We start from the raw sequence: 72089 nt of genomic DNA, 5'->3' as shown, positions 1-72089 counted from the left end.
TAGGTGAAGGGATAAATAAACTGTGGTACTTCCAGACAATGGAATATTATTCAGTACTAAAAAGAAAGGAGCTATCAACCACAAAAAGACATGAAGCAACCTTAATTGTATACTACTAAGTGAAAGAAGCCAATCTGAAAAGGCTGTATACTATATATCATTCCCACTATATGACATTCTGGAAATGGCAAAACTATGGAGATAGTAAAAAGATCAATGGTTGCCAAGGGGTGGGAGGAGGGAGGGTGGAGCACAAAGGATTTTTAGGGCAGTGAAAAAAAAAAACATTATGATAAACATTCTGTATACACTTATTCAAACTTACAGAATAAGTCAGTATACATTTATTCTATTCAAATAGAATATACAGCAACCAGTAAACGCTAAGTTTACACTATGGACTTTGGTGATGACGTGCAATGTAGTTTCATCGACGGTAATAAACATTGCTTGTGAGGGAGGCTGTGCATATGTGGGAGCGCAGGGCGTATATGGGGATCCCCTTGCGCCACTCAATTTTGCGGTGAACTTACACTGCTCTAAAATATAACATCTATTTAAAAATAAAAAAGAAAGCAGCCTTAAGAAATAAAGTGTATCAATGGCCTCAAAATTCTGGCCACATTTAAGACAATAACTTCCTTAAAAAGACAATGGGATAGTGTACGGTCAATAAAAAAAAAAAATCAACTTGTTTTTCCCCATGTTTTGAAAAATACATATGTACATTTGTCTGAAAAAATATCACCCAGATATAAGTCATCGTTAACCATAATATTCTCCAGTTCACCACAGGTGCATTTTAATGTAATATTTCCTTAAGAATGTGTACTCCAAATAAGCAATCTCCAGCCATCCAGAAACAAATAGGGAATTTTTTAAATGCTAAAACACAAGCACAAATAATAAAATTAGTTTAAAATCCGTTTTCTTTTCATTAAAAAAAAACTTTTAATACTACTTAGAAAAGATAGACAAAGGGAGACTTCTTAAGATGGAGTAATAGACACTGGGTTCACCTTCCTGCATGAGACAAAAACTGAAATAATTCATGTCTCGTAGATGTATACCCACATTACAATGAATATAAACACAAAAAAATGAAGAATACCAGAAATTATAACTGCATGGGTAAATATATAAGACTTTTTCTTGTGATATAAAGCTCTTTTAAAGTAATTGATTACTGGGGAATTCCCTGGCAGTCAGTAGTTAGGACTCAGCGCTTTTACCGTGGTGGCCCACGTTCAATTCCTGGTCGGGGAACTAAGATCCCTGCAAGCCAGGGATATAAACAGATATATATATATATATATATATGTTTTTGTGCAAACATAAACCTATTTCATATCTCTAGGATAAATGTCCAAGAGTTCCAAAGATGTGTCATAGGGTTAGCACATATTTAGTTTTGTGGGAAACTGCCATACTCTTTTCTAGATATATTATATACCATTTTATATTCCCACCACAGAATGTGAATGATCTACTTCCTTCACATCCTTGCCTGCATTTGATGTTGTCACTATTTTTTATTTTAGCCATTCTGAAAGGTGTGCTGTGATGTAGCATTGTGGATTCAATATGCATTTCCGTAATGGCTAACGATTTTGAATATATTTCCCTGTACTATTTACCATCTGTATCATTTTCAGTAAAAAGTCCATTCATGTCTTTCACTTATTTTTTAATTGAATAGCTGGTTTTTCTTACTGTTGAGTTTTCAGAATTCTTTATATATTCCAGACTCAAGTCCTTTGTCAAATATGTGGTATATAAATGATTTATCCTGGTCTATAATTTGTCTTTTCATTTTCTACAGGTTCTTTTCCATGGTAAAGTTTTTAATTTTGATGAAGTTCAATTTTATAAATGTTTTTCTTTTTGTGAATTGTGATTTTGTTGTCAAGCCAAAAAATTTTTGCCTAGCACCAGGCCCCAAGAATATTTTTTTCTTTTCTTTTTTCTAAAAGTTTTATAGTTTTACATTTTACATTTAAGTCTGTGATCCACTTGAGATAATTTTTGCAAAAGCTGTGAATTTAAGTCAAGGTTCATTTTTGTGCCTATGGATATCCAATAGCTCCTGCACCATTTATTGAAAAAACAATTCCCCCTTTGAATTGCTTATGCACCCTTTTAAAAAATCAACTGGGTATGTTTGCATGGGGCTACTGCTTTTAATAAAATAAAAACTTAATATTCATCAGTTATCAAAGTTCAATATTTTGTAGAAGGCATACTTCTGAAAGCAGAATAAAACACCTTCCCAGGTCAAATGGGTCAATGTGCATAGTACTACTTCCTTTAAAATATTAAAATGATCAGCCAAGACTATAATAAAAACTTACTGCGTGAAATTGCTTTTTTTCTATACATTAGAATGAGTTTTAAAAGGCCCATTATATCCTTGAATCAGTAAAACCTTAGTTCAGAGGCTGAAATGGATGCATTACTGCCACCTTGTGGAAGTGTTCTCCCTTTACAGTCTATCATAAAAAGCAATGAGGGTGTGTGATCCTTGCAAGAGCCATTTTCCGCTTTCCCAATTTCTTAAATATGATGCAACTTCTGGCCTTTTTCCCTTTCTTAAAAACACTTGTAGATATTTGCCTCAAGAAATTGCATTTATGATAATATATTTTAATAGATAGTTTAATTTGTTAAATAACGTGTCAGATAATAATAATACTGATTAAAATTAATACAAACCAAGCAGGTTTTTTTCCTGTGAAATTAAAATTATAAAAAATATTCCAATTAATCTTGAAGAACACATTTTGAAGGACTTGTACTCAGGATATCCACTTATTTTAAGAACTTGAGTCTCATTGGAGTTTGTATGTTTTCTAGACCAGTGCATATCTAAATTAAGGTGCATTTAAATTACCATGTGTCTTGTCAAACTGCAGATCCTTACCACGTAAATCTAAAATGAAGCCTAGGAAATTCCCTGGCAGTCCAGTGGTTAGGAATCGGTGCTTTCACTGCTATGGGCCTGGGTTCAATCCCTGGTTGGGAAGCTAAGATCTTGTAAGCCACATGGTATAGACAAATAAAATAAAATGAAGCCTAAATTGCTCTAAGGTGATACTGATGCTGCTGCTCTTTGACCAAACTTTCAGTAACAAGGTTAAAGACTAGTGGTTTGCAGACCTAGCTGCATAGTTACCTGGGTTGTTCTTTTTTTTTTTTTAAAGGAACATTTATTTATTTATTTATTTATAGGCTGCATTGGGTCTTCGTTGCTGCGTGCGGTCTTTCTCTAGTTGTGGCGAGCGGGGGCTACTCTTTGTTGCGGTGCATGGGCTTCTCATTGCGGTGGCTTCTCTTGTTGCGGAGCACGGGTTCTAGGCGTGCAGGCTTCAGTAGTTGTGGCACATGGGCTCAGTAGTTGTGGCTCATGGGTTCTAGAGCACAGGCTCAGTAGTTGTGGTACACGGGCTTAGTTGCTCCGTGACATGTGGGATCTTCCCAGGCCAGGGATCGAACCCTTGTCCCCTTTATTGGCAGGCACATTCTTAACCACTGTGCCACCAGGGAAGTCCCCTGGGTAGCTCTTAATTATACCAACACCTGGGATCAGACCAATTAAATTAGAATCTCTGGGACTGGGCTCCAATCACTGGCATGTTATAAACTCCCAAGTGATTCTAATGTGCAGTCATTATGTTTGAAACCTAAGAAACCCCATATGTAGAAAGAAACAGACATCTATAAGTTTACTAACTGTAAGGGATATCATTGTCTCTAGCCTCCTCTTGGAAACCTCAAATGAATGTCAAAGTTGAGATAGGATCATACAAAATGATCCTGAAAATACCTAACATTGAACACATTGATAGACATTTGTATACAACCTGACCCATAGGGCGTGAGATCAGTTTCCTCAGACCACTATCAAGAAAAATGTCTAATAAAAAAATGGAAAGGTATCCTGTGTTCATGGATTAGAAGAATTAATACTGTTAAAATGTCAACACTGTGAAAAGCCATCTATAGATTCATGAAATCTCTATGAAGTTTCCAAGAGAAATTTTTTTTACAGAAGTAGAAAAAACAATCCTAATATTTATATGGAACCACAAAGATCCTGAATAGCCAAAGCAACCCTGAGAAAGAACAGAGCAGGAGACACGTCCTGATTTCAAACTATACTGCAAAGTTATAGTAATCAAAACAGTATGATACTGGCATTAAAAACAGACGAATAGGGCTTCCCTGGTGGCGCAGTGGTTGAGAGTCCGCCTGCCGATGCAGGGGACACGGGTTCGTGTCCCAGTCCGGGAAGATCCCACATGCCACGGAGCAGCTGGGCCCGTGAGCCATGGCTGTTGAGGCTGTGCGTCTGGAGCCTGTGCTCCACAATGGGAGAGGCCACAAGAGTGAAAGGCCCACATACCACAAAAACAAAAAACAAAAAACAGAGTCCTCCTGCAGATGCAGGAGACATGGGTTCATGCCCCGGTCTGGGAAGACCCCACATGCCGCGGAGCGGCTGGGCTCGTGAGCCATGGCCACTGAGCCTGTCCGTCCGGAGCCTGTGCTCCGCAACGGGAGAGGCCACAACAGTGAGAGGCCCGTGTACCACAAAAAAAAAAAAAAAAAAAGAACAAGTAACAGGTGCCCTTGCTCGCTTCCCAAGGGTGGAGAGCAAGCTGGTTCCTTAAAAAAAATAAATAAATAGGACTTCCGGGAAGATGGAGGAAGAGTAAGACGCGGAGATCACCTACCTCCCCACAGATACACCAGAAATACATCTACGCGTGGAACAACTCCTACGGAGCACCTACTGAACGCTGGCAGAAGACCTCAGACCTCCCAAAAGGCAAGGAACCCCCCACGTACCTGGGTAGGGCAAAAGAAAAAAATAAACAGAGACAAAAGGATAGGGACGGGTCCTGCACCAGCGGGAGGGAGCTGTGAAGGAGGAAAAGTGTCCACACACTAGGAAGCCCCTTCGCGGGCGGAGACTGCGGGTGGCGGAGTGGGGGAACTTCGGAGCCGCGGAGGAGAGCACAGCAAAGGGTGCGGAGGGCAAAGCGGGGAGATTCCAGCGCAGATCGGGGCCGACCGGCACTCACCAGCCGAGAGGCTTGTCTGCTCGCCCGCCGGGGCGGGCGGGGCTGGGAGCTGAGGCTCCGGCTTCTGTCGGAGCGCCGGGAGAGGACTGAGGTTGGCGGCGTGAACACAGCCTGCAGGGTGTTAGTGCACCGCGGCTAGCCGGGAGGGAGTCCGGGGAAAAGTCTGGACCTGCCGAAGAGGCAAGAGACTTTTTCTTCCCTCTTTGTTTCCTGGTGTGCGAAGAGAGGGGATTAAGAACGCTTCTTAAGGGAGCTCCAGAGACGGGCGTGAGCCGCGGCTAAAAGTGCGGACCCCAGAGACAGACATGAGACTCTCAGGCCGCTGCTGCCGCCGCCAAGAAGCCTGTGTGCGAACACAGGTCACTATCCACAACCCCTTCCGGGGAGACTGTGCAGCCCGCCACTGCCAGGGTCCCGGGATCCAGGGACAACTCCTCCGGGAGAACGCACGGCGCGCCTCAGGCTGGTGCAACGTCACGCCGGCCTCTGCCGCCGCAGGCCTGCCCCGCACTCCGTGACCCTCCCTACCCCCGGCCTGAGTGAGCCAGAGCCTCCGAATCAGCGGCTCCTTTAACCCCGTTCTGTCTGACCAAAGAACAGATGCCCTCCGGCGACCTACACGCATAGGCGGGGCCAAATCCAAAGCTGAGCCCCTGGGAGCTGTGAGAACAAAGAAGAGAAAGGGAAATCTCTCCCAGCAGCCTCACAAGCAGCGGATTAAAGCTCCACAATCAACTTGATGTACCCTGCATCTGTGGAATACATGAATAGACAACGAATCATCCCAAATTAAGGAGCGGTGTGGATGAAAGGCTCTTGGTGCTGCAGCCAGGAGTTAGTGCTGTGCCTCTGAGGTGGGAGAGCCAACTTCAGGACACTGGTCCACAAGAGGCCTCCCAGCTGCACATAATATCAAATGGTGAAAATCTCCCAGAGATCTCCATCTCAACGCCAGCACCCAGCTTCACTCAACGACCAGCAAACTACAGTGCTGGACATCCTATGCCAAACAACTAGCAAGACAGGAACACAACCCCACCCATTAGCAGAGAGGATGCCCCAAATCATAATAAGTCTACAAACACCCCAAAACACACCACCAGACGTGGACCTGCCCACCAGAAAGACAAGATCCAGCCTCATCCACCAGAACACAGGCACTAGTACCCTCCACCAGGAAGCCTACACAACCCACTGAACCAACCTTAGCCACTGGGGACAGACACAAAAAACAACAGGAACTATGAACCTTCAGCCTGCAAAAAGGAGACCCCAAACACAGTAAGATAAGCAAAATGAAAAGACAGAAAAACACACAGCAGATGAAGGAGCAAGATAAAAACCCACCAGACCTAACAAATGAAGAGGAAATAGGCAGTCTACCTGAAAAAGAATTCAGAATAATGATAGTAAACGTGATCCAAAATCTTGGAAATAGAATAGACAAAATGCAAGAAACAGTTAACAAGGACCTAGAAGAACTAAAGATGAAACAAACAATGATGAACAACACAATAAATGAAATGAAAAATACTCTAGATGGGATCAATAGCAGAATAACTGAGGCAGAAGAACGGATAAGTGACCTGGATATAAAATAGTGGAAATAACTAATGCAGAGCAGAATAAAGAAAAAAGAATGAAAAGAACTGAGGACAGTCTCAGAGACCTCTGGGACAACATTAAACGCATCAACATTCGAATTATAGGGGTTCCAGAAGAAGAAGAGAAAAAGAAAAGGATTGAGAAAATATTTGAAGAGATTATAGTTGAAAACTTCCCTAATATGGGAAAGGAAATAGTTAATCAAGTCCAGGAAGCACAGAGAGTCCCATACAGGATAAATCCAAGGAGAAATACACCAAGACACATATTAATCAAACTGTCAAAAATTAAATACAAAGAAAACATATTAAAAGCATCAAGGGAAAAACAACAAATAACACACAAGGGAATCCCCATAAGGTTAACAGCTGATCTTTCAGCAGAAACTCTGCAAGCCAGAAGGGAGTGGCAGGACATATTGAAAGTGTTGAAGGAGAAAAATCTGCAACCAAGATTACTCTACCCAGCAAGGATCTCATTCAGATTTGATGGAGAAATTAAAACCTTTACAGACAAGGAAAAGCTGAGAGAGTTCAGCACCACCAAACCAGCTCTACAACAACTGCTAAAGGAACTTCTCTAGGCAAGAAACACAAAAGAAGGAAAAGACCTACAATAACGAACCCCAAACAATTAAGAAAATGGGAATGGGAACACACATATCGATAATTACCTTAAATGTAAATGGACTAAATGCTCCCAGCAAAAGACACAGATTGGCTGAATGGATACAAAAACAAGACCCATATATTTGCTGTCTACAAGAGACCCACTTCAGACCTAGAGACACATACAGACTAAAAGTAAGGGGATGGAAAAAGGTATTTCATGCAAATGGAAACCAAAATAAAGCTGGAGTAGCAATTCTCATATCAGACAAAATAGACTTTAAAATAAAGATTATTAGAAGAGACAAAGAAGGACACTACATAATGATCAATGGATCGATCCAAGAAGAAGATATAACAATTGTAAATATTTATACACCCAACATAGGAGCACCTCAATAAATAAGGCAAATACTGACAGCCATAAAAGGGGAAATCGACAGTAACACATTCATAGTAGAGGACTTTAACACCCCACTTTCACCAATGGACAGATCATCCAAAATGAAAATAAATAAGGAAACACAAGCTTTAAATGATACATTAAACAAAATGGACTTAATTGATATTTATAGGACATTCCATCCAAAAACAACAGAATACACATTTTTCTCAAGTGCTCATGGAACATTCTCCAGGATAGATCATATCTTGGGTCACAAATCAAGCCTTGGTAAATTTAAGAAAATTGAAATTGTATCAAGTATCTTTTCTGACCACAACGCTATGAGACTAGATATCAATTACAGGAAAAGATCTGTAAAAAATACAAACACATGGAGGCTAAACAATACACTACTTAATAACGAAGTGATCACTGAAGAAATCAAAGAGGAAATCAAAAAATACCTAGAAACAAATGACAATGGAGACACGACGACTCAAAATCTATGGGATGCAGCAAAAGCAGTTCTAAGAGGGAAGTTTATAGCAATACAATCCTACCTTAAGAAACAGGAAACATCTCGAATAAACAACCTAACCTTGCACCTAAAGCAATTAGAGAAAGAAGAACAAAAAACCCCCAAAGTTAGCAGAAGGAAAGAAATCATAAAAATCAGATCAGAAATAAATGAGAAAGAAATGAAGGAAACGATAGCAAAGATAAATAAAACTAAAAGCTGGTTCTTTGAAAGGATAAACAAAATTGATAAACCATTAGCCAGACTCATCAAGAAAAAATAGGAGAAGACTGAAATCAATAGAATTAGAAATGAAAAAGGAGAAGTAACAACTGACACTGCAGAAATACAAAAGATCATGAGAGATTACTACAAGCAACTCTATGCCAATAAAATGGACAACCTGGAAGAAATGGACACATTCTTAGAAAGGCACAACCTGCCAAGACTGAATCAGGAAGAAATAGAAAATATGAACAGACCAATCACAAGCACTGAAGTTGGAACTGTGTTTAAAAATCTTCCAACAAGCAAAAGCCCAGGACCAGATGGCTTCACAGGCAAATTCTATCAAACATTTAGAGAAGAGCTATCACCTATCCTTCTCAAACTCTTCCAAAATATAGCAGAGGGAGGAACACTCCCCAACTCATTCTACGAGGCCACCATCACCCTGATACCAAAACCAGACAAGGATGTCACAAAGAAAGAAAACTACAGGCCAATATCACTGATGAACATAGATGCAAAAATCCTCAACAAAATACTAGCAAACAGAATCCAACAGCACATTAAACGGATCATACACCATGATCAAGTGGGGTTTATTCCAGGAATGCAAGGATTCTTCCATATACGCAAATCAATCAACGTGATACACCATATTAACAAATTGAAGGAGAAAAACCATATGATCATCTCAATAGATGCAGAGAAAGCTTTTGACAAAATTCAACACCCATTTATGATAAAAACCCTGCAGAAAGTAGGCATAGAGGGAACTTTCCTCAACATAATAAAGGCCATATATGACATACCCACAGCCAACATTGTCCTCAATGGTGAAAAACTGAAAGTATTTCCACTAAGATCAGGAGCAAGACAAGGTTGCCCACTCTCACCACTCTTATTCAACATAGTTTTGGAAGTTTTATCCACAACAATCAGAGAAGAAAAGGATATAAAAGGAATCCAAATTGGAAAAGAAGAAGTAAAGCTGTCACTGTTTGCAGATGACATGATCCTATACATAGAGAATCCTAAAGATGCTACCAGAAAACTACTAGAGCTAATGAATGAATTTGGTAAAGTAGCAGGATACAAAATTAATGCACAGAAATCTCTGGCATTCCTATACACTACGGATGAAAAATCTGAAAGTGAAATCAAGAAAACACTCCCATTTACCATTGCAACAAAAAGAATAAAATATCTAGGAATAAACCTACCTAAGGAGACAAAAGACCTGTATGCAGAAAATTATAAGACACTGATGAAAGAAATTAAAGATGATACAAATAGATGGAGAGATATACCATGTTCTTGGATTGGAAGAATCAACATTGTGAAAATGACTCTACTACCCAAAGCAATCTACAGATTCAATGCAATCCCTATCAAACTACCACTGGCATTTGTCACAGAACTAGAACAAAAAATTTAACAGTTTGTATGGAAACACAAAAGACCCCAAATAGCCAAAGCAATCTTGAGAACGAAAAATGGAGCTGGAGGAATCAGGCTTCCTGACTTCAGACTCTACTACAAAGCTACAGTAATCAAGACAGTATGGTACTGGCACAAAAACAGAAATATAGATCAATGGAACAGGATAGAAAGCCCAGAGATAAACCCACGCACATATGGTCACCTTATCTTTGATAAAGGAGGCAGGAATGTACAGTGGAGAAAGGACAGCCTCTTCAATAAGTGGTACTGGGAAAACTGGACAGCTACATGTAAAAGTATAAGATTAGATCACTCCCTAACACCATACAAAAAAATAAGCTCAAAATGGATTAAAGACCTAAATGTAAGGCCAGAAACTATCAAACTCTTAGAGGAAAACATAGGCAGGACACTCTATGACATAAATCACAGCAAGGTCCTTTTTGACCCACCTCCTAGAGAAATGGAAATAAAAACAAAAGTAAACAAATGGGACCTAATGAAACTTAAAAGCTTTTACGCAGCAACAGAAACCATAAAGAAGACCAAAAGACAACCCTCAGAATGGGAGAAAATATTTGCAAATGAAGCAACTGACAAAGGATTAATCTCCAAAATTTATAAGCAGCTCATGCAGCTTAATAACAAAAAAACAAACAACCCAATCCAAAAATGGGCAGAAGACCTAAATTGACATTTCTCCAAAGAAGATATACAGAGTGCCAACAAACACATGAAAGAATGCTCAACATCACTAATCATTAGAGAAATGCAACTCAAAACTACAATGAGATATCATCTCACACCAGTCAGAATGGCCATCATCAAAAAATCTAGAAACAATAAATGCTGGAGAGGGTGTGGAGAAAAGGGAACCCTCTTACACTGTTGGTGGGAATGTAAATTGATACAGCCACTATGGAGAACAGTATGGAGGTTCCTTAAAAAACTACAAATAGAACTACCATATGACCCAGGAATCCCACTACTGGGCATATACCCTGAGAAAACCATAATTCAAAAAGAGTCATGTACTAAAATGTTCATTGCAGCTCTATTTACAACAGCCCAGAGATGGAAACAACCTAAGTGTCCATCATCGGATGAATGGATAAAGAAGATGTGGCATATATATACAATGGAATATTACTCAGCCATAAAAAGAAACGAAATTGAGCTATTTGTAATGAGGTGGATAGACCTAGAGTCTGTCATACAGAGTGAAGTAAATCAGAAAGAGAGAGACAAATACCGTATGCTAACACATGTATATGGAATTTAAGAAAAAAAAATGTCATGAAAAACCTAGGGGTGAAACAGGAATAAAGACACAGACTTACTAGAGAATGGACTTGAGGCTATGGGGAGGGGGAAGGGTAAACGGTGACAAAGCGAGAGAGAGGCATGGACATATATACACTACCAAACGTAAGGTAGATAGCTAGTGGGAAGCAGCCGCATAGCACAGGGAGATCAGCTCCGTGCTTTGTGACCGCCTGGAGGGGTGGGATAGGGAGGGTGGGAGGGAGGGAGACCCAAGCGGGAAGTGATATGGGAACATATGTATATATATAACTGATTCATTTTGTTGTGAAGCTGAAACTAACATACCATTGTAAAGCAATTATACTCCAATAAAGATGTTAAAATGAAAATAAATAAATAAAATAATATGAATTATATTGCTATTATTATGAGTTATACTGCCCTTGGTCACTCTAGCTGGTCAAGAAGAGGTACCAGTCTCAGCTCACTGAAGGAAAAACATGAAATAATTTTAGCTTTTCCAACAACTGCCTCCAATTATAAAATTGTTGAAAACTGCTTTTTTGTTATTTTGTGTTGTTAGCAAGCCTTGGACAATACTGTAGAAGAAGGCCAGGAATGCCCTTAGCCACTGGCCATTTACCAATGCCTTCATCTGTGGGCATATGGACGTACTACACTAGCGCTTGGAGAGCACAGTACCACAGGCCTCCCTTGGGGATTGCCTGCTTCTTTGTGATGCTGGTGATCTCTGCTGATGTGGTTGTTTCCTGGTCTCTATGCACTTGGTCTGCATGTGTTTCCTTAGTGTTGTCTTCCCTTGAAGGGAGGCAAGCTTCAAAAGCTAGATCAAGTAGGTTTAGCTGCCACTCTAAGGAGTCTGAATTTTGTTTTTAAGTTTAATGAGAAAGCTTTGAAGGATTTTAATAATAACATGATCTGATTGACTCCATAGAGTTTTCTTCCTAAAGTAACAACAGGAGCAACAGTGGAGGAAGAGCCCTGCTAGGGGTCTGTTGCAGAAGTCTAGATGAGAGATGACTATGGCTAGGATTAGATGAACACTGGTGGAGCAGCTGGATTCATGATATATTTTGATTGCAGAGCCAATAGAACTTACTGGTGGATTAGATGCAAGATGTGAAAGAAAAGGAAGAGTGAAGGGCCAGAGGTGCACCAAAAATCTACAAGACAGCTGTTAAAACCATTGCAGAAGGTGGGAGAATATCTTGGTGCTCAACTGGGGACGATGATGTGAATAAGAAGCAGATGATGTAATCAGAGGGTAGTAACTTCAAAAGAGAACACCCAGTGATTTATGAAGTCAGAGCAAAGGTCCATCCTTCCTTTCTGACCCCATGAGTCCCTATGTGAATCATTCCTACTTCCCCATGAAGTGGATTTTTCTCTGGTTTTAGGACAAGGGGTATCATAAGTAAAAACAGGTGTCAGGTAAGATGGAATAGAGAAAGTGCTGTCAGAAGGAAGATCAAAAATCTGGAGAGATTTATTCATAATCTAATGATAGGGAAAGTACACAGGGACTAAGGATGTAAATGAGGATAGAGGATGAGAGTGTTGGAAGAAAAAGCATGAGTGGTCCCCTGATCCTAGCACTATTATGTACAAGCTATCATGGAAAATAGGCTGAAGTTACATGTTAATTATAAGGGATGAGAAACACTGGATAGGAAAACATGGTTTAAAGGCCAAATAAATATAACTTACCAGCGCCAGGGTACCACCTGGAATGTTAGCATCATGGTACACACACCCTGTATTGATAGGAGGACATGGGTGGCAGCCCTCTCTCTGTTTTACACTTTAACTTGGTGGATCTTTTCTAATTTCTACATTTACTGTTGAGTAGAGTAATTGTGACATCAGGAGGAAATCATCCAATCATGGTTTTCTGCTTTTCTTTTAGAATTTCTTCTCACTTACTTTTATTAGTCTTTTACACTTTTCACACTATACTCCTGTCTCACTTCTCACCTGCTTTATGTATTATGGTTTATTGTACAATATACTAACATTCTCACATCTTAAATTTGAAACTAATTTGGGGCAGTTTTTGGACCCAGGATTTTAGAAATACTCAATTGGAATGTATTTTTTGTCATGAATTTCAGCCATCATGACATTAACTTTTCACTTTTTTGGGAAGAGAATGTTGCTATCTTGATGACCAGATCATCCTATCACCTTGTGACATCATTAATGGCATCATGTCTATATCTGTACAGTGAGCATCTAGGCGATCCCTCTTTTATGAAAGATAATGCAACATCTTCAGGGAAAATGTGAAATTTGACACTAGATATTATTTCTTCTCTATTAAATCTTAATTATTGGTATGTTTATTAAGAAACTTACATATACTGCTTTATTAGTACACAAGTCACACTTTGTTTTCCAACCTTGCTGTGACCCATTTGATAGAATTTGGACTTTGAAGTTACAAGATTGCCTCTTCTAGGATGTGAGAGGAGAAGGGAAAAAAGGATTATATAAGAACAATTTAACTTCATGAATGGAGAAGATAGTGAGATCCTGTCATGTTAGAGACTCTGAACACTGAGCAGATCAAATGTGTTAAATACTTTTACTGAGAGATTGATTTTCCAATACTAGAAGTTTCCTATACAGTTTTTAGCTTTGCAAGAAAGACTGAAAGGGGTTGGCATAAATCAAACAATGTTGCTTTGTTAAGTGTGCTTTGTAAGATGCAAATATCTTCTAAGATGCTAATAATTAGAAACTGTGATAGCAGCATTCTTTTATATGCTTAATTAAGAAGATGAAATAATGACTTTGTGTCTATATTTTTACAAAGGTGAAAGCTTGCTGAACCAGCTAACTGGACTATTTACAATGGATTGCCAAGATCAAGATTGCAGAGGCCACCTATTAAGGCAGCGACAACCTTCACATTTAAGGTAATACTGCTCCTTCTTAGAACTTCTTACATTTAATTACCTATTCAATATTTGCCTTCTCATTGTTGTAGGCTTCCTAAAGTCAAGGACCATATCTTCAGAATTTTTCACAATGTCTGGAATGCTATAGCCTCATTGAATGAACGAATAATCTAATTTTAATTTGGGAATATTGATCAAGTTGGGAACTGTGCTAATTAATACACTGATCTCTTCTATTAGTCAACATATAATTAGCTATAAAAATTGAGATAGGAGTAGGAAAAAACAAATTTCACAAATAACTTAGTCATTTTTTTTTTAACATGTATAGATGGGAGAGACCCAGAAGAATTGAGTAATTCCCCCAAATGGCCAAAACCCTCACCTTAAATACCATCTTTAGCGAAAGACAAAAGGGGGAAGTAGTTTGGGACTTCAAAGGGGAGGAAAGTATTCACATGGAGAGAGAAAGCAGATGTATAGTAAAAAAAAAAAGTTTGCTGAGCCAGGCAGAGACAATGGGACACAGAGAGGAATTTTAACAGATTTTTCCAGGTTCCTTCCAGTGTACCACACTTATTCATCCTATAGTTCTCTACTTGATATCTCCATTCCTGCAACAGGTCCTCTAACTACATTCTTTTAGGCAGTTAGGAGGAAGATCAAAGTTTATTCCTGAGTCTTTGGGGCCTTGATTGTTTTCATCTAGAAGTAGTACCCATGCCAAAGAGACATTTTGAGGTGGCAAATTTTGCTCTACTACAGTCCTGCCTTTGAAACTTCTTTTAAGAGATTTCACAGTCCGGAAGTTGGGTTGATAGATTGCTTTATCTCACTGAGCCAGTTTCTTAGTTCTGACAATAGGTCAGATCAGTTACTCATTTCAGGAGGCAGTGATGCAAGTGGGCTCACAAAGTTAGCCCTATAGGGTGTAAGCAATCAGGTATTTAATAAGATGCGTTTCTAAGGAGACAAAATAAAAACAAATGTTAATGGTTGGAGCAAATTTTAAACCCAGTGTCTGAGTCCTGAGAGTTGCCAGTGGAGAAGATTTCTAGATCTTAAGGTTGAAGCATCTTTTGTAGTTTGAAATGTCTCTGATGATGTCATCAGGTGTTCAGGTAAACTTTCTGAGTGGCTTACAAAGTGACAGGCACAGAGATTGTCTAAACATGGGCTATTGTGGTGATCTCTCTTAAGTTTATATCAAGTTGTTCAGCTTTAGTTCTAAATGATTCCAAGTCAAAAGGGGGAGAAAAATTGGAAACATTAGTTTGAACAGTTGTTGCCAAATATTTGAGGAGACTAGAAGAATTCAGAACCCAGTCCAGTTTTTAGGTGGAAGAACAAAACTTCAAAGATGATTGATAGGGCTTTCCTGGTGGCGCAGTGGTTTAGAGTCCGCCTGCCGATGCAGGGGACACGGGTTCGTGCCCCGGTCCGGGAAGATCCCACATGCCGCGGAGCGGCTGGGCCCGTGAGCCATGGCCGCTGAGCCTGCATGTCCGGAGCCTGTGCTCTGCAATGGGAGAGGCCACAACAGTGAGAGTCCCCAGTACCGCAAAAAAAAAAAAAAAAAAAAAAAAAGATGATTGATAGAACACAAATCTAATATTCATAACTGTGTATTAGAGTTTTTGCTGAAACGCAATTTTTTCTCTTTAAAATCACTCTCATTTCTACCAACGAAAGCCAAATTAAAACTAATTTGTTTGCAAAATAAGTTTAGTTTCATTAAAATTGGCCGATTATTTACTTAAGTCTAGCAAGAATAGCAATTGAGCACATAGGCTCTTTTTTTCGCCACACAGCACAGCATGCAGGATCTTATTTCCCCAACCAGGGATCAAACCTGTGCCTCCTGCAGTGGAAGCATGGAGTCTTAACCACTGGACCACCAGGGAAGTCCCAGACTGAATTTTTAATAGCTCTCAAGGCCAGCAAGCCAGGCCAAGTATTTGCCATCACACTTGCATGTAATACTTATAGATTTGGGAGAATTTCTCCCAAATATCCTGAGGTTCTTCCATCTGCCAGGAAGCGACCATTCTTACTCACCTGGTAAGGCTGCTAGGAACACTGTAAGTAAGCAAGGTACCCGGCTGGTTTTCTAAGGGGCTTTATAGCTTCATAAAATCAATCTTAGTTCCTTAAAGCTGTCTGGTCATATCTGATTCAATGCATATTCTCAAATATTGCCTTCCAGTCAAAGCCTTGTTAATGTAAACAGTGTTTCCAATTGTGCCCTGTTACAAGGAGAGCAGATTATTAGTGACTTTATGTAAATACAAAGATATTATACAAAAGTATGATTTACCAAATTGCCGTGTGTCATTACACAAGAGGAAAGGTTTCCTCATATCTGAAAATGAAAGATTAAAAAACCAGTAATATTTCAAACAAAAAGTCATAAAAATTATAATAATATTCATCAGTTCATTCAATCATTAATGTAATTCATTCTTGTTGATCTTGATCTGCTGTTAGCAGTTTTAGGAAGCCATCAGTTTTTCAATTAGAGTTCTGTAATTTGTTACCCAGTTCAGTAGTATGGTCTGACAGTTATCAGAAACCTATATTTCTTCTACAAAATTTCTGAAGGAAAAACCATCAAATACATTTATCAACAATTGCAGTGCAAGAAAAAGAAATTAGACCCTTCTGGCAACTTTTTAGGAGCAAAGAAAAGTGCCTTATCTAAGATTATCAGGGCCTCAGACAATGCAGTGAAGATTGGGGGTATAACTGTTACTGAAAAATGTTCGTGTGCCTGATACACAGTGAGGCCAAATAAACCAGAATTATAATTAGTCACAAATACAGCCCTCAAGTTTTTTTGCCCATACACATGAGTATTGTGTAAAACGTGTCTTCTTTGTAGCAGCTAGGCCCTGCCACCACTGTGCTTGGCTGGGCTCACAAATCTGTTGTAACCTGTAGCTTCCCTGTCACTTCTCTGGCTCTCCTCTCCTGCTAAGCTTTGTTTCCTGGCAGTAATTAAAACCTTCTGCCACTGCCACAGCTACTGCTGCTGCTGGAACCACCATAGCCACCTTGGTTTTGGGGTTTGGCAAAGTATTGGCCTCTACCACCATAGGGGCCAGAACTTCTGCCTCCAGTTTCCTCCTTTCATGGGTCCAAAATTTGAAGATTGATTGTTGTGACTGCCAAAATCATTGTAGCTTCCACCACATCCACAATTGCTTCCATCATTACCAAATCCATTATAGCCATCCCCACTGCCACCATATCCACCACCACCATGGCTGCCACCAAAGCCACCTCGACCACTGAAGTTTCCTCCATGACCAAAGCTGTCATTCCCACCAAAACCCCCTCCACGACCACCACCAAAGTTTCCAGAACCACTTCGACCTCTTTGGCTGGATGAGGCACTAGCCATCTGTTGCTTAGATAGGGCTTTCCTTACTTCACAGTTGTGGCCATTCACAGTGTCTGAATGACAATCTTGTCTACAGAGTCATGGTCATCAAAGGTTACGAAAGCAAAGCCTCTCTTTTTGCCACTGCCTCGATCAGTCATGATTTCAGTCACTTCAATTTTCCCATACTGTTCAAAATAATCTCTTAGGTGATGTTCTTCAGTGTCTTCTTTAATGCCACCAACAGAAATCTTTTTCACAGTTAAGTGGGCACCAGGTCTTTGAGAATCTTCTCTTGAGACGGCCCTCTTTGGTTCCACAACTCTTCCATCCACCTTGTGTGGCCTTGCATTCATGGCCGCATCCACCTCCTCCACAGTGGCATATGTGACAAACCCAAAGCCCCTGGAGCCTCGGTGTTTGGATCCCTCATTACCACACAATCTGTGAGCGCTCCCCGCTGCTCGCAATGGCTCCTCAGACTCTCATCGGTTGTTTCAAAGCTCAAACCTCCGCTGAAGAGCTTCCGCAGCTGTTCGGGCTCTTTGGGTGACTCTGACTTAGACATGACGGCAGTGGAGGTGGGGGGAGACGTCAACGATGCTTACTCGGCGGCGTCCACGAGCAGAAAGGAGTAATCTACCGAACGTATCTCCCGTCAGTTTTGAGGTTGTATGTGGTTAAGAAACTAATGTGTTATCACAGAGCAGCCAGAACCAGAAATGCTGCCCAAGTGTGACCAGTTATAAATTAGTCAGAATCTGGCAGCAGGGCAATAAACAGGGAAGAAAAAGCTGCAGTTAAATGCATCTGGCAGCTCCTGGAATGAGGCTGGTAAGTAGAGTTCTTCAGGGGACAAGCAGGGACGTTTTCAGTAGTCTCCCGGAACGCAGACTTTATCCAGGATCAACAGAGTGGGCGTTGCCTGCCAGCAAGCAGAATGTGTCCTCCTCCTGCAGGGCTTCCTCTCTCCGCTCGAGGCCCCCTGGAGATCGCAGGAGCCAGGAGTTTGGGGCCGGTTTCCATTCGCCTCTGGACCCACCAGGAGAGCAGAGGCAGGGCTTTGAGGAAGGTCAGCGGAGGCCACGGTCTGCCGCAACCTGGGCGTTCCCCGCGTTCCCGGGCGCGCTCTCCCTGTTCGCCCTCATTCCCGAGGCTCGCTCCGGTAGCCGGCACCTCCTGCTCAGTCCCGAGGAAGCCATGGCCAAGTCCAAGGGTCGTCTATACCTTTGGGTGTGCTTGGCTGCAGCGCTGGCATCTTTCCTGGGTGGATTTATGGTGGGTAAGTGTTCCGACCCCTTCCCCGGATCCCTCCAGCCTCCCCGGAGAAAAGCGGTAGAGCCTGGGGCTGAAGAGCTGGGCTGCGCGCTGGGCGCCGGGCCGGCTGAGCTCCTCGAATTTCAGCCCAACCGGAAACTGAGTGGAATGCATTTCGGCCTTCCTAATAAAGTGTGCCAGAAATTCAAATTCATTAAATGCTCGCTGAGTTCAGGGTACTGTTAAGGGCTGTTAAGACAATTTAGAGTTGCCACTATCCGCAGGGGTCAAAAAGATGATTTCATTTCCAAGACCATTAATGAGTCAAAACTTTCAACTGCCCTTCTGTCATCATTTATTACATAAATATTTGTCGAATGCTCCCTGTGTGTCAGGCACTGTGCTATGAACTTAACCCCTATGGGAGAACAAGAAAGATAAAGACCCGTGCCTTGATGCATAACTCATGGGAAAATGAAAAGAATAGCCCTCACCTAAAACTCGTTTAACCAACTCAAAGTTACACATCAGAATTTGAAGGTTTTCTGCATTTGGTATGAATTTTTTTGTAAAGCTCACCATGATCTGTTTCTTAGGTAAGGGCTTTTTTTTTTTCCCCTTCTTCCCCTTTGGCTTCTAGTTCTTATAAAAGTCAAAAGCAATTTCTTGTGTATGTAGTATGCTTATGTGTGTGTATTCTCCTCCCAGGCTGGCTTAGTAAGCCTCTCAAAGAAACAGCCACTTCAGGGGACACTCACCAAAATCTAAGGTGGAAACTGGTGTCTGAGATGAAAGCTGAAAATATTAAATCATTTCTTCGGTAAGTTTGTTTCATATACTTGATCTTAAAAATAGTGTTTAAAATATTGCAGAGTGAGAACTGTATGAAAACTGATTTTACTCATGTGGGTAACCTTTGTGTGAAATTATATGGTATCACATTAATGTGATACCACATCATGGTAGTTTAAATGTTCCTTTATTCCACTCTTGGAGTCAAATCTACTTGAATGTTGAAGGAGCCTTTCTTCCCCAACTTCATCTGCAGAAAAAGTATCTGGTTACTTTATTAAGAGATGTTTCAGCTTCATGTACTTTGGACTGCAGCTCAATGTTATTTTGTTCTCCGTGCCTGGGTTTAATCAGGAATTTTATTTAAATGTCATATTCTGCCAGGAAGAGGAAGATGGTTGTAAACTCTGATTTAGAGGAAAGGAGATTAAAGTTTCAGATTCTGTCCACTACAAATTAAACCTTTATCCCGTGTTGCAAATTTAAGTAACACAAATAGGACAAAGTGAAAGCAAAAGGATCAGTGCAAACCCACCAGTCTCTTGGCAAGAGGAGGAGTGACATTCATCCAGGGGAGTGATTATGAATTCCTTGAAGGCAGTTATGACATTTATTTCTATATTCCGACTCTTTCAAAGGAGTATAATTAAAAAAAGTTTATTGAATCATAATTTACGTAAAATAAACTGCATCCATCTAACGCCTACGATTTGAGAGTATTGACAGGTGCACAATATACTCAGCAAACGACCTCCTCAATTAAGATACAGAAAATTTACATGCCTTTGCAGTTTATTCCTCCCTTCAACTCCCTTCCTTTGGTCTCCTTTATATTTTCTAGAACTTTATATAAATAGAATCATACAGTATGTGCTGTTTTGTGTCTTTCACTCAGCATAATGAATGATTTTGGAATTCATCCAGGTTGTTGCATGTATCTGTAGTTTATTGCTTTTTATTGCTGAGTAGTATTCTATTGAATGGAGAGACTCCAACATGTAGTTGATGGATCTAGGGTTGTTTTTAGTTTTTCATTATTGTGAACAAAGTTGCTATGAGCATATGTTTACATATGATTTCATTTCTTTTTGAATGGCTGTGTTGGATGATAAGCACGTGTTTAACTTTTTGAGAAAATGGCAAACAGGTTTCAAAAGTGGTTGTACCATTTTACATTCCTAACTAGTATTGTCAGTTGTTTTCATTTTAACCATTTTAGTGGGTGTGTACTAGTATCTCATTGTGGTTTTAATTTGCATTTTCTTTTTTTTTTTAACATCGTTATTAGAGTATAATTGCTTTACAATGGTGTGTTAGTTTCTGCTGTATACCAAAGTGAATCAGCTATACATATACATATATCCCCATATCTCCTCCCTCTTGCGTCTCCCTCCCAACATCCCTATCCCACCCCTCTTCTCATGCACTTATCGGACATTTGTATATCTTGTTTTATAGGGTCTCTGTTCACTTTTTTAAAATTTTAAATTGTTTTGATTTATTATTGAGTATAGGAGTTCTTTCTTTATACATTCTTTTGTCACACATTTTTGTGAATATTTTCTTCTGTTCTATGGTTGGCTTTTTTTGTTTTCCTAGTGGAGTTTTTGAAGGGCAGAGATATTTAATTTCGATAAACTCCAGTTGAACAATTTTTGTCTTATGTTTCATACTCTGTGTCCTATCTAGGCCTATGAGAAGTTGTGAAGATTTTCTTACATTATTTTTTTTTAGAAGTTTTGTAATTTTAGCTTGCACATTTAGTTCAATGATCCACTTCAAGTTAATTTTTGTGTGTGGTATGATGTAAGAGTTGATGATTTTTTAAATACAATTATTTAATTATTCCTGCAAGATTTGTTTAAAAACTTTTCTTTCCCTGTTGAATTGCCTTGGTACTTGGTCCAAAATCACTTGACCATAAATCCATGGCCTGTTTTTTTGATTTTATATTTTCTTCTATTGATCTATTAATCTATATATCTCAGTACCACACTATCTGGTTTAGTCTAGCTTAATAGTAAGTCTGAAAATCAGGTAGAGTTAATCCTACAAATTTTTCTTTTTAAAAATTGCTCTGACTGTTTTAAGTCATTTGCATATCCAAATAAATTTTAGAATCAACTTCTCAATTCCTACCAAAAAAAAAAGCCTGCTGGAACTTTGATTAAAATTGCATTGAATCTGTAGATAAATTTGGAAGAGTCTTTCAGTCTCTTCATTCATCATAGGGATGTACTACAGTTTAACTTTTCACCCACTGAGGGACATTTGTTTTGCTTCCACTTGTTAGCTTTTATGAATAAAGCTGCCATTAACATTCATGTACAGCTTTTATGTAATCATAGGTTTTCATTTTTCTGGGATAAGTACCCCCGAGTGAAAATTGCTTGTTTGTAGGAAAAGTACACTTTTAGTTGTTGAAGAATCTGCCAAACTATAGTATGGCTATATCATTTTATATTTTTCATTGGAATTATTACTCTTTTTAATTTTACCCATTCTGACAGGTGCATAGAGGTACCTTATTATGGTTTTAATTTGCATTCCCTAGTACCTAATGATATTGAACATCTTTTCCTGTGCTTATTCACCATCTGTATACCATCTGCAGTGAAATGTCTGTTCATGCCTTTGACCTATTCACTATTTGGATACTTTTTTTTTTTCTACTGAGCTTTGAGGTTTCTTTATATTTTCCATATACAAGTCTTTTGTTGGCTTTGTGGTGTACAGATATTTTTCCTAGTCTGTTATTTGTCTTTTCACACCTTAACTGGGTTGTTTGCACATCAGAAGTGTTTAATTTTAATAAGGTCTAATTTATCAATTTTTCATTCTATAGATCACGCTCTTGGGTTCATGTCTAAGAACTTTTTGTCTAGCCCTAGATCCCTTTTCTCCTCTTTTTACCCCCAAATTTTATAGTTTACATTTTACAATATATTTTGTGATTCATTTTAGAGTTAATTTTTGCATAAGGTGTAACGCTTGGTTGAGGGTCATTCTTTTTTTACCTGTAGATGTCCAGTCGCTCTAGCCCCATTTGTTGAAAGGCTATCCATTGCTTTTGCTCCTTTGTCAGTAATCATTTGGGCATATCTGTGTGAGTCTCTTTGAGTTCTCTGATGCTCTGCTGATCTGTGTGTCTACTCCCTGCCAGTACCATGTTGTCTTGATTACTGAAGTTATGTAGTAAGCCTTAACAATGCATAGGATGATTCATCCCACTTTATTTTTCTATATCATTTGCTATTCATATAAAATATAGAATAAATATATCTATATCTAGAAAAATCCTTGATGAGATTTTGATAAGAATTGCTTTAATCTTACAGAGCAATTTAGGGGCACTTCGCAGTTTTACTATGTCTCGACTTTCCATCCATGATTATGGTAAGTCTCTACAATTATTTAGGTCTTCCTTTAACAACATTTTGCAATTTTCAGGATGCAGATCTTGTATATGTATTGTTACCTTTATATTGAAGTATTTCATTTTCTTTGCAGCAGATGTAAAATCATATTGTGTTTAATTTCAGTTTTCACATTTTTGTTGCTAGTATATAGAAATACTGTTGATTTTGCATTCTGTGGCTTGTCTAAACTCATGTGTTAGTTCTAGGGGTTTTTGTAGATTCATTAGGATTTACTTTCTATGTAGAAAATCAGGCCATCTTCAAACAGGGACCATTTTATTTCTCTGTTTTCAAACTGTATGCCATATATATATATATATATATATATATATATATAGTCCTTATTGTGCTGATTGTAGTTCCAGTACTGCATTGAATAAAAGTGATGAGAGCAAACATTCTTTCCCTATGTCTGATCTTAGTGGGAAAGCATTCAGAGTTTCCCCATTAAGTGTGATGTTATATGTAGATTTTTTGTAGATATTCTTTACTGATTAAGGAAATGTCCCTCTATTCCAAGATTGCTAAGAGGTTTGTTGTTTTTTTTAAAATCATGAATGGATATTAAATATTGTGTCAACTGGAAAAGAGAAAAAAGCACAACATGAGAGAGCTGTGAGTTCACTGTTATTTGGGGACTTACAGAAGACTATACCCAGGAGACATTCTCTCAGATAGCTCTGCAGAACTTCTCCCAAGAGGTGGAGGTGGGGATGGGTGGAGGTCCAGGTCCATATATATATGATTTTAGTGAAGGGGGTGCATGCAGTCAAGCGCACATCTTGGTACGCGGTTGCTACTAGTAACAAGAAGGTTGCTGCTAGTCACAAGGAGCAGATACCTCCGTTAATAATTTTAGTGCTTTTCTATGTATGAGAAGATACAAGAAATTGGGTAAATAAAATTTTCTCCTGAAAATATCTAACTATCTGAAGGCCTGTTCTGCCAGTTTTTCCCAGAGCATAGGGTATCTCATTCCTTATCTCCACCCTGAATTCCTTTCAGAGTGTGTTGGAGATCAGCAAATGCAGTGGCTGAGCTAATCCTTGTAGAGTCAGATGCCCAGTGACACACTTTAGTTGGAAGTTGTAAAATGGTTTTGCTCCCCAAATCTTGGCTCCCTGTACATCGATGCTGAGATGAGATACAGAGGCAGAGTTTTGGAGGAAAAAGAAAGGGTGGCTTTATTATTTGCCAGGCCAAGAGGGGAACACAGCAGTCTAGCACCTCAGGAACTGTGTCCCTCTCCCTGGGGAATAGGGAGAGGTCTTATAGTCAGGGCTCCTGGTCAGTGGTATGTGATAAGGATCAAGGCAGTAACAGTCCTGCATTCTTCTTTCTTCTGCAGAGTTTCAAAAGGGTGGGGTTGCTGACAAGATTAGGGTGTGTGCAGGGCCTCAGGTGGTTTCCTGGCTGCTCCTCCTTTGATTTGCAACTGTTGGAAGGTCGTGGAGGCTGGAGTCTTGCCTACAAGAAATGGTGGACAAAAAGGCCTCCGTGCCTGGAAGCCCGTAGGGCCCCGCTCAGTTTCAGTTTTTCTGCAACAATTTATATGATCATATAGCTTTTCTTGTTTTCTGCTTTAGCGGATTACTATGGTGATTCCTTTATTTCTTCACTGACTTTTTGGGGGGATCAAATTCTGTCAAGAATAGTGTTACAGTCTCCTCCAGGAATGTGAAATTGTCTATTTCCCCCATTAATTCTGTTAATTTTTGCATTATGTATTATGAAACTCATTTATTAGGCATATACCCATTAATATTATGTCTTCAAGACAGAACTAACCTTTTATCTTTGTGAAATGTTCTATATCTTTGGTAATAATCTCTATATTTAAGCATATTTTATTTGGTGTAAATTAAGCCACATTTGCATGATATTGTATTCTTCCATCCAGTTACTTTTAAAATGTACCTTCTATAGAGAGCATGTGATCGCCACTTGCTATTTTATTAATTTTGGAATCTGTGCCTTTTAATTTGAACATTTAGTCTGGTAACATATAATGTAACTTGATATGGTTAAACTTAGGCCAACCCCTTTACTGTTCTCTGTTTGCTCCCTTTATTTCTGTTCCTTTACTTCTCATTTTCTGCTTTTTTTTTTTTTTTTTTTTGGTAGTGGGGAGAGTATGTGAAATTTTATTTCATTTCAATTTATCTTTTGGCTATACCTCTTTGCACTGATTCTTTTTTCTTTTCTAGTAGTTACTCTAGAGATTACATTATACTTGTCTAACATTTCACTATATTTTTAAAGTTACTACTGTACAATTTAACATGAAATGCAGAAAACTCACATTTCTATATGTCCATTTACCATCTTTCTATCATCCTTTATATGATAGTTGTTGAAATTATCATATACACATACAATGTAAACCTAAAAATCAATGTTATAATTTTTTTCTTTGAACAGTTATACCTATTGAAAGGCAATTAAGAGTTAAATATCTGAGAAATGTGAAATATTATTTTTTATTGTTTCCAGTATCTTTATTTGTTTCTGAAAATTTAGATTATCCTGTAGTATATCTATTTAGTCTGAGTAACTTTCTTAAGCATTTCCTGTAATTTCGGGTCTGGTGTTGACAAATTCTCTTAGTTTTCGTTTGTCTATAAAACATTTATTTCATCTTAATTCTTGAAGAAAATTTTTCTTGGATATAGAATTCTGAGATCACCTTGTTTTTTCTCCTTTCAGAGCTTTAAATATTTTTTTTTTACTGTCATCTGGCTGGTAGTGGCATCTGGTGAGCAGGCCACAGTTATTTAAGTTATATAACATATATCATTTTTGTCTTTAATTTTCAGCAGTTTAGTATGTGCCTAGGCATAGTTTTCTTCAAATGTATTCTATTTAAGTCTCTCTGAGCTTTTTTTTTTTTTTTTTTTTTTTTTTTTTTTTTTTTGCGGTACACGGGCCCCTCACTGTTGTGGCCTCTCTCGTTGCGGAGCACAGGCTCCGGACGCGCAGGCTCAGTGGCCATGGCTCGTGGGTCCAGCCACTCCGCGGCATGTGGGATCTTCCTGGACTGGGGCACGAACCCGTGTCCCCTGCATCTGCAGGTGGACTCTCAATCACTGTGCCACCACGGAAGCCCCTCTCTGAGCTTTTATTCTTTTATTTTTGGCCACACCACATGGCATGCAGGATCTTAGTTCCCCAACCAGGGATTGAACCCATGCCCCCTGCAGTGGAGGCATGGAGTCTTAACCACTGGACCACAAGGGAAATCCTCTCTGAGCTTTTTGACTTTGTAAACTTTTGTCTTTCACTACTTTAGGAACGCTACTTTTTGTTCTTTCTTTCTTTTTTTTTTGAAATATTTATTTATTTTTTTGTTTCTTTGTTTATTTATTTGGCTGCTCCGTGTCTCAGTTGTGGCATGCAGGATCTTTTAGTTGCAGCATGCGGACTTCCTAGTTGTGCACACGAACTCCCAGTTGCTGCCTGCATGTGAGATCTAGTTCCCCAACCAGGGATCGAACCTGGGCCCCCCACACTGGGAGTGTGGAGTCCTACCCACTGGACCACCAGGGAAGTCCCCTGTTCATTATTTCTTGAAAATTTTCTGCAGCATTCTTTCTCTTCTCTCCTTTTGAGACTCCAATTAAACCCTAGAATCAAATGAACAAGGTGAAGTTCATATGGTGTAGTGTATTTCCTCCCCATCTGTCCTGTGATTTGATGTGATCACAAAGTTCGATCTTACTTTTGACGGATGAACTATAGCAAGCTGAAGTAGAGGAATGAAAACAGCTATACTCCTTCTTAGAAATTTGAGCTGATTTATGACTGAGGCACACAGGTATCAGGAAAGCTTAATCAAAATGTCTGCTCTGAGGTGCTTGTTTGGAGATATAGGAAAAGAATCTATAGGCGGTAGGGTGGATGTCATTTGAAGAAAGACTCATTCTATATTTCTCATGCAATACATGAAAATAGCCAATTGTCTCATCAAGTAAGACAGAATGCTTATATTTAAAAATGTGGGGAATTCCCTGGTGGTCCAGTGGTTAGGACTCAGTGCTTTCACTGCCGTGGCCCGGGTTCAATCCCTGGTCAGGGAACTAAGAGCCTGCAAGCTGCTCAGAGTGGCCAAAAAAATAAATTAAATAAAACAAAATAAAAATGTGTAAAAGACCAGGTAAAATGTAAACACTGTTGAACTGCAGCATATCATAAAGTGTCCAGAAGAAATTACCTAGAAAATTATCAATACATGAGGTGCCAGAAGCAAACCTTGGTGATGCTCTTGACCAAACATTAAAATTTATGTCTTTATTTTCTCTCTCCTTTGCTTTAATGTATAATATAGCATAAGGTGATAAGTTATGTATGAATAGTTTGCATGATGTCATCTTGTTAGAGTTGGCTTTTCTTTTCTTTACATCCAACTGAAGACAGAAGTTGCTTACCAAGAATGATGACAAGAATCGAGGTAGAGTGAAATGCGTTGAATTAGGAGCCCAAGACTTTAGTGAGTGAAGAAGGAGTGATCCACATTTTTGACAGCACCTAGAAGGCATAGTAGGTGGTGACTTTTGGTATGAGTTTTAAAAGAGTTGTTATTTTTGAGAGAAGATAAAGGAAAAATATTTGAAAGAGCCCATGGAGAGTAAGCAGGACTCCTCCTCAATGATCATCTGGGCCTGAGGTATGTGGAAGCATGAGCAGGGTCCCCCGAAGAAACCAGTTAAGGCAAAGAAGTCAAGTAAACATTCAGGAACGGGCAGAGGAAATAGAATTCATTGATTATAGAATAGAGATTTATGACCAGTGAAAGAGTCTCCCAGGGAAAGGAAGGTTTCAAGATTGGTTTAAAGGGATTAATGTAGTGGGAAAAAGTTGATTTTCTCCCCAGCCACTTCCTTTTTGACAGAGCCTCAACTGCTCATGTTCGCACTCCTTAAGGGGGACCTGTGTTCAGTGAGGGTTACCTTCCATCCAGCCCAAGAATCTGGTCTATAATCCAATCATTATAACTTCCTTCTGACAAGGGTTAGTTGGAGAAGGGGTATATGACCCTATTATCCCTGATGAAATGGGAGAAAAATTTAGCTAAGATCCTCTACGAAAATTTTCCTTTGTTGAAAGAAACACAAAAGAGGAAATAGCTTTTCTTGTTTGTACTTGCTTCTCCTGAATGTTGCAGCATGAATATATGATGCCTGGAGCTGCAGTGTCCCACTTGGGACCATAAAGAGAAATTCAGTAAAGTTATTCCCTGTTGCTTTTTGTTTTTTGCACTTCTGTCTTTCATTTCAGTGGGTTGCCTAAAAGATGGGAGGCAAAACTTCATGGTTAATCCTCCATCTTAAATGAAGGAAATATACTTATTTTTTTGCTAATTGTAAGAATATTATTTGCTCACTACAGAAAATAAAACAATAATGAATTATATGAAGTAGAATTTTATTTTTAAAATAAATTCATTTATTTATTTGTTTTTATTTTTGGCTGTGTTGGGTCTTCGTTGCTGAGCGTGGGCTTTCTCTAGTTGTGGCGAGCGGGGGCTACTCTCTTCGTTGCGGTGTGCGGTCTTCTCATTGTTGTGGCTTCTCTTGTTGCGGAGCACGGGCTCTAGGCCCGCGGGCTTCAGTAGTTGTGGCATGTGGGCTCAGTAGTTGTGGCACATGGGCTCAGTAGTTGTGGCTTGTGGGCTGTAGAGCACCGGATCAGTAGTTTTGGCACACGGGCTTAGTTGCTCCGTGGCATGTGGGATCTTCCTGGGCCAGGGATCAAACCCATGTCCCCTGCATTGGCAGGTGGATTCTTAACCACTGCACCACCAGGGAAGCCCTGAAGTAGAATTTTAAATATCCCTAGCCTCAGTGGTTTTACTATGCATGTAAAATAACTTCTGTCTACAAACACATTAATATTTTTTTACAAGTATTGTACAATATTAAATATCAGTAACTTGCAGCTTTGACTTAATGATATAGAAGTGGAAAGCTTCACAGAGGAGAATATGCTTGAAGAGTCCTAATGGATGATTAATAGCTTACAGGTGGGGAAGGTGAATGACTAGCAGTGGTGATACAGGGAGATTCATGTAAATAGGATGATATTTATGTCTGAGAGAAGATCTTGTGCAAAGGCTAACAATGGTGGTCATTTTAGGAGACCAATTAACATATTAAATGATATAGAGTGAAGAAGTGATAAAGGTGAGTGGTGGGAAATGAAGCTGGAAAGGTGAAACAGTGGATTATTTGAAAAAGGGCGCAAATGCCATGCCTAGTGTGAACTTTATAATGTAGAAGATAGAAGGGTTTTAAAAGCAGTTGATCAAAATGATCAGATGAATGATTTAAAAATAACACAATTTCTCAAGGTCAGACAACTGCAACTTTCAGATGCCAGCCCTGGTATTTAATACTTAGGAAATTATGGACAAGGTATTTAACTACTCTCTGTTTCCTTATTTGCAAAACGGGGACAATGGCAGAAGGGTGGTGAGGATTGAATGAGAAAGCCCAGGTGAAATACCTGTTCCAGTTCCTGGCATATAGTAAGTTTTCAATAAGTACTGGTTTTTCTTTACTGTCTGTCTTTTTTGGTTGTACTATGGTTGATTAAAAAAACAATCTACGAAAGTATCATTACCCTACTTATGGAGGGAGAGGGTTTGGGAAACTTTTAAAATATTATTTACCTCAAGCCAAGTGAATTTCATTCAGAACTATGTCTGTGAAGTCATTTAACTGTTCCAAATCATTTAGACTCAGAACCTAGAGAACATTGCTCAAATTCAGTTCAACAAACCTGTATTGTGTAATTCCTGGGTAACAGGCCAGTGTTGAGCATTAGGGAATATACAAATAAAAATGCATGGACTCTAGCTTCAATGAGATAAATAGACAACTGCGTACAATAGCATGAAAACAGCAGTAGAAGTGTATGTTAACAAGACTGCCCAACTGGTCTCTGGCAAACATTATGATCTGTTTTTCAGAATGTCCTCATTTCCTGTTAAGCAGCAAGAAGTTAGCACCACTGATGTAGACGCATGCCATCCTTCCAGCATGTTTTCTCATACCTGAACCTCTGCTGATTGAATGTGTTCACCATGGGATGTGTTCTTTTCTGTGGGAACATAGTGTGAAAACTGCAGTTACACACAAATATTTAAAAACTGGCATATCTAGAAAGCTCTAGCTGGGTTTTTTATATCCCTGTTATAGAAATGATAACTTAATGCCTAAAATATGAGTTATGCATCTAGAATAGTTCTTAGGTACATTTTCTGAATATAGTCTTTAACTCCTCCTTTTATTTTCATTTTAGTTCTTTTACAGAGCTACCTCATCTGGCAGGAACAGAACAAAATTTGCTGCTGGCCAAGAAAATCCAAACCCAGTGGAAGAAATCTGGACTTGATTCAGCCAAGTTGGTTCATTATGATGTTCTCCTGTCTTACCCTAATGAGACAAATGCCAACTACATATCAATCACGGATGAACATGGAAATGAGGTGATTGTTTTACAATATTGTGTGACTTTCAGGTGTATAGCAAAGTGATTTAGTTTTTTTTTAATATATATATATATTTAGATTATTTTCCATTATAGGTTATTATAAGATATTGAATATTGTTCCCTGTGTTATACAGTAAATCTTTGTTGCTTATCTACTTTATATATAGTAGTGTGTATCTGTTAATCCCATACTCCTATTTTATCCCTCCCCCTCTTCCCTCTTTGGTAATCATAAGTTTATTTTCTATGTCTGTGAGTCTTTCTCTTTTGTATATAGATTCACTTATATTATTTTTTAGATTCCACATATAGGTGATATCATATATTTGTCTTCCTCTTTCTGACTTACTTCACTTAGCATGATATTCTCTGGGTCTACCCATGTTGCTGCAATTGGCAATTTCATTCTTTTTTTATGGCTGAGTAATATTCCATTGTATATATAAACCACATCTTATTAAAACAACCATCTGTTGATGGGCACTTGGGTTGTTTCCATGTCTTGGCTATTGTAAATAGTGAACATTTGGGTGTATGTACCTTTTTGAATTAGATTTTTTGTCTTTTTTGGATATATGCCCAGGAGTAGGATTGCTGAATCATATGGTAGCTTTATTTTTAGTTTTTTAAGGAACCTCCATACTGTTCTCCATAGTGGCTGTACCAACTTACATTCCCACTAACAGTGTAGGGGGGTTCCCTTTTCTCCACACCTTTTCCAGCATTTGTTTTTTTAAAATTTCTTTGAAGTATAGTTGATTTACAATGCTATGCCAATCTCTGCTTTACAGCAAAGTGACTCAGTTATACACATAAAGACATTCTTTTTTTTATATTCCTTTCCATTATGGTTTTTTCAAGCATATGTTTTTTGTAGACTTCTTGATGATAGCCATTCTTACCACTGTGAGGTGATACCTCATCGTGGTTTCCATTTACATTTCTCTGATGGTTAGCAATGTTGAGCATCTTTTCCTGTGTCTGTTTGACATCTGTATGTCTTCTTTGGAGAAGTGTCTATTTAGGTCTTTTGCCCACAAAATGCATTATTCCTTAATAGCAATCTGAAATAATTCTAACTTCATGTGTTTCAATTCTTGCTAGATTTTCAATACATCATACCATGAGCCACCACCAGATGGATATGAGGATGTTAAAAATATTGTACCACCCTATAATGCCTTTTCACCGCAGGGCACACCAGAGGTAAAATAAAAGACATTTTTTATTCAACTGTTTAAATCTTTTTTAAAGAAACCTATGTAGAGGACTAAAACCAAGATTAGGTGGATCATACACGCTAATTCATACTTTGAGGTTTGATGCTATATACAGCCTTCCTAAAAATAATTTTTAAAAAAGAAAAAGAAAAAACTAAAGAAAATAAATACATGAAAATTGGACCCTGATAAGCAGATGCCGCTCTTTGAAATAATTAAGAAACTGCTGAACATGTCTTTAATTCAGTAATGACAGTAGATGGTTTTCAAGCTTTTTTCCTTTGTTCATAGTCTGACTTTGTTATAGATTTATAGATCTGAATTTATAAATCATACCACAGAAATTCTTAAATTAATACCGTGGTTGGAAATCAAACATAGTTAGGATTTTAAAAATTACTTTTATTTATCCTATTTCCCATGGCTCAGGATATGCTAATAATTTCCTCAAGACAGAGCACACTGTCTAAAATGTTTTACATATTGTCTTTTTTTTTTTTAAACTTTCAGGATACTGAAATATTTTTAAAGACTTCTACAGAATTAGCATGGATCTGTTTATTAAGCCCAAGGCAGGAAAGATAACTTTTGATGATGCAGTATTGCGGAGCAAACTTATTCTTTGGTTTTCTTTTTAATTATAGCAGTATTATGTATTTTTTGTTTTATTTTTGTTTTCCTACAGGGGGAGCTTGTATATGTGAACTACGCTCGTACTGAAGACTTTTTCAAACTAGAAAGAGAGATGAATATCAACTGCACTGGAAAAATTGTTATTGCAAGATATGGGAAAATCTTCAGAGGAAATAAAGTATTGTGTTATTTGCTTTTCTAGAGGGAAAAAGACAGGATATAACCTGTGAATATAAATGATCAGCTTGCATTATGGTTTCCAAAATTGCTATATATATATACACACACACACATATATATATATATGTAAATTTGCTATTTTCGTGGTTGCACAGAAAATCCTGGTTTATTTTTGAGGTTTTTTTGTTTGTTTTTTTGCTACCTCACATATCTAGAAAGGGAAATTATTCTTAATAGTTTTATTACCAAAGCAATGTTATTTTTTATTTAATTGAAGAAATTCTGTATAACCTAAAAAATGAAAATCTCCCATGTATTACTCAATTTCATTGCCCAGACATAATCAATCTTAACAGGTCTTTCCAGGCCTATGAAATATGAATATATTATATGAATATAAGTATTCTCCATATACTCATATTGTATAAATTTTTTTTTACAAAGAGGGCATTAGATACTATATATTGTATAACTTTATTTTTTCTCTCAATAATAACTCAAGGGTATTCTTCCATGTCAACACATTGAGAGTTGTATAATAAAGTGGTTAAGAGTAAGCTAGATCCATACAACCTGGGTTCTGATCTGGTCTGGGCCCCCTATTCTCTAGATCTTTTCCTGTGAGCAAGTTAGTTAACCTCTCTGTGCCAGTGTTTCCTCATATATGAAATAGGAATGCTAATAATAACACTAATCTCTTAGAATCCACAGTAGGATTAATCGACTTTAGGTTTGACAGCGCTTAGGATGGTTACCGGTACTTAGTAATTTCTCGGTAACTGCTTATCAAGTAAATACCTCATTACTTTAGATGGCTATGTAGTATTTCACAGAATTGATAAGCAGTTTATTTAACCATTGCTCTGTTGACAGATCCTTGGCTTGTCTTAAATTTGTTACTATTAAAATAATTATATTGTTGGCATCTTTGTCCATATGTACTTGAACATTCGTGTGAAGATTTTTGTAATATAGATTCATTCCTAGAAGTTGAATGACTAAATCATAATGCACAGTTGACTCTTGAACAACACAGATTTGAACTGCATGGGTCCACATATACGTGGATATTTTTCAATAATAAGTAGTACAATACTACATGGTTGGATGTTAGTTAAACCCGCGGATGCAGAGGAATGGCGGATACAGAGGGCCAACTATAAGTTATTCTTGGATTAACCCTGCATTGTTCAAGGGTCAATTGTATATTATTTCAAAAGTTTGATGGGCATCATTGAGTTGTGCCAGATTTTATTCTTTCTAATATTATAAAAGAGTGCTTTCTGAATACTGGAAAGTGTTTAAGTTGACTGATAGTTATCTATCATTCGCTATAATACTTCTGGTAATAAAGAATTCAGTATCTTACAGGAGAGATTTTCCTATTTGTGGTCAGTTTGAATTGTTAGAAAAAATGTTTACAAAACACTATGGGCAATGTTTCACACACTATGTTCTGTGTAGAATTTTATGTTTTATGTTATGTTATTTATTTTTTGACCACACGGCGTGTCGTGTGGTATCTTAGCTCCCCAACCAGGGATTGACCCCGGGCCCTCTGCGGTGAGACTGCAGAGTGTTAACAGTGGACCGCCAGGGACTTCACCTGTGTAGAATTTTAAATTAGTTTAGTTCCACAAATATTTACATCATGCTTACTCTATGATGTACTAAATGTTGGAGGGTAGATAGTTAAAAATGAGTAAGACAGGGTCCCATTCTCAAAAACCGCCTCAATGTAGTAGGGGAGAAAGATGTTTAAAACGTATTTTATAATGCTTTAATCCATCTTGTAATATAATTATATACAAAATATAGAAGACGTACCAAGAAGGGAGACATTAATTTTGCAGTTTTAGTGATAATAGGAATGCTTCACAGAAAAGGCAATAACTTGTTTGGAGTTATGTTGAATAATGAGAGTTGTTAAGTCTACCAAGACAGAAATTGTATTCAAGGCAAAGAGAACTGAATGTGTAACAGTGTGATGATAAAAGTGTGTAAATTTCCTTATGTCATTAAATTGATTTGTTCTTAGATTTGTAAATCAGTCATTTTCCATTTCTACATTATGGATTGCACATTGCTCCTGTAGGTTAAAAATGCCATGTTAGCAAGAGCCAAAGGAATCATCTTGTACTCAGATCCAGCTGACTACTCTGCCCCTGGGGTACAGCCATACCCAAAAGGATGGAACCTTCCTGGAACTGCAGCCCAGAGAGGGAATGTGTTAAACTTGAATGGTGCTGGTGACCCGCTCACTCCAGGCTATCCAGCTAAAGGTAATAGATAAGCCTGTTATGGTCCACTCATTTTTGCAAAAATATTACTTGCCCTTATAGAAGGCATAAAAGCAAGCAAGCATCTATAGAATAACATTAAAACTGTGTGCAATTATATCTTGGATTGCTATTGCTAGGAATTCAAAAGCATTTCCCTTTTATTTCAGTTTTAAATTTTCATGAAGTGAGGACATGGAGAGGGGAAGGGGTCAGTTCAATTCTCTCTCTACCTTTAGTAGAGGTTCAGAAACACAGATTCTTATGTCCAAAGTAATATTACTCTTACCAAACCAGAACTTAGGGTTTCTGAATTGTCTAACGATTTTATTCTTCTGTAGATCATGTATTTCTATTTTTAAAAATACCAATGGGTTTTTTGTGTTATTTAATATGTGAAATGTGAAACGTTTTGACATCTGCATAACCATATCCACAATCAAGATAATGAACATATCCATTACCCAAAAAAGTTTCCTCTCATCTTTTTGTACAGCCTTCCTCTCAACCCTACCCCCTCCCTGCCAATCCCTAGGAAATCATTGATTTTCTTTCTGTCAGTATAGTTATTTTGAGATTCATTTATGTTGATGTCTGTGTCAGTATTTCATTTCTTTTTTTTTTTTTGATGAATGGTATTCCATTGAATGGATACTCTACAGTTTGTTTATTCATTTACTTTTTGTTGGAAATTTGGATTGCTTTAAGTTTTGGAGATATTACACATAAAGCTATGAACAGTTGTATGCAAGTCTTCATATGTACATATGTTTTTATTTCTCTTGAGTAAATACATAGAAATGGCACGGCTGGATAATATGATAGATGATTTTCAAATTGTTTTCCAAATTGGTTGTACCATTTTATATTGCAGCAGCAGTGTATGAGTGTTCCAGCTGCTACACCGTCGTCAACACTTAGTATGGTCAATCTTGTTAACTTTACGTTCTAATAGATATGTACATCCTCCAAGTTACAATTCTTTTTCAAAGTTTTGGTAGCTATTCTAGGTCCTTCCCATGTGAATTTTAGAACCAACTTATCAATTTCTACCAAAACGTCTCCTGGGAGGTTGATTTGAGATTGAATTAAACCTATAGATCAGTTTGAGCAGAATTGACATTTTAAAAATATTGAATCTTCTGATCCATGAATATGGCACAACTCTCCATTTACTTAGGTATTCTTTACTTTCTCTCAGCATGTTTGTAGTTTCACTGTACAGACCATGCATGTCTATTTTCCCATTTACCCATAAAAATTTCCAAGTTTTATGCTGTTTTAAATTACATTTTAAATTTCAATTTCCAGTTGGTCATTGCTAGTAAATAGAAATGTTATTTTATTTTTAATTTAATAAATAAATAAATAAATTTATTTATTTATGGCTGTGTTGGGTCTTCGTTTCTGTGCGAGGGCTTTCTCTAGTTGTGGCAAGCGGGGGCCACTCTTCATGGCGGTGCGTGGGCCTCTCACTACCACGGCCTCTCTTGTTGCGGAGCACAGGCTCCAGACGCGCAGGCTCAGTAGTTGTGGCTCACGGGGCTAGTTGCTCCGTGGCATGTGGGATCCTCCCAGACCAGGGCTCGAACCCGTGTCCCCTGCATTGGCAGGCAGATTCTCAACCACTGTGCCACCAGGGAAGCCCTATTTTATTTTTAGCAGAAATATATTGATCTTGTATTATGAAAACTTGTTAAACTAATTCATCCTACTAGGTTTTTGTGGATTCTATCAGAGTTTTTGCATAGATGATCATGTCATCAGCAAATAAAGACAGTTTTATTTCTTTGTTTCTAATCTGGGTGCCTTTTATTTTCTTTTCTTATCGTAGCGTCTGGTACCTCTAGAACATTGCTGAAAAAAGTTGTTAGAGCAGATATCCTTGCCATGTTCCTGCCCCAAAGACTGTCCTAGTCTTTCTCTGTTAAGTATAATAGTAGCTGTATATTTTTTATAGATTCTTTTTATCAGATTGAGGAAGTTCACTTCTAAAGTGCTACGAGTTTTATCTTAGCACATTTATCTCATTTCACTAGCAGTATGTATTGGATTTTGTCAAATGCTTTTTAAAATTTTTTAATTTTTGGCTGCGTTGGGTCTTCGGTGCTATGCGTGGACTTTCTCTAGTTGTGGCGAGCTGGGGTTACTCTTCCTCGTGGTGTGCGGGCTTCTCATTGCAGTGGCTTCTCTTGTTGCGGAGCATGGGCTGTAGGCATGCAGGCTTCAGTAGTTGTGGCTCGCAGGCTCTAGAGCACAAGATCAGTAGTTGTGGCACACGGACTTAGTTGCTCCGCGGCATGTGGGATCTTCCCGGGCCAGGGCTTGAACCCACGTCCCCTGCATTGGCAGGTGGGTTCTCAACCACTGTGCCACCAGGGAAGCCCCTTGTGAAATGCTTTTACTGCATCTATTGAAGTGATCTTAAGTTGTTCATATTTATGTTTTTTCAATTATACAGATTGATTTTTTTTTTTTTTTTGGCCATGCTGCACAGCTTGCAGGATGTTCCGCAACCAGGTATTGAACCTGGGCCATGGCAGTGAAAGCCCAGAATCCTAATCACTAAGCTACCAGGGGACTCCCCAGATTGATTTTTAAATGTTAAACCACAACATCCTGGGACAGACTCTACTTGGTCACAATGTATTATTCTTTTCATAGTGTTGGTATATTATTGGATTTTTGCTAAAATTTTATTAAGAATCTGTCTTTAGTAATAAGGGATATTGTTTATCCCTTATTGCTATCAATTTATTTTCTTGTAATATCTCTGTCTCATTTTGGTAACAGTAATGTTGGCTTCATGGAATGAGTTAAGAACTATTTCATCTTCTTCATTTTTCTGCAAGTGTTTATATAGAATGGGTTTGATTTTTGTCTGTGAATGTTTGTAGAATGTTTGAATGTTTGTAGAATCCTACAGTGAATCCATATGGGCCTGGTGTTTTTTACAAATTCAATTTCTTTAATAGATATATGGCTGTTTAGGTTATCTATTTATTCTTGAGTGAGATTTGGTAGTTTGTGTTGTTTAAGAATTTTGTCCATTTCATCCAAGTTGTCAAATTTATGGGTTTAGAGTTGTTCATAATACATTCTCTCTCTTTCTCTTTTTCTCTCTTTTTCTGCAGGTACTGGAGTGCTATTCTTGTCTTTATTCCTGATATTAGCAATTTATATCTTTTTTCTTCTTTTCCTGATTTGTCTTGCTAGAAATTTATCAATTTTATTAATCCTCTCAGAGAACCAGCTTTGGATTTCATTGATAATCTCCATCATTTTTCTGTTTCCTATTTCTTAGATTTCTGCTCTGATGTTTAGTATATCCTTTCTCCTGCTTATTTTTGCTTTATTTGCTCTTCTTTTTTACTTTCTTAAGTGGAATCTGATGTCACTTGTTTGAAACCTCCTTTTTTTCTTCTTCTTTTTAAAAAATATTTATTTATTTATTTATTTGGCTGCTCTGGGTCTTAGTTGTGGCATGCAGGATCTTCGTTGTGGCATATGGGATCTAGTTCCCTGACAGGGATCAAACCTGGGCCCACTGCATTGGGAGCTCGGAGTCTTAACTACTGAACTACCAGGGAAGTCCTGAAACCTCCCTTTTTTCTAAGATAGTGGTAATAATGCTCTAGAGAACTCTATTTTGGCTGAAAGCCAAAGTCCCAATTAGGTTTTAAGCCTGACAATACTTTTCATCTTCCTTTAAGGAGAATATTGTTACTGTTTGAGTAAGAACCTTATCACTTATTCACAATATCTCATAAATTCCCTTTAATTTTTTTTTTTTTACAATTCTTTCTAGTTTCAGAATCTGGGATGCATTTTCCAGGTATCTGGTTAACTGAAGCTTCTTTAAGAAGGATTTGAGATATCCTTGAGGAAATAAAATATTCTTGTAAAATTCAAGAGAATTACGTGAAATGTCAAAGCAAGTAGGGAGTCTGTAATCCCTATAACTGATTTTATATTAAAGTGTAAATGATTTAATTTCTTACTTTCAAATTAAATAGACCATATTAGATAAAACAATAATTGACTTCTGGGGAACTTTAAATTTTGAATATCATTTCAAACATATAGCTAATTTGCAATAGTAATAAAAGAAATTCCTTTATACCCCTTGCTCAGATTCTTCAATCGTTTTTCTCTTATGCAATTGATTTTTGCAGAGTACACTTTCAGACTTGATGTTGAAGAAGGAGTGGGAATCCCTCAAATCCCTGTACATCCCATTGGATATAATGATGCAGAAATATTATTACGGTATAATTTTCTAGTTGGATTTGAGAATAAGATATTTTACACTAGTATGCCCATTTTCTCTTCTAAAACGAATATGTTTTGTATCAGAATGGCTCCTGAAATTGGAAAAACAGACCACATCTTCTTTTTTTTCCATAAGAGAAGAGCAGTCAGTTTAATGACTAAGAAATAATAAGAATACATTACTTTGTTTGCAACAAATGAAAGTCTCAAAAGCAAAACTATGTCCAAAGATAAAAATACTGATTTGAGATTTTTCAAGCAGTTAGATTGTCTTAGATCTTCATTCGATGTTTGTATGTGACCTGCATTTTAAAAATGTGGTAATGTCTACCACTTACCAGATGTGTGAACTTATACCAGTTACTCAGTCTTTCTCTGACTCAGTTTCCTTCTCTGTAAAATGAAGACAGAAATAGTTTCTCCCTGACAGAGTTATTATGAGAAGTAGATGAGATCATGTATATAAAGTATCTATAATATGATATTCAATTAATGTTTGTTATTATTGTGTTGTATAACTGTGTTGCTTTTCAAATCACCTAACTTCTATTTTTGTTTAATGTATGTACCAATACAATTTGGTAATTGCTTTGTGAGTGGCTACTATATAATCAGCAGCTTTTCTAGAAATTTCTTCTCTTTAACACAGTCATGAATTTCACATGTTCAGGATTTCTTGGACCTAATGCTTCCCTATGTAAATAAAGTCAAAAGTAGAAAGGCTGATGCTTCCCATTTCCCCTCACTATCTTGGTTGGTTTTTTTCTCCTTAGCTCTTTTTGTTTTCTTGCCCATGCTGTGGGGCTTGCAGGATCTTAGTTCCCCGACCTGGGACTGAACCCAGGCCCAGGCAGTGAAAGTGCCGAGTCCTAACCACTGGACCGCCAGGGAATTCCTCTCCTTGGCTCTTATCAGTAATATATTAAACATTTTCCTCATTTATCTCAGTTATGGCTCTCTCACTAGAATGTAAGCTCCACAAGGCAAGGAAATTTTACAGTACCTGGCACTTAGTAAATCCTCAGTATATACTTGTTAAATGAATGAGTGAAATATCTCATCACCACACTTTATGATGTCTTCTAAGAAATGGTGATGCTCAGCATTTATCTGTCATTTTTGTGTTCTCCTGACAGCTATTTGGGAGGAACTGCTCCACCAGATGAGAGCTGGAAGGGAAGTCTTAAGGTGAATTATAATATCGGGCCTGGCTTCATAGGACATGATTCTTTCAGGTAATTTTATGTTACTTTAGTATCCTAGAAAAGGTTTATATGTTTAATGGAAAAATGTCAAGATAAATATTCTGCCAGGTATATTTTGCTTATCTTCTTTTTGTCATTTTTTCATAATGAATAATTATTTTATATTGCTTAAGAATTACTTATGGAATGATGTATTAAATTCTTCTTCCAACAGTGATATCACAGCATTTGTTTTGTAAATCTCAAAAATTACATTTGAGTTATAAGTTTAACATTTTAACTTCCCTCTTCACCTAACCTTTTTAAGTTTTTCAGATAACTGTCAAAATGCTATGCATGTGAAGCACTAGGTTAACTTGAGGGAAGGAGTAAAAGAGAAGAGAGAAAGGAGCCAACCTTTGTTGATCACTTCCTGTGTGGGTGGGTTAGATGAGTTAAAATGGGTAAGCAAGTAACTACTGTAAGGCTCAATACACTTAGCATTTTGGGTATTATTGTTATTAACCCATGAGAGCACTTCGAGGAGTGATCACAGAATATGTGTTCATTGAGCTTAATTCTACAGAAAAAATAAGTTTTCCACTGTATCAAGATAGGCAGGAAATGCCAGAGGCAGAGAACAGCTTACACAGAGTTGCAGAACATCATGACATGATCAGAACTTTACGTACTTTGATTTGCTTGAAATGTAGAGAGGAAGGGAAACTTAACACTGATAAATCAGAGAAAACATAGCTGTTTTTATTAAGCTAAAATGATTAAATCAGTCTTGTTTGCTAACAATTTACTTTAACAATGTGAAATTGTATTCTTAGAATGTTTTTTAATTTCTGAACTTTTAAAGTATTAGAAGTTCAATTTTATTTTATGGGGATTTTAGAAATATTTTTATATAAGTGCTTATTTATCTCTATCTCTCAATTAGAATGGAGTTCTTTCAATATAAAAGACTTTATTGTCTAATTATTAATACTGTCTAGAGGCACACAATGAAAGATATAGGCCTTTCTGATTTATAAACAGAAACATACAGACAGAGAAATCAATAAACATATAGCTTCAGTCACAGTTCAAGAGTAAACTCAGAAAGAGAACATTTACTTGGTCAAGATATCAAAAAACTGTTCACCTTCACCATGGGCACAAAATCCTATTTGATTTTAACTCAAAATGGGCAGATACACAAATTTTTTTAAAAAATTGCTAAAAACAGGACTATGTATGTAATTTCTCACCCAAAAGAGATGTTGATAATCTGTGGATCCATTTACAGAGATTGCCAAATGACAAGGCATGAAACCTTAAATTCTTAAACATTGCTACCACAAATAGGGAATAATTTACCTACTGTAAGCAAACTAGAAACATAAACAAAACACAGAATCAGTAGAAAAAAATTAAGTTAGAGATACAGAGTTTCAGCAAAGTTAAAATTCTACTGCTGCTTGGGATTTACATCTGAGAGCCAAAAGAAGACATGTCTGGTTTTAAGCTGCCCATTCTTGGTTCTTCAAGCAGAGTCCATGTACGTCTCAGTGGGACTTCAAAAACGATAAAGGATTTTTTTTTTAAGTAAAACCATAATTCTCATACAAATATAAACTGAACATGTGTAAAAATTTTATTTAATGCATTAATTAATAAGGGGACCAGAAAGGAGTTAAAACTGGTTCGAAGGAGAATTCAAAGATGGTACAAAAAACGAGCTCCTTAGGAATGCTGAAATGAGTGCGCTTAATAGCTGAAAAACTGATTTCTTCCACATTGGGGGAAGTAAGTCAATTGAACGTTCACTAGAGAAATTGTGCATTTCAGTGGGCATGAATTATTTGTATTACTACAAGTTAAGTTCTGTCACTACAGAGTTGTAAAATAGTCTAGTCAAAGATAATGATAGGCAGAGGTAACTCTGATGGTTGAGCTAAGGTTGTTCTCAGTTTTTCCATACAGGAGTGTATTCATTCAATTCACAATTATTTACTGAGCATTTACTATACCCCTGGTACCATTCTGGGTACTGGGGATTCAGCAGTGTACAAAACAGGCAAAAATCCCTGCCCTGTGGAGCCTACATTCTGAAGTTTAGTTTATTTGGAACATGATGAGTTTGAGGTGATAACAGGACAAACAAATACAGTTGACCCTCAAACAACACAGGGGTTAGGGGCACCAGCCCCCCGCCTGTCAAAAATCTGCGTATTACTTTACAGTTAGCCCTCCATATCTGAGGTTTCACATCTGTGTATTCAAACAGCTGCAGATCATGTAGTATTGTAGTGCATATTTAGTGAAAAAAATCCACGTGTAAGGGCACTTATGCAGTTCAAACCCATGCTGCTCAAGGGTCAACTGTAGATAATTCTTTTTTTTTCCTTTGTGCATAATCTCTATTTCAAATATTTGTTAAAATACCATTAGATTAGATCAAGAACAAAGACAAGAGCAAAGACCATACTCTTCAGAAACTTAGGAACTATGTACAGAACTTTAAGGAATAGAGGACAACACTTTAGCTGAAACCTGCCTGCTGACCAGAGAAGGGTGTTCTGAATAGACTCAGCAAAGAAAAGGAAATCAGGCTGTTACCAAGTCTAAGCTCTATCGCTCGCTGTACGACCAGCCAATAATTGAGAGATGAGCTGCTGGGGCAAGGAATAACTACTTTATTCGGAAAGCCAACAGACCGAGAAGATGGCGTGCCCCAAAGAACCATTTTGCCTGAGTTAGAATTCAGGCTCCTTTCATACTAAAAGGGGAGGGAGTAAAGTCAAACATTTCCTGGTTCCTGTCAGCCTGCAGAGGGGATGTGTTAATTTCTTCCTCCCTGCAGTCATTCACTGGTGGGCCTGGTCAGGTTGTTTCCTGTGAGCTTAAAAAAAGATATTTTAACTTAATGTTCATTACCTGGGAAGCAGGGTTCCCAGAGATGGGCCATTATGTATAATTTAAGTTTATAGGCTACATCCCTTAATGAATAACTTGTAATAGAGTACAAGAAGTTCTTCTCTGTTACAAGGCAGGGAAGGAAATTTGCCCATCTGAATCAAACTTCAGTTGCCATCAGGGCAAGTCGTGTAATGGTCACAGATGGGAGGCACTGTGTTTGGAAGGTTCAGATACAGCACAGGGGTTCTATGTGTTTTTATGGCTACACCCCTGGCTGAGATGCCTTTAGGTCATTGTCACTCAAATTCCTGTCCAGCCAAACTCCCACAGCAAAGAGTCCCAAACTGAGGATCAAATTCCTCTGGAAGTCATTCCTATTGGTGGTGAAGCAGTAGATGCCCCAAAGTCAACCTCCCAAGTTGTCCGGAATTTCAGAATTTCGGGAACTTTATTTGCTGAGCCCACATCGTTCACACCAACCCCACTGGAAGCCATAGCAGCACCTCTCTAGATAATTCTTTTAGGTACTTCTGGAGTCAATGATACTAAAAACCAGAAAGATATAAGGATTAAAGATGTAGATGAGCTTCTTTGAGAATCTGAGCAGATAGCCAGTTTATTTTCATGTTTAGATTAAAATAGATTTTTTTCCTCATTCTTCATTGTTACAGTATTCTTTACTTAATTTTCTTCATTTAATGACATACATCAATGAAACTGGCTTTCTTACTAATAGATCTTAGGCTCATATACTTAGAAACATGCTAAAGAGTATTTTTGCTATTAATTTTTATCATTCTAGTAAAAATAAATCTTTTACTTAATGTCTTAAAATGCAAAACAACACCCATTGATTAGTTTTCCCCCAAAGGCACTTTTAGTTGAATACTGCACATGAATTACATATGCATTCAGAAGCACAGTGTACTTTTAGGGGGAGAAAAACCAGAATTTGCACTTAACAATATACAGGATTTGACTTGTTTGTTCTTCCATTCAAAAATGAAGTACCGGGCTTCCCTGGTGGCGCAGTGGTTGAGAGTCCGCCTGCTGATTCAGGGGACAAGCGTTCGTGCCCCGGTTCGGGAAGATCCCACATGCCTCGGAATGGCTGGGCCCGTGAGCCATGGCCGCTGAGCCTGCGCGCCGGGAGCCTGTGCTCCGCAACGGGAGAGGCCACAACAGTGAGAGGCCCGCGTACTGAAAAAAAGAAGTACTAAGTAGGTTCCCTGCCCACCTTCTGTAAGCCCACCATAGATTAAAAACTTTTGTTCCTTTGTGAAAAAGAGGCTCAACATTTTCCCATATCATTTTTGGTTTATAAAACGTGAATGGCATTTTTTTCTGACTTTCTGAGCTTGATTGTTCTTTCCCGTGAATTCTAATTTGGTTAATTATAATTGATGAATGAATATTTAAAAGGCAGGCCCAAATCAGAATCAACAGTGATGACCTGGAAAGGTTTCATCGTATAGTTGTCTTGTACATTTTAGCAGGTGCTTCTCAAATTACCATTTAACAATAGAATTTATCATGTTTCTCATAGGCAGCATTCAGTCAGCCCTTTAACAATGTACTGATAGACTATTTCAATAATCTTGGAAAATGTTACCGAATAGCAGGAATTAATATAAATATAAAAACACATTAAAAATAATCTCCTTTGACCTTTAATAGATAATGGGCTGTCTCCCTTATTTTTTGTAATTGTATAGGGTGTATTTAAAAATTTTAGAATGAATACCCAAGACATGTTTAATAATAGAATATTTTGAACTTTAAATAAATATCAACAGTAGAGCTATGAGGGAGGAAAAATATAAAATATTGATATTTGGTTTTTAAAATTTGGCTTTAAGGAGCATGCTTAAGTACACAGGAGTGATCTGTCATGATGTCTGCAACTTCCTTGCAAGTGATTCAACAATATTACAATTATTGAATTTATGTGGTGGGTATTTGGGAATTTATTGTCCTATTATACAGTTTTCTGTACTTCTGAGTTTTCTCATAATAAAACAATGGAAGAAAGCTCTTAGACATAATGTTCTATGTGAGGTAATTTGTTCCCTTTGAAATTCTAGGAAGGTTAGAATGCGTGTTCATAACATCAATAAAATCACAAGGATTTACAATGTAATCGGAACTATCAGAGGATCTGTGGAACCTGGTGAGTTGGTGGATTATTTTAGACATTTTGTTCTTACAAAGATTACAAGAGTAAGAGAAGATAAATTTTAGTCAACAATTGATTTTTTTTCTGGCTGATGTGAAACAACTAAATTTGGAATAAAAAAGTATAATTCTAAAAGAAGACTCTACCTTATGGTGTTGATTATTTTCTATGGGAAAACTCAAGCGAGAGGAAGTTTAATTTAAAAACATAAATTACTACTCTTTATAATGTATTCAAAGTTGTAGTTCTTTTGAACACATTTTTTCCCAGACAGGTATGTTATTCTGGGAGGTCATCGGGACTCCTGGGTATTTGGAGGTATTGACCCAACCAGTGGGGCTTCTGTTTTGCAAGAAGTTGTTCAGAGTTTTGGCAAACTGATGAGTAGAGGTAAGTAATGTTTCTTTGGTAGGTGATGACAAAAAGTGACTTCGCTGAATTTTCCTTTGTTTTTAGGCAGGTGTACCTAACTATGTATGTTAACAATGATTACAGGCTGGAGACCAAGAAGAACTATCATTTTTGCCAGCTGGGATGCAGAAGAATTTGGACTTCTGGGTTCCACAGAATGGGCTGAGGTAAATAAGACAGAGAAGTTCTTATTTTCTTGGTCAACAGGGAACAAATATATGTATCTCTGGATAATCGCAGATAGGTTCCATTACCTAATATGGTTTTAATTTGGATAAATACCCAAGAGAATTTAGGAATTAGAGTTTGCTTTTACTATCATATCAGATTGGCAAAACAGAATATCCTCTTAATTACTGGGCTACAAACAAATTTATTTATTATTGTCAAAATATTTTAGTTTCTATTTGTATTTGTTTTGTAAAAAATCTGTTAAGTTCCAAAAGTAGTTAAAACTAGCAGGCTGTTTCTGACAAATGAATTAACTTATGTAAAAACTGATACAGATACTTGGAGTTAATTTTCAAGCTTCTGAAGTTTCCTTGGAGTTCTTCCATCTAAGAGAACATAAGATGTTCTGTTAAGGTGACTATACTTTGATTGTAATTTCACATTTACAGATTCCATGTATAACTGTAACCATAGGTATATTTTACCATTCACAAGAGTTCCTGATTGTTGAGTATAATATGATAATTTTGTAAACTGAGTTACAATTTCAAGGGTTTATTTTTCCTTCAGTTATGATTAATTTTTATTTGTCACTGGGTCTTAATGCTTAGCCTTTAAGTGTCTCTCCTAGGCCCCCTCTTTTATCTTCTTCCCTTAGCCTCTCTGTTGAGTATCTCTAAGTTCCTAAATGTGCAAGGTAAGCTTGTGCATTTTTATAAAGGCAAGTGCGCCATAAAGTACTTTCCCTCCACCATCCTCTATTTATCTTTTATAAGTCCAGATATTATAGAATTGTTTTAAAGTATGTCTTATAATTCTTGCCATTGTGTCTAGTTTTTAAATGCTTTCCTTCTGACTCCTTTCCTCTTACTTTACTTTAAAATAATAATATGAAATAAATAAATATGGGAGTAAAATCACACACATACAGTCACTTGTATCACTTTTGCTTTATTCCATTTATATTCCGAGGTTTTACTATTATGTTGGTATTATGAATATGTATTTTGGAATAGACTGTTAATTTAGATGAATCAAATTTCATTAAGGTCATTTACTTTTAGAAATATGTAATTTCTTATGAATACATGTATATATAAATACATGTCTCTGTTCCTATAATTTCAGCAGCTTAAAATAAATCCAAGATATAATATGCCTTGCATTAATTTAAATACATGAGGGTTAAAAGACAGTTTCAATACTGTTTCCAGTTTTCTACCAGATTCTTGATCACATTCACATTCGGATTCTTAACCACTGAGCCACCAGGGAAGTCCCACCTTCCTTAAATATAGTTAAGGAATCTTCTTTATTTCTACTCTAAATCTGTTATAATGGGAACACTTACTCTATCTACAGCACAGTCAGCTGTGATCTGGCCTGTGTGGGCAACTGTAGAGGCAAGAATCCTCATTTGTGTGATAATCACTCACAGCTTTAAATGATTTTATTGTAACATGTTCTTATAAGGTACAAAGCTAGAGAGAGAGAGAAGTGGTCTCTCAGCATATTCTCATCTGAGGGTGATGACATTAGTTTTTCTCTGATTTATTTTTCTTGGATGTGTGTGTGTGTGTGTGTGTGTGTGTGTGTGTGTGTGTGAATCAGAGAAAGAGAGAGAGAGAGAGAGAGAGAACATCTTTTTTTATTGTCCATCCTTCTTTCTCTCTTGTTTTTTTCTCAATTCTCCTGCTTTTTTGTTCTTTTTCTTCATATCTTTTAAAAAAATATTTAGATAAATGGAAATTTCCAACTACTCATTTTTAAAATGATAAATTTCCATGGGTGTCCAATTTCAGTGGATCTCACACTTTAATGTAGGTAAGGATTGCCAGGGATACCTTTTAAAAATTATAGATTTCCAGGCCTTACTTTGAGCAATTCTTATTCAGTAGATGTGGGGTGGGGCTGAGATTCCTTGAGGTTTACCCTTCATATTCTGCTGCAGGGGATCAAGGAACGACATTTTCAAAATGCTGTTGCCTCAGGGCTCACTGCTATTGCTATAAACAGTAGCTACAGCATCATAATATTTTCCTTACTTGTTTTAACTGAGTTAATGTTGTCAACCAATCAGATAATTTCTCAAAAATTATTGTCAAAGGCATAGGCATTTGATTTATAAAGGTATTTGCAGACCACTCTTATACTAAATTTTTTTTTTTTACATTCTCACAATTCTAAATGCTGTGAGTTAAGTAACAACTTTTGCTTCAACTATAGGAGAATGTAAAATCACTTCAGGAGAGAAGCGTTGCTTATATCAACTCAGATTCATCTATAGAAGGTAAATTTTATTTTGGGTTGTTATTAAATAGTATACCATCATTTAAGTCTGTAAATTCAGCTTGTAAACTTTCTAAGATTATCCTCTCCTATGAGACACCTCTATAATACCTCCATTTTCCATTTTTACCAGAGAGAAAATCATTATGATTCCAATGAATCAATATGATTCATAACTAAGCTATTGATCCTAATTTCTTTAGTATATTTACCATTTGCCTATCTTGGATTACTAGTTAAAATTCTAGTACTTAATTACATTCTTCATGTGCAGATAGTAAAAGGATTGGTCTATAGAATATTTCATACAGAAATACTTCCTGTATGTACTGGAGCAAATTTGAAGTGAGTACAAACTACAGACTTCCTTTTGACCCTGACATGTGACATTTGTATCTATAGGCTTTCACTGTATTATTACTTCTAGATAAATGTCAAAGCACACTTACTAGCTACTGACATGCTGTAGTCTAATGACTTGATATATACTATTGAATTGAATGAATGAGGGAATTCCCTGGCGGTCCAGTGGTTAGGACTCAGCGCTTTCACTGACGTGGGCCTGGGTTGTATCCCTGGTCGGGGAACTAGGATTCTGCAAACCGAGCGGCACAGCCAGGGAAAGAAGAAAAAAAGGCAGAATTGAATGAATGAAGAAAGAATACTGTGGCCTTATCACTTCCTTTGCTAAAGTCTCCCTAAGTGATACTGCCTTACTGAAGGATGAGAGCTGCTGCCTTAGCAGCAAAATCCAACTATGCCCTCCAATGTCCTAAGTGTTTACCGCAGCCTCTCTCACCCCTGAAGAATTATTTCCACACTATTTTTAATTCTCTGGGAATGATGCCTTCAATTTGAAGTAATTATATCTTGTTTATAATTAGAAAATAAAGTTAGAATTAAATAGATTGGAGTTTCATTTGGAAGTATTAATATACTCTGTGTGTCTTATTTATTTTTCAGGCAATTATACTCTCAGAGTTGACTGTACACCCCTTCTTTACCAATTGGTGTATAAACTGACAAAAGAGGTATATAAGTAGTTCTATCTTAATGTTTTCTGATGAATAGTAAGTGAATAACTTGTTTTCTAAATTAGTGATACTTATTTTTAAACTGGAGACACATAGCTGATTTGTATTGATATAATAACTAAGCAGAACAAAATCTTTAATATAATATTTACTTATGTGACATAACTATGAAAATAGTAGCGCTAGTTTCTGTCCTAATAATAGTTCTTAATAATTGTATACATTTGTTATAAAGTATGGGGTCTGTCATTTTGTCTGGCATAGGCATTTTTATATAACAGAAAGAACGCTGAGCTGGAATGGAAAAGCCTTGATTTCAAAGATTGCCTTGGCTACTCATTCATTCGTTCATTCAACAAGTGTTTATTACGTGGTTACTATGTATCAGGCCCTATAAAATGAATTCTAGCAGCAGCAATGATAAAAGGAAAAGATTACTGAATCCAAATACTCTGTGATCTAGAGAGGATACAGACCTATAAATGAGGAACTATATATATTTCACTAGAGTATTGGATACTATATACAATGGAGAACAATTGTGGAACAGAGAAGCTAAAATCCTGGGGCAGCTGGGGAAGTGGGAAAACATTAGAGGATGTTTCCTGAAGAATTAATAGTTGGGCTGTAATACGGAGGGATGTGAAGGTAAGGGAGACGCTTTCTCAGCAGAGGATGCAGTACCTAAAAAAAGATGTGGAGGTATGAAAGAATGTATTTCTTGACCTGTAGGTAACCTAGTGTGACCTAAGCATAAGGTGTTGGTGAAAGGCTGGTACAAAATGGGGCATGACAAATAGGGGTTCAGAAACTTGGTGATGGAGAAATTCAAGAATCTTTAACAAGGTTGTACATTATCATATTTATTCATTTAGAAAGATTACTCTATCAGTGTAGTGAATAGGTTAAGCTGCAGTAAATCTAAAAGCAAAATGGAAATAATTCCACATGCTTACTTACCACACAGGAATTTTATAAATATTACTTATTGATATATAAAATACTCTGAAAACTCTAATGTACTCTAAATCTCTAAAAATTATGTAATCTGTTCATTAAATATCTGTGTACATCATTAAATAATTACCTGTTATAGGATTTAACTATAGACGTATTTCTTTCAAGTAGGTATCACGTAGATGACAATGTGAAGTAGGTATCAATTTTCTGTAGGTACTATTTCCCAATCTTCCTTAATCTTGCCCTTTCCTTTTCACTGTTAGTGTCTTTAACATCTTATTCTCCCAAATGAGAGTCCTCTCATTATTCTTATCACAACTCTCTCACTGTATTGGGTAGCTTATGTCCTTGATCCTTTCATTGGAATGTCCCATAAAAACACCTCATCTGAAGCAAGTTGTAAAGACAATCTTTATTGGGAGAACCCTCCTCAAGGTATGCATTCATGTTCTGTCCTACAGAGGTGGCTCCTGCCTTTGATGTGAGGGATAGTAATAATTTCAGGGCCAATAAGCAGAAGTTTCATTCTATCCCCCCTTTGTACAAAGGCAGATGCTTATCTGTGGCCATACAAAAACCCAGTAGAAAAAGGAGACTTTTATCCTCCTAAACTGTTTATTACAATTTTATCAACCCCTAGTGTGTGTTGGCACGGTCAAACCATGCTGGGGAGTGTGGTGGAGAGGGCTGAGCTTGGAGAGAAGGGAACCTACCTGCCTGATAGAAGCAGGAAATGGACAAGGTGTTGAAATAATGGGGGAGAACCAGCAATTATGACAGTGCATATAGCTGAAACAGAAAATTCTGATCTTAGCTGTACAGGCCATAGGGACACAGTTCTGGCTGGTGCTAGACCTGGATGGTATGATTCTGGAAAATGAAGAGGATTTTGCAGGGAATTCAGTTCAAGCAGTTTGTAGGAATTGGAGCAGGATCTCAGCTGGTGCAAATTGGCAGAAGCAGAGTACAGAGTAGAACCCAGTCATTTGGCTGGAAATGAGCAGAACATCCCTGAAGCTCCCACAGGCTGGTGGGAAGGGGGTGTCTCTGTGGAGTGCTGAGACTGTTTCTAAGCTGAGGACCTTGTATGCTATGATGAAGGAATAACCAACTCTGTGTAAAGGCCTGAGAAGATATCAGAGAAGATATTGTTTGGATTAAGATGGGTACCAGTATCCCCATTTCCACATGTGGGAAACTAGGGTTTAAAGAAAGGAAGCAATACACCAAAAGTTATAATGCTTTCAGCATTTCATAAGTAGGGTCTGTCTTTGGTCCGTTTTTGAACAAAGCAGAGCTGTAAACCAACAAACAAAATGCAGCCAATATGTATGATGATTTTTCTTCTACCACATGCTTCTGCTTTTCTTAGAGTGGAGAAAGAAAAGGAAAGTATAAGTTTGTAAGTATATGTTTAATGAGGGTAATAAAAAATGTTTATGTGTATACATAAGTTCTTAAAATTCCCAGCTAGAAACCTGAGATTATGTAGTTTTTAAAAAACCCATCAAATTCCAACATTGTTTAAACACAGACTTTCTAAAATAACAGTTCCTCCTCACCCCACCTGCCCTACAAAACCAGGACTCATATTGACAATTTCAGGCTCAGCTTCTTAATGTCTGTCTCCTGCCCTAAGGCCTCCCTGTAGGTCATCTTGGACAAAAGCAATTTACTAAAGTAAATATTATATATATAAAGTTTTCTCCCAGTGACTTCCCACTGAAAGAAATCTAAGCTGCCCAACATTGAACTGATGACACTTGGTAAAAATCTGAAATGCTATTGAAAAGTTTACCAGCATAAGCAAGAAATTTTTTCCTAAGGACATGGCAAAATTACAAGTAAGTGGGAATTATAAATGAACAAGAATTTGGGCTGGATTTTTTTCTTGCAAGTTGCAAAAACATATTTTTCTGTAAAGAATATGATACACAAATGTTCACATAGATAAACGTAGAAGTCGATATTAACTAACGTGGTTTTATATTGGAGTAAATTTAGTTGTTCTACCTCTTATTCCCAATATTTGATTTATCTTTCCAGATCTCCAGCCCGGATGATGGTTTTGAGAGTAAATCTCTTTATGAAAGCTGGTTAGAAAAGGACCCTTCATCTGAAAATAAAACTTTGCCTAGGTAAATTACTTGTATGTACGTTTTCTACCACACGATCAGTTGAGTTCCCCTTTGCCCCTTGTTTCTCCAGACAGGCAATTCTCAGATGTCTCAACAATTTGAGAGTATTTTTGCAAATTTTTAGTAAAAAATTATTAGCCATTATTTTGCATTCTTGCATAAAATTACGTTAAGATATGTATTAAATACATACATTAATTAATACAATTCAAATGAAGTAGAAAAATGAATGATGGATTATTTCTTTCTAAATTTATTAAGGTGCATTATCAGTAACTACCAAGTTATGTCTTTATCTTTAATTAGTTTAGATTTTATGTAAGAATTAACTTTTATTTCTCATTTATACAATAGCAGCTTTCTTGTATTTATTTTATATTTATATTTGTTTTCTACTCCTATACTATTTCTGAAACCAGCTGGTGGTAGCAATTTATAGCTTCATTCCATATTGCAAATAAGTCTTGTGAAAGTTTAAATGTATCTCCACTATGCTTTTTTTCTTATTACAGGAATTTAAAAAAAAATATTTATTTATTTATTTTATTTTGGGCTGCGTTGGGTCTTAGTTGCAGCACGTGGGATCTTTCGTTGTGGTGCGCAGGCTTCTCTCTCTAGTTGTGGCGTGCAAGCTCCAGAGCGGGTGGGCTCTGTAGTTGTGGCATGTGAGCTCTCTAGTTGTGGCTCACATGCTCAGTAGTTGTGGCGCAGGGACTGAATTGCTCTGCAGCATGTGGGATCTTAGTACCCTGACCAGGGATGCAACCCACATCCCCTGCATTGGAAGGCGGATTCTTTTTTTTTTTTTTTTTTGCGGTACGCGGGCCTCTCACTGTTGTGGCCTCTCCCGCTGCGGAGCACAGGCTCCGGACGCGCAGGCTCAGCGGCCATGGCTCACGGGCCTAGCCGCTCCGCGGCATGTGGGATCTTCCCGGACCGGGGCACGAACCCGTGTCCCCTGCATCGGCAGGCAGACTCTCAACCACTGCGCCACCAGGGAAGCCCCTCTACTATGTTTTAAATGCTTATTCAAAAAAACACTAGAGTAGAAAAAAAGATTTAGAAAACGTCCCAAGGTCTCAATCTCAAAAACATGTCTAATAGTTTGGAAGTATATAGTTAGGTTCTTAATGCATATGTAATTTTATATTCTGTTTTACTGACTTATTTTTGAACGAAAATCTTCTATGACATTACATTTTTTTAAAAAGTTTTTATTTATTTATTTATTTTTGGTTGCATTGGGTCTTCATTGCTGCGTGCGGGCTTTCTCTAGTTGCAGCAAGTGGGGGCTACTCTTCGTTGTGGTGCGTGGGCTTCTCATTGCGGTGGCTTCTCTTGTTGCGGAGCATGGGCTCTAGGTGCACAGGCTTCAGTAGCTGTGGCACGAGGCCTCGGTAGTTGTGGCTCGAGGGCTCTAAAGCGCAGGCTCAGTAGTTGTGGCTCACGAGCTTAGTTGCTGCGTGGCATGTGGGATCTTCCCGGACCAGGGATCGAACCTGTGTCCCCTGCACTGGCAGGAGGATTCCCAACCACTGTACCACCAGGGAAATCCCATCATTACATTTTATATGTATATATGTATATATTATTTATATATATGTATGTATGTAGTGGCTTCTTAATTATATGCAAAGCAATATATTATAATTAGATTTATTTCTGAAATAAACTAAGGCACTTTTAGAGTCTTCATGATCTTAAATGTAGACTTTCTCATGGCAGTTTTCTTACTAGACTATAGTCCTCTAAGGGCAGAGACTGTATCTTATTTGTTTTTCCCTCAAAACAAATACCATAAACGCGGAAGATATCCTAGTTACCAGGCTGCCGTATTTAGTGTCACTGCCCGACTCTGGTTTCAATCAGCTCAGATTTATAGGTTTACACACATATGAATAGGTGTGGTGGTATACCTTTTCTTAAGTTTTATAAACGTGCCATACAACTCCTTGCAGTTCTTGGGGCAGTTTCATGGTGCCATCTATTTAATTTTATATTATTTATTTATGCATTGATTTCTTCGTGTGCGTGTATGTGTATCATATTTTACATTTAGAATCAACAAGCTGGGATCTGGAAGTGATTTTGAAGCTTATTTTCAGAGACTTGGAATTGCTTCAGGAAGAGTCCGGTACACTAAGAATAGGGTAAGCCATTTTATTATTTTGGATACATAGCACTTCATCCACATTCTCTTTGTTAGGAATTCTGTCATTTAGTTGTTGGGTACCAGGCACCGAGTGGACATGTGGCCTGGGAAGAATTGCAGGGATAGAGATAGCCTGTACGTCCCTTTGTAGATGGACTAGGAAATCATTTGTGTTATTTTGTGAATGTTCACTGCCAGGGTTATTCAGTGAAGTGGTAGTTGATAGAGTAATGCCAGGTACTTAGCTGGTTATCACTACCGAGGGGTTTGCATCCTTTTCCTGATGTGGGCTTTGTTGGAAAATCTAATTCTTCTTTTCTGATCTGCATTGCCTGCATTGCACCATTGCCACTCAAACACATTGATGATATGTGAGTACATGGGTTTTGAACCTATACCGTGTTTGTTTGTTATAAATTATGTCATAAACCAAACTGAAGATTACATCAGTAAACTCAAATTTGTCACAGATTTTAATAATTTTCTAATCATAATTGCAGTATGCCAACATCTTGCTTGTCTAGAATACATATCCCTTGCAAATTTGACTATCCAGTATACAACTAACAGAGAAGTAAGCAAAAACAGCTTCAGAATAACCCATAATAAATACATAAATCTGTAGACTAATACTCATTACACTTCATACATAAAAGATGCGCTTTACCTCTGTCAAATCTTCTTCACTTTTATACTGTCATCATTCTGAACAAAGTTTTCTAGTTTCTAAGACAATGCAGATTTAAAGCAGAATATCAGATAGAGGGAGAGAGACTGATACAGGGATGCCTTTTAGTGATATTAAAAGCAATAAGAATGATAGCTTTATGGCAAAGTAGCAGATAGGTAAAAACTAAAGTTAGGAAAGGCAGACCTAAGAAGTAAAAAATATTTATGTGGAGTACCACCCTGTAACAATTTATGTTTATAATGGTGACCCTTAATTTTGTAACAAAGGTTAAATGGCATGTGGTTATATACTGTTTGGGAAGGGAGGGAAGGGGCTGAAATGTTGACCTTTAAACAACAGGGGTGCCAACCCTCCCAGCAGTTGAAAACCCACACATAGCTTTACATTCAGGATCGTGTAGTTCTGTAGTACATATTTATTGAAAAAATATTAATGTATAAGTTGAACCCCTGTAGTTCAAACTTGTTAAAGTGTCAGCTGAATAATCCTTCAGCTATAACAATACTTAGCTGCTCAGAACCTTTCATTCTCAATCAGTTGATAGATAATTTTAAACTGTGCTGGTATGCAATTTGAGCATGTACTCCTTAATTTAATTGTCAGCAAAGCAATAGGGAAAAGTTTCAGGAAGCAGTGTTTTGAACAAAGATTATATGAATTATAAAATGAATAATGGTAAAATTTTAAATTGGTGAAAATTTGGTAGTGGGGTTTTAGTTAATTAGACTTAATTTTTTCACTCATTGTGATAAAACTCAGGGTGCCATATGGTTATGTTTTTTAATACAATCATTTTATGATTCCATAAAATATTATAATGTGAATATTTAATGTTTGTATATACTCGGTCCCCCCCACCTTTTTTTTTTCAGAAAACAGATAATTACAGCAGCTATCCAATGTACCATACAATTTATGAGACATTTGAATTGGTAGAGAATTTTTATGACCCCACGTTTAAAAAACAGCTTGCTGTAGCTCAGTTACGAGGAGCACTGGTTTATGAGCTTGCAGACTCTAAAATCATTCCTTTCAACATTCAAGACTATGCAAAATCTTTGGAAAACTATGCAACAGGTATCTACAGCTTATCCAAGAAATATGACCAACAATTAAGAGACCATCAAGTATCATTTGGTAAGAAATGGCTGGACAGATATTTTATAATCATCAAGTTAGAGTTTTAAGATATCACCTCCTATTGTCATCCACGCATACCATTTCATCCTAGAATTTATCCCTGCCTCATTTCTTAATCCTGACTTATAGAAAAAAAACTTTAAACACCTATTAAAGAATGTGATTTAGTTTGATATTTGTAGGATGAATCCATTTTGCTAAGTGCTACAAACATTGGGTTGGTAAATATTTTCCCCATATTGCTGCCTTTAAAAATGTTTTGTTATAAGAACAATACTATTAAAATGTAACAATATTACACAAAGATTGGAAAGTAGAGAAAGCCACCACTTCTACTACATATATGTAGTATTACGTTATTATCACTATTACTGCAGCATTTACCTATTAATGTTTTTCTACATGGAGGATTTTTTACATGGTTTTCAGCATTCTTTCCTTTTATATCTGGCCATTTTGTGGTTGCTGTTCCACATCATGTATCTCCTGCAAAGCAGAAGTGGAATGTGGCGTAGTGTAGTGTAGCAGCATTAAGCATTGGGTCTGGAAGCAGTTTCCTGTTTCAAATCCTGGCTCTAATATTTAGGCATTGTGTGACCTTGAGAAAGTTACTTAACCCCCTATGTGTCAGTTTTATTATGAGTGAAATAGTAAAGTAAAATGTTTCCAAGATTGCTGTGGAGATTCCATTTGGTTGGTGTGTGGAAACAATGGCGACTGTCACTTAGTGCTCATAATGTTAGCTATTATTACTGTTTTATTGCAACCATTTTCTTTTATTATTCTGGGAGTACATATTCTTAGTATATATCAAAGTTAGCAAATATGTACTGAGTGTCTACTGTGTACCAAGTGCTGTGTTATTTCCTGGGAGATATAAAGAAGATTAAGAAATAGTCATTGTGTTCAAAGAGCTTAAATTCTCATGGGGAAGGAGAAGACAAAATGCAGGGGAAAATCTATTAAAGGGGTGCACAGAGGGTACTATAGGGGTGCTGAGAATGAGTAGCGGGTAGTCAGTAAAGTGAGACATATGGACATATGGCATGAACATATATACACTACCAAACGTAAGGTAGATAGCTAGTGGGAAGCAGCCGCATAGCACAGGGAGATCAGCTCAGTGCTTTGTGACCACCTGGAGGGGTGGGATAGGGAGGGTGGGAGGGAGGGAGACGCAAGAGGGAAGAGATATGGGAACATATGTATATGTAGAACTGATTCACTTTGTTATAAAGGCAGAAACTAACACACGATTGTAAAGCAATTATACCCCAATAAAGATGTTAAAAAAAAAAAAAAAGTAACCTTCAGAAAGTTACGACGAGCAGCAGGCACTAAGATCTAGAAACTGAAGCAAAGAAAATTTAGAAAATTGTGCTTAGATCTATATGAATTGTCCCAATAAGTAAGTATTGAATGAATAAATAAATGAATGCTGGGTTTCTGATAAATTGAGTTAAAAGGATTTTTTATGTCTTAAACTCTTGAAATTTGTTATTTCCTTAAGAACCAATTTTGCCATTTTCAATTTGATACATTATTTCTTTGTTACAATATTTTCTAATAATTTCCATGGATCTGAAAGAAAACTCAGTAGAAAAATAGTTTCAACATCTATTTAGTCACAGCAGTCTGGAATGGGGCGGGGTTGGAAAATGAACCTTTGAAATATGAAGCACTCATGCTTACTAATCTCCCTTCTACTTTTCTATTTTTTTTAAAAAGATTCCTTATTTTCTGCTGTGAAAAACTTCTCAAAGTCTGCTTCCGATTTTCATAGAAGACTTTCACAAGTTGATCTGAATAAGTAAGTTTCAAATGTAAAGCTCCCTACTGTTTTGAAAAGCAGTCTGGTTACTGGAATGAACTGGGTACACTTATAGAAGCATTCAACTCTGAATCATTGCTACTCAAATTATGGTGTGCCAGCCAGTAGCATCAACATCACCGGGGAGCTTGTTAGAAAGGCAGAATATCAGACCCCATCCAAGACCTGCTTTATTAGAATTCTGCACTTTAACAAGACTCTCCAGGTAGTTTGTATTCACATTAAAGTTTGAGGGGCATAGCTGTTGAATGATAGACTAAAAACTCATCCCATGGCAAGGGCCAGGGAGACATGTCTTCAGAAGTTTGCATGATAAGAATTCTGACTATTTCTGGTAATTCATAATTCTACGGGTTTAAGTGCATTTGTAGCATATTTTACTACAGTCACAATATTCCTGTGAATGGTGTAGAAGTTCTTTCTTTACTAATACTTTTTTTGCGTTTCATTTAACCTCGTGCCGTTGTTAGGTTGAAAAATAATTTGAAAGTTATACTCAAAGCATTATTTAACAAGCATAATTTGTTCCACCTTACAGTCCATGTCACATTTCTTAATTTTTTTCAGATTTATCAGAATAAGCTTTCCCACCTCCCATCCGGGCAGAAAGCTGTATCAGTCACTGTGAGGGGCCTCTCTCCCTGGGGCTGTAGGACAGCCTAGGGAACTTTTGCAGCACCCCAAAAGAGAGTTGGCAGATTCCAAGTGTGGAAGGGACTCCCTGCCCACTAGGAGCAGCTGTCTCCCTCCTTGCAGACTCCTGCATCTTCCCTTCATTCTGTCTTGTTTAGCCCTTACTCTGCTCCTTTCTTCCACAGTAGAATTAACTGGTTTATCAAGAACAACTTGGTAGTCCACCCTGTCTACCTTTGCAGGAGGCCTGGCTCTCCTCCTACAAAGAATTTAAAATGTCTTTCACTTCTTTCTGGTCTGTGATCTTGAAAAACAAAACAAACCATTTCCCAATCAGTCTCTCTGCTTATTATAAATAATAGAAAAATGCCCCTGCTGTTATATGTAGCTTACCATATGAGCCTTACTGTGTGTTTTATATGCACTTTCTTTAAAAAATCTATGAGTTTAGAAGGTTATTTCCTCATGCCTTATCCTTATTTAATATTTTAAAATGTGGCTGCATGGTAAGGGTTTTAATTATCTATTTCTTATTCTCAAAGCCCCACTGCAGTGAGAATTATGAATGACCAACTGATGTTCCTGGAAAGGGCATTCATCGATCCCCTTGGTTTACCAGGGAGGCCATTCTATAGGTAAGGAGGCAACAGCTGTTCCACTAAAGGACACCAAATATGTCACTGTGACCAAAACCAGCACACCCAAGGTGTGCTTCAAACTCCTGCTATCAGACAAGTGGAAAGTGGATATGTATACTGCAGGAAATATGGGTGAGATTCTGCATAACAGTATAATTTGTACTATCAGAAAAGTTAATTTCATATCGTGTATTGCTTTGCTGCAGATGTAAACGGCAGATGATAGTTGAAAAAGAACTCTTGTAACAAAATCGAAAAGACACAGCATCTTAAAGGGGATCTGAGAGCTCATGTAGTTCAATTTTCTACATGAATCTTTTCTGTAGGATCTCAGAAAAGTAGTTATCCAGCCACTGTTTGAATCTTCCAGTGAATGGAAGCTTACTACCACATGAGGAAGTTCGTTCTGTTTTAGTAAAGTTCTACTTAATAGAAAGTTTTCTTCATAAAGATATAGTTCCCTGTAATTTTCTCCCTCTGACCCTGTTCTGCTCTCCGAAGTCAAAAAGAATTAGTCTAGATCTACTTCCATATAACATTTCAGGTTTTTGAAGATGGATGCCATAGTTTCCCCTAAAGAAATATCGTTATTGTTTTTTTATCTCTATCTCAGGTTTTCTTTCAGTATCTTGGCTGCTTTTGGATAGCCTCCAGTTTTTTGACGTACATTTTAAGCCGTGGTTTCTTGGTAAAAATTAGAAAGGTCCTAGCATTTAGAGTCAGAAAATCTGTGTTCTAGTTCACTTGCACATGTGTGATTTAGAGCAAGTCATATCTAGGGTTTGCTCATCTGAATTAGGATGGTGATAATTGCTATTTTACAAGGCTGTTTATCATCAAATGACATATACAAAAGATATTTCTATGTTACCTTTCTTATAAATATTAGTAATAATTTAACTGATTACAAGCCCAGGCATTTAGAGCCCAGCTCTGCCAAATACTAAATGTGACCTGGGCAAATTTACTTCTCTAAGACTCAGGTTCCTCAGCTGTAGATGGAGATTACAGTGCTTTTACCCCATAGGTCTGTAGGTTTAAGGCATGCAGAAGATTCAGCTCAGAGGGGGTATACTCAGTAAATGGCTGCTATTTTTATAATAGTTTACATAATGTAAGGATAAATGTTTATCAATACAAATGAAATAGCAGCCATCAGTTATTTACATAAATCAAAGGTTGAAAGCTAATCTACACGTTAATACTCTCTTGCCTATCATTAGTCCATCTTTATATATTTATTTTTTTATTTTTTTAAGTTTTTTTTTTTAAATTATTTTTTTGGATGCATTGGGTCTTAGTTGCGGCACGCAGGATCTTTTGTTGCAGTGCACAGGCTCTTCGTTGCAGTGCGTCGGCTTCTCTCTACTTGTGGTGCGTGGGCTCCAGAGCTCACGGGCTCAGTAGTTGAGGTGTGGGCTTAGTTGCCCCGTGGCATGTGGGATCTTAGTTCCCCGACCAGGGATCGAACCGGCGTCCCCTGCATTGGAAGATGGATTCTTAACCACTGGACCACCAGGGAAGTCCTTATTTTTTAATTTATATGATTTATAAGCAAACATCTCTTTTTCAAATTCAGGCTCGATACAATTATATAGAATAAAAAGGGACAGTGCTAACACACGGACATTTCTATTATTTCCTTCAGGGAAAATCAGTGATGAGTTTGATGTTAAATTTTGAATGCAGTTATGTACACATGTATAGTTATTTATTATTTATTCATTTCTGTTTACATAAATGGGACCATATATCACTTTGCAACTGCTTTTGGTAAAAATTTATCTCAGAGATCTATGTCAATATATACAACTTTTTTACTTATTTATTCCTTTGGCTGTGTCAGGTCTTCGTTGCTGCAAGCGGGCTTTTCTCTAGTTGCAGCGAGCGGGGGCTACTCTTTGTTGTGGTGCGCGGATTTGTTGTGGAGCACAGGCTCTAGGCGTGCTGGCTTCAGTAGCTGTGGCTCACGGGCTCAATAGTTGTGGCTCACGGGCTCTAGAGTGTGGGCTCAGTACTTGTGGCACATGGGCTTAGTTGCTCCAAAGCATGTGGGATCTTCCCAGACCAGGGCACAAACCCGTGTCCCCTGCATTGGCAGGCGGATTCTTAACCACTGCGCCACCAGAGAAGCCCAATATATATAATTTTAGCTCTTCTCATCTGCTGCATAGTGTTCCACTGTATGGCTTTCATGTGTAATTTTTTTAGTCCTTATTGAGTTTTTAATTAGATTTTGCCCCCCAATTATTTAGTACTATGAAAAGTACTGCTATAAAATGTCCCTGAGCCCTACTTGAACATTTGTTTTAATATCTCTATAATCAGTACCTGAGATTTCAGGGTCAAAGGGTAAACACACTTTTTGGAACTATTAATTGAACATGAAGACTATATTCTACAGCCAGGGAGAGGTGGTTCAGGATGACAATGTAGGAAGATACCGAACTCACCTCTCCCAGACATACCAAATCTACAGCTACAGATGGGACAGTTGTCCTCTGAAAAAGACCTGACGATTAGCCGAGCAACTCCTTCAAATCAGGCAAAGGAGAAAAAGGCCACGTGGATGTGGGTAGGTGAGGCTGAGGCCCAATCTTGCCACCAAGCCCACAGCAAAGGGTTTGTACCCAAATCAGCCACCTCAACTTTTAGGCCCAGAGTCTGAGAGGTAAGCCTCCCAAACATCTGGCTTTGAGAACCAACAAAGCTGCTGCATCCCGAAGACCAAAGGGATGTACAGAACTGAGAAACTGCTCAGGCTGAAAGGACTGGCTGGAACTCATCTGCACAGGGCCCAGCACAGGAGCAGTCCTTAAAAGCACCCAGATTTTATGTGAAAGAGATTCACTTGCTGATCTTAAAGCACCGGCTGGAGGGGCAGGGGCCTGGTGGGATACTCTCCGAGATGGGGGCCGGTGGGTGCCGATTTCCACTCTTCCTCTGCCTTGCTAAAGCTCGTGGGCACTATCTTTCTTTCCCTCCTCTTCCCTGAAGGTGATGATCGTTACACATTCCCTCTGCTGATCTCCAGAGCACCAGTATCTCTGGAGCGGAGCTTTTATTTGCAGCTGGTACTCGGCCTTTTGCATCTGGTGTCCTGGTTTTTGTAGCTGTCGCCAGGAGACACTCCTTGATTGCTTGGCGCGGGGTAGCGGGTGGGAGGGCTTGCATTCCTGCATCCCATGAGGCTGTAACAACTGGAGAGACAGTCTTGGCAGACTACCATCCCCAAGGTACGAGCAGACTGAAAACACCCCCAGTCTTTCTGAGAAAGAGGCTCATTTGCTTGTCCAGGAGCTTTGGCCTGAGGAGAGGGCTTTCGTTCCGGCGCACTTCTAAAAGCCCACGGAGTGCTCTCTTGAGGAATGGAGGCTGGTGGAAGCACTCTTTGCGCTCTCCCTCTGCCTCACTCCAGCTTGACCTTCTCTCTCAGAAGGGAGCTTATACCCTTTTCTGGCACCCTGATATTTGAAGCTGCTGCCGGAGATACCTCTACATTGCCTGGCTCTGGTGACCAGAGGGGATTATGCTTGCGGGTGTCATAGGAATAGATATTAAACAGCTACCACTGTCAGGCACAGCAAGAGAGAGGCAGCAGAACCAAGGGCTGTCTTCCAGGGAAAGAAGCCTATAAGCTTATAATCACAGCTGCAGGCCGAGAGGCAGGATTCTGATTAAACACATTACCCATCTAAGGGCTGACTGTAAACTGTACCAGAGACCTAGGAGGGCAGGTGCTGTCTTCATGCTCTCCCTTTGCCACGCTCCAGAGAACGAGCGTCTCTCAGGGGAACTCTTACACGTTTGATGCCTCAGCTTTTGTGGCTGCTGCCCAGGGGATACCCCTTCATCCCCTGCCTCTGGCGGCCAGGTGGTATTGCTTTCCTGGGTCCCACAGGGTTACAACGATCCGAGAGTCAGTGCGTGGGAGGCTACCACCTTCAGGTCACTGCACAGATAGCAGGCGGAAACACCCCCCCCCCCCCTTTCCGTAGAAGAGGCCTATTTGCCTGTCCTGGAGCTTCAGCCTGAGGGGCAGCCTTCACGCTTGGCACACATCTAGAGGCCTGTGGAGCTCCTCTCAGAGAACACGGGCCGGGGAACGCCGTCTACGTTCTCCCTCTGCTCTGCTACAGCTTGCTAGTATATACCAGAAAGGAGCTTACGCACTTGTCTGGAGCCCCGAGTTTTGACTGCTACCCAGGGGACACCTTCCTATGACCTGGCTCTAGTGGCCACCAGACCTACTCTCGTGTTCCACAGGATGGTATACATTTGCATACTTTAAAAGCTGCTGCCTGAGGGCCTGGCTTCCAATCATCCTGAATCTAAGTGCTGACTGAGATATTCCCCTTTGGTACACTGACAGGTCTTGGCACACACTCAGCTGTTGGGAGCTATTAAAAATAGGTGGCTTGGAGAATCCCAGAGGTTTGAGAGACAACCAGAGCTAGGGAAAGGTTGGACAGTAAGGTTTATCACATGAGGCTACTCCATCAAGACTGCTGGTTTCTACGCATTAGATGCAACAGCCACCTCTTCCAGAGAGTCAAGCAAAATGAGGAAACACGGGAATATGTTACAAACAAAGAAAAAAAGACAAAACCCCAGGAGAAAAACAGTTAAACAAATGTAAGTAATCTACCTGATAAAGTGTTCAAAGTAGTGGTCATCAAAGAGGCTACTGAATGTGAGAGAAGAATGGATGAACACAGCGAAAACTTTGAGAAACTTGTAGAACATATAAGAGAGTACCAAATAGAAGTCATGGTGTTAAAGAAAGAATACAATAACTGAACTGAAAAATACACTAGAGTGGTTCACTAGCAGACTAAAAGAAGCAGAAGAATCAGTGACCTGGAACACAGGTGGTGGAACTCATACAAACAGAGCAACAAAAAGCAAAAAGGATTTTTAAAAGTGATGACAGCTTAAGGGACCTCTGGGACAACATCAAGTGAAACAACATTTATGTTATAGAGGTCCCAAAAGAAAAGAGAAGGGGGCTGAAAACTTCCCCAACATGGGGAAGGAAACAGACACCCAGATCCAGGAAGCTGAGACAATTCCAAATAAGATGAACCAAAAGATACCCATCTAAGACAAATTATAATTAAAATGGCAAGGAAGGTAGAAATAAGGAGAGAATCTTAAAAGCAGCAAGAGAAAAACAACTTATGAACAAGAGAATCCTCTTGAGACCATTAGCAGATATTCCAGGAGAAATTTTTCAGGCCAGAAGGGAGTGGCATGATGTATTCAAAGTGCTGAAAGGAGAAAATTCCCAACCAAAGTGAATAAAAACCATATAATCATCTCAATAGAGAAAAAACATTTGGCGAAATTCAATATCCACTTATAATAAGTTTCAACGGGACTTCCCTGGTGGTCCAGTGGTTAAGACTCCGTGCTCCTACTGCAGGGAGCATGGGTTCGATCCCTGGTCGGGGAACTAAGATCCCACATGCCGCAGAGCGAATTAAAAAAAAAAAGTCTCAACAAACTGGATACAGAGGCAGTGTATCTCAACATAACATAGGCCATATATGACAGACCCAGAGCTGCCATCATGCTCAATGGTGAAAAACCCAAAACATGACAAGTATGCCTACTCTCACCACTTTTATTCAACATAGTACTGGAAGTCCTAGCCACAGCAATTAGGACAAGTAAATCAAAGACAACCAAACCAGGAAGAAGTAAAACTGTCACTATTGCAGATGACATGGTACTGTTTGTAGAAAAACCTAATGATTCCACAAAAAAACTATTAGAATAAATGAATTCAGTAAAGCTGTAGGACACATAAGCAATATACAGGGACCTATGGCATTTCTACACACTAATGATCACAAAGAAATTAGGAAAACACCCCATTTACAATTTCATCAGGTTTACTTGATTGCTATATCAATAATACTGTACTATACTCTCCCTTTACAATTCTCCAGAAGACGGCATGTATAGTAAGGAATACCTATGACCTGTATCTCTAATCTCAGCTTATATATGTCAGAATATTAATGTTTATAAACAGTTTAGCACATACACCTCTTTTAATAAGAAAGATCCATTTGAGGCCATACTAAAATTTAAAAGCCAAGAGCAATAAATCCTGATGTACTTTGGGAAATCTAAATGATTACATTATAAATTTCTCTTTGATCGTTAATATAGTGTCTTTACATAGAGTTCCATATTGTGTCCTACAGTAGATTTACAGCTTGAAGCAGCTACAGGATTTGACTATTGGGCCTAATTCCTGATAAGAGGGTTTAATAAAATATGTACATTTGTGGAAGGCAGAATTCCACACACTGGGGAGAGAAGTAACTTGATCTCTTGAGCTACTTATGAGGTGAAGTAGGAAATCAACTGCAAACTTTCCTTCTAGATCAAAAAAGTGTGTCTTTGTGGGCAACCCATATATAGCCATTTTACCTTTGTGGAATGGGCTTTATTATCCTTGCCACTTGTGATATTTTTGTAATACAAGTTTCTTTAATTATTGCTTTTTAATGTCTGAAGAGTACTGGGAACAACTGTCATTCTTGTTGAATCTCTAAAAAAGGCAATACAGCGGTATTTTTTTAATCTCTTATTAAACATATCCATAAATTATCCATGCTTCATGGATGTCAGTTTGTGGATGTCTAGGCAGTTAGACAACTAATGCCCATAACTTACAGGAAAGAATCTACTTACTTCCAACTGCATGGGATGGCAACATATGATTCACGAGATGCGTCTTATCAACTCCTTTCTTTGCTTAAAATTATACCATTAACTAAGTATCTCAAACCAATTATATATGTTTTTATTTTGGAGTAACAAAAGTAAATGCCAGGAGGAGACACAGAATACTTAGTAAGATACGGTCTAACAAAGCAGAATGAATAAAGAAAAAGCATATAAAATGTAATATATGTATACGCTTCAGTTCAACCTGTCCTCTTTGTTTTTTTCTACTAGGCACATCATCTTTGCTCCAAGCAGCCACAACAAATATGCTGGCGAATCATTTCCTGGCATCTTTGATTCTATATTTGATATTGAAAATAAAGCAGATCCTCGTTCAGCCTGGAAAGAAGTAAAGAAACACATTTCAATTGCAGCCTTTACAATTCAAGCAGCAGCAGGGACTCTGAAAGAGTTGTTATAGTAAGGTCTCAGCCAACTAGCTGCCATTAAAAGTCTGAGGATAAAATCCGTCTTTCTTTCTGATAACACATGAAGCCAGAGCATGCTAAAATCTTGCTTTTCATGTCATGTTTTGACTTTCGACTTCCACCTTGTTCATCTGCAAAGAGATTTTTGACCCTTTGAAAATTCATAACTTCATCATCAAAGTGCTAATCCAATAAAACAAACCAAAAAAACCTCTAGTCATATGGAGAAAGAGATAAAGTAAGTGAAAGTTCCCTAAAATAAAATATGGCAAGGAACTTGAACTCTGCAGACATTGGTGGCCAGAAAGTGAAACAGTACAACCACTTCGGAAAACAGTCTGGCACCTTCTTATAAAGTTAAATATATACTTATATTATAGCTCTAAAATTCTACTTCTAGGTATTTACTAAGGAAAAGCAAAAACATGATCACCAAAAGACTGTTGCATGTTCATCGCAGCTTAATGTGCAAATAATGCCAATGCCCATCAATAAATGAATGGATACATTGTGGTATATTCACAATGGAATACTACTCAGCAATAAAAACGACATAACTGCCAATACATGTAATATTATTGGCAGACATTGTTGAGGGAAAGAAGCCAGACACAAAAGAATGCCTAGTATGAGATTCAATTTATATGAAGAAGCAAAACTAATCTATGGTATTAGGAATTACATCAGTGATTGCTTGGGTCAAGTAAGGGGCAGGCAGGGAGGAAATGTGCTACAAAGAGCAAAGTTTCTGGGATGATGGGAGTCTTCTGTATCATGATCTGGATGATGGTTACACAGGAATATACAGTTGTCAAACTTCATCAAACAGTAAACTTAAAATGTGTAACAATGATACCTTATAAATAAATTTGATTACCAAGAAAAAAAATGTCTGGCAAGGAGACTGGAATAGCACACCTTCTCTTGCGAAACCATCATGGAGTATAAATGGTAAGGAAAAGTGAGTAACAGCTATACTTTTGATAACTTCAACTCTACTGAATAATATATATCTGATAGGTGAAAACAGTTGACCCTTGAATAACATGGGGGTCAGGGGTGCTGACCCTCTGTGCAGTTGAAAATCCATGTGTAACTTGACACTTGGCCTCTCCATATCCTTGTTTCTGCATGCATGGATTCAGCCAACCATGGATCATGTAGTGCTGTAGTACGTATTTAGTGGAAAAAAATCTGCGTATAAATGGACCTATGCAGTTGAAAGCTGTGTTGTTCACAGGTCTACTGTAGTTGCCACAAATCTTCACACTCTGACTCCTATTGAACAGAAGTATATCAGCATGTGCAAACTTTCATGCAGAGCCTAATGATTCAGAATTGTGGGTAATCTGAGATGAAAGCTTCAGAAAGCTTGGTCGTTTAATTACTTTGCCAAAAAGAGTTGAGAATCAAAATTAAATGAGCCCTCATAGGCAGGCACACTAACTACAAGAAGAAGCTTTAAAGGGCAATAAAAGACACTACTCATGAAGCATAAATAAATTTATAAAGCATATTAAATTAGACTTCTGTGACAAGTTTGTTTTAGCCAATCTATGAATTTAATTTTCTACCATACTATATTACCTTAACATAAGACTTTATTTTAGGATAGAGGAGTAACTGTATTTTAACTTTTGACTTAAAGCATTGTCTTGTAGAGACAATATTGGGTTTTCTACTGTCCCAACTGAGTAAATCACTACATAATTTTGGGCATCAGTTTCTTCAAGAGTAAGGATTGTTAAGGTTCCATCTAACTCTATTGTATCATTTCTAAAGGGGACAAAATACAAAAATTTATAAATCTCTTTTATGTTTTTCCTACCGGCAGCTTTCCAGAAGAAAGATATTTATTGCTAAAAAAGCATGTATGGTTAGAAATATGGGTTTAGAGAAAAATAGTAACCTTTTCAACTTATTGTTTACTTTAATCGGTAAGTTATTTTGTTTTTATCATCTTTAATCAACAATTCACCATTTGAACAGAACAATGATTATGTGGTATGCACTGTAATAAACTCAGGATATTAGATAGAGAATATGTACTACCACATGTTCAACACACAGAACGTGTTTGAACTACTGTTTTAGTCTTTTTCCTGTAGGATTATTTTATGTCTAAGATGTTTATGCTTGGTAACCACATAGCAAAAATCTAGAGTAGTCATGAAACATGAAAAAAAGGGAGACTGAGCAAATCACCGTGGAAAATCACCACTTTACAAAGGTAGACAGAAACAGAGGGAAAAGCAAAGAAAGGAGATACAAAACAACCAGAAGACAAACAATAAGCTGGCAGTAGTAAGTCCTTACATATCAGTAATCACTCTAAATAGAAATAAATTCAGTTCACTAATCAAAGGCACAGAGTGGCTGGATGGATTAAAGAGACCTAACTATATAATTTCAGCTCTAGAGATACACATAAGCTCAGGGTGAAGATGTGAGTGGATGAGGATATTCCGTGCAACTGGAAACCAAAAGAAAGCAGGTATAGCCAGACAAAACAGACTTAATGCCAAAAATGATGAGACAAAAGGTCATTATATAATGATAAAAAGGTCAATATATCCAGAAGATACAACAATCATAAATATATATATACACCCAACATTGGCACACTGAAATATATTAAGCAAATTCTAATAGATCAAAAGGGAGAGATAGACAATAATGCAATAATAGTAGAGGCTTTCAATATCCCACTGCCAGCAATGACCACTGATCATCCAGACATCGAATCAATAAGAAATGCTAGAATTTAACCATACTGTATAACAAATGACCTTAACAGACATATCCAAAAGTAGCAGAATACACATACTTCTCAAGTGCACACAGAACATTATCTAGTATAAATCATGATACGAGAAGAAATGAAAACAACACATCTCAACAAATAAGAATACTGAAATCACACCAACTATCTTTTCAGATAACAATTTACGAAACTAGAAATCAACAATCAGAGGAAAGCTGGAAAATCTACAAATATGTGGAAAGTAAACAAGACACTCCTAAACAGTCAGAGGGGAACAAAAAGGAAATTAAAAAATTATCTCAAAACAAATGAAAATGGAAATACAAACTATCAAATCTTATGGGATGAAGGAAAAGCAGTTCCGAGAGGAAAGTTTATAGCAATAAATTCATATATTGAGAAATTCAGAAACATCTCAAAAAAAAAATCCCCCTAACTTTTACACCTCAAGGAACTAGAAAGAGAAAGCAGGAGGATCAAAGTGGAAATACATGAATAGAGACCAGGGAGGAAAAAAACAGAATTAACAAAATTAAAGCTGGCTCTTCAAAAGATAAACAAAATTGACAAACCTTTAACCAGACTAAGAAAAAAAGAGAGAAGACTCAAAATTAGAAATGAAAAAGAAGACACTACAGAGATACAAATGCTACAGAAATACAGAAGACATATGAGACTATTATGAACAATTATATGCCAACGAGATAACCTAGAAGAAATGCATAAACTTCTATAAACACAAACTACCAAGACTGAATCAGGACAAACAGAAATTCTGAACAGACCATTAATGAGCAAAGAAATTGAATCAGTAATCAAAAACCACACAACACAGAAAACCTCAGGACCAGATGGCTTCATTGGCAAATTCTACCAAACATTCAAAAGAGAATTAACAACAGTCCTTCTCAAACTCTTGCAAAAACCTGAGGAAGAAATACTTCCAAAGTCATTTTACGAGGCCAGCATTACCCTGATTCTGAAGCCAGATAAGGACACTTTAACAATAGGCTAATATCCCTGATGAATGTAGGTGTAAATTTTTCAATAAAATCTTAGCAAACTGAATTTAAGAACATACAAAAAGGGTTATACATCATGACCAAATGGGATTTATCCCTTTGATGCAAAGATGGTTCAACATGTAAATCAATAAATGTAATATATTAATGAAAGATAAAAATTACGTGATCATCTCAGTTGATGCAGAAAAGCGTTTGGTAAAATACAACATCCTTTCATGATTAAAAAACGCTAGGCACGGGCTTCCCTGGTGGCGCAGTGGTTGAGAGTCCGCCTGCCGATGCAGGGGACATGGGTTCGTGCCCTGGTCTGGGAAGATCCCACATGCCGCGGAGTGGCTGGGCCCATGAGCCATGGCCGCTGAGCCTGCGCGTCTGGAGCCTGTGCTCCGCAGTGGGAGAGGCCACAACAGTGAGAGGCCCGCGTACCGCCAAAAAAAAAAAAAAAACCGCTAGGCAGACTGGGTATAGAGGAACATACCATAACATAATAAAGGCCATATGTAACAAACCTGCAGTTAACATGATACTCAATGGATAAAAATTAAAAGCTATTCCTCTAAGATCAGGAACAAGACAAGGATGCCCACTTTCACAATTCTTATTAAATATAGTACTGAAGGACTAAATTGCTCAATATAGAGCAATTGGGCAAGACAAACAAAAGGCATCCAAATAGAGAATGAAGAACTAAGTGTTGATATTTGCAGATGCTACAATTTCATATATAGAAGATCCCAAAGACTCAACCAAAAAAAAAAAAACAAAAAACCCAAAAACTGTTGGAATTAATGATTTCAGTAAAATTGCAGGATACAAAAATCAATATACAGAAATCAATTACATTTCTATATGCTAAGAATGAAACATTTGAAAAGGAAATAAAGAAAACTATCCCAATCACAATAGCATCAAAAACAATAAAATACTTAGGCATAAGTTTAACCAAGGAAGTGAAAGATTATTGCTGAAAGAAACTGAAAACAAAAGTAATAAATGGAAAGACAGCCTGTGTTTATGGATCGGAATAAGTAATATTGTCAAAATGTCCATACTATCCAAAGCCATCTATAGATTCAACAAAATTCCCATCAAAACACCAATGGCATTCTTCACTGTAGAAAACAATCCTCAAATCTGTATGGACCCACAAAAGACCCCAAATAGCAAAAGCGACTCTGAGGAAAAAGAACCAAGCTGGTGGTATCATACTTCCTGATTTCAAACTATATTACAAAGCTATAGTACTAAAAATGTATTATAGTAAACAATATAACCATATGCCTAAAGGAGGTAGGAAAAGAAAAACAAAACCCCAAAGTTAGTAGAAGGAAATAAATCATAAATATCAGAATAGAAATAAGTAAAATAGAAACTAAAAATAGAAAAGATAAATGAAGCTAAGAGCTGGTTTTTAGAAAAGATAAGCAAAACTGATAAACCTTTAGCCAGACTCATCAAGAAAGTAAAGAGAGGGCCAAATCAAAATCAGACATGAAAGTTATAAGAGACACCAAGGAAATACAAAAGAATCATAAGAGACTACAATGAACAGCTATACGCCCATAAAATGGACAATCTAGAAGAAAATGGAAGATTCCTAGAAATGTATGATCTTCCATGATTAAACCAGGAAGAAACAGAAAATATGAACAGACCAATTACCAGCAATGAAAGTGGAACAGTAATAAAAACTATCAGAAAACAAAAGTCGAAACCAGAAGGCTTCACAGGTGAATGCTACCAAACATTTAGAGAAGAGTTAACACCTATTTTTCTCAAACTATACTAAAAACT

At 37.7% G+C, this 72089-nt stretch overlaps 1 protein-coding gene and 1 pseudogene across 3 annotated transcripts; one reads left to right on the top strand and one right to left on the bottom strand.

Moving 5' to 3' along the window:
• Positions 1-16886: 16886 nt before the first annotated feature.
• Positions 16887-18004, bottom strand: LOC309825681 (heterogeneous nuclear ribonucleoprotein A1-like; annotated as a pseudogene). Its single transcript has one exon. The product of its transcript is annotated as a heterogeneous nuclear ribonucleoprotein A1-like (transcript).
• Positions 18005-18596: 592 nt separating this feature from the next.
• NAALAD2 (N-acetylated alpha-linked acidic dipeptidase 2) lies at positions 18597-67338 on the top strand. 2 transcript variants are annotated; one of them, XM_082659311.1, is made up of 19 exons: positions 18598-18718; positions 19402-19513; positions 30204-30390; positions 31500-31601; positions 32301-32426; positions 34524-34710; positions 38883-38976; positions 40116-40214; positions 45155-45240; positions 45517-45636; positions 45742-45824; positions 48055-48118; positions 49081-49148; positions 52158-52249; positions 54309-54399; positions 55965-56229; positions 57961-58042; positions 59239-59331; positions 66310-67338. In XM_082659311.1, exons 1-19 carry the CDS (start codon positions 18637-18639, stop codon positions 66497-66499), a joined length of 2223 nt encoding a protein of 740 aa, XP_082515437.1. In that variant the 5' UTR covers positions 18598-18636; the 3' UTR covers positions 66500-67338. The 2 variants fall into 2 exon arrangements, with proteins under 2 accessions (XP_082515436.1, XP_082515437.1); XM_082659310.1 differs by lacking the exon at positions 40116-40214 and having other exon boundaries at positions 18597-18718.
• The last annotated feature ends 4751 nt before the right edge of the window (positions 67339-72089 follow it).

The sequence above is a fragment of the Grampus griseus genome (assembly GCF_964374135.1).
Source record: "Grampus griseus genome assembly, chromosome: 8".
Taxonomy (NCBI): domain Eukaryota; kingdom Metazoa; phylum Chordata; class Mammalia; order Artiodactyla; family Delphinidae; genus Grampus; species Grampus griseus.
Note: the sequence above shows the minus strand (reverse complement) of the source record. Positions and strands in the feature narration are given on the sequence as shown.

Excerpts from the sequence above, each read along its gene's own strand:
- NAALAD2 (XM_082659311.1), top strand. The coding sequence starts at position 18,637 with ATGGCCAAGTCCAAGGGTCGTCTATACCTTTGGGTGTGCTTGGCTGCA. Across the intron at positions 45,637-45,741 it reads TGGCAAACTGATGAGTAGAG|GCTGGAGACCAAGAAGAACT; the intron begins GTAAGTAATGTT and ends CAATGATTACAG. Across the intron at positions 45,825-48,054 it reads GTTCCACAGAATGGGCTGAG|GAGAATGTAAAATCACTTCA; the intron begins GTAAATAAGACA and ends CTTCAACTATAG.